The sequence below is a fragment of the Helianthus annuus genome, chromosome 3 (assembly GCF_002127325.2).
Source record: "Helianthus annuus cultivar XRQ/B chromosome 3, HanXRQr2.0-SUNRISE, whole genome shotgun sequence".
NCBI classification, from domain to species: Eukaryota; Viridiplantae; Streptophyta; class Magnoliopsida; order Asterales; family Asteraceae; genus Helianthus; species Helianthus annuus.
Genome location: NC_035435.2, coordinates 3,964,367 through 4,036,455, shown reverse-complemented (window position 1 = coordinate 4,036,455; position 72,089 = coordinate 3,964,367). Strand labels below are relative to the sequence as shown.

Sequence of the window (72,089 nt, the reverse complement as noted above, 5' to 3'; positions counted from 1 at the left end):
GAACCAAGTGATTCATCTTGTCTATCTGTTTTTACTTTATTTTTATTTTCAGCATTTAGTTAGTTTTTATTTTTCTTAGTTTAAAACATTTTTCTAACCTTTTTGATTTGATTAGACGTTGAGGATAAACTGGTATTAAAAGCTCTTGTGTCCTTGGACGACCTCGGTATCTTACCAACACTATACTACGTCCACGATGGGTGCACTTGCCCATATGTGTGCTTAGTGTTAGTAAATATCGTGTTTTATAAATTTAAAACTTGGCTAAAAGTGTAAAAAGGGCTTAAATATATATCTAAAAACATATATACACTAACACGCATCAAGTTTTTGGCGCCGCTGCCGGGGACACAAGGATTTTAAGAAAGTTAGGAATCAACGGCCTAATCATATTTTTATTTTTCTTTATTTTTTTAGGATTTTTTTTAGATTTTTAGCTTCTGCAGAGCTCAACACGGGGCCGTGCTTGCTGAACACGCCCCGTGCTCAATCATTGGAACTAGCAATCCTGTTTTAAATCAGACAGTAGGCTGAACACGGGGCCGTGTCCACTCAACACGCCCCCGTGCCCAAGATTCAGTTGCTGAAAACAGAACCGTTAGATCCCGACGGTTGGTAATTTCTGATACAAACATGAGTGATAGTGATTCTTTTTACTTTCGGCACTCTTATGGTTTGTGGTGTCGAATATGTGGAGGCGAACATGAGGAATTAAAATGTTTCTTCCTCACTTATAGGCCCCACTATATAGACCCACCGATTCCTTGTAACCTTAAGAGTGGCGAAAGTAAAAATAAGCATTATTTCTCCCTCGAATGCGCCCAGCCAGATATTCTAGGAGAAATGCTCCTTGACGAGCTATTTCAACTAGAAGAACTACTTCTCAATTGGCCAAAAGACTTAGGAAGGATTTTTTAGATCCATCCCAAGATGATGACCATGAGGAAATGTTGGAACCGCATTCCGACAACCTCGTTGCTCCCGAAAATACCTTTTTACCTAGACAAGACGCGGACGATAGTCGTCCCTGTGCCGATTGTGCCGTGAAGGACTCCCCATCGACTTCGTTCGGTGCATACATAGACCTGAGCGATTCGGCATACACCTTCTTTAACGAGAGCCCGGGAAAGGGTTGGACTTGTCCACCTAGAATGAAAATAGGAATTACCCTCACCGACAACCTCTTGCGTTCTCGCCTTAGTATAGGACAATTAAGGTATCTTAGGCACTATGGGGTTGTTCCAACAAGTCAAGAGCCACCCGATATAGATTAACTCCTTAGTAAGAAACAAAACTCCATAAAACAGCCTACCAACACGGGGCCGTGCCCGGTCAACACGCCCCCGTGTTCACTCAGAAGATTCTCTGCTGATTCTGTCAGAATACGGACAAAATGTGTCAGGATTTTCTCTGCACACGGGGCCGTGTCCAGCGGACACGGGGCCGTGTCCAGTGTACTGTCGTTTTCTTTAAATGCAGCCTGAATTCTGCTCATTTTTTACCACTTCACCAAGCAGAGATTCCTGGGATCTTCACATATACCATCCTAGGTAAGTGCTAAAAGAAGGTTCCTAAGGACCACCTTGTCTTTTCCACTTTTGTTCATTTCTCCTTCTTCCAAAAATTTTTCAACCCTTACCTCCATGGAAGCTTGGAAACCCATGATTCCAACCTTCTATGAAAGGTTTGTAGGAATTTTAGCCACGGATTCTTGTCTAAAGTTTGTTCTATAACTTTGTTTTAAATTATCTAAGCTTAAAACGCAGTAAAAGTATATTAAAATAATTTAAAAACCCGGAGTCGTTAGGCAAAAACCCTGCAGATAGCTGAACACGGGGCCGTGCTCACTGAGCACGGGGCCGTGTTCGAGGTACTGTTTTGCAAAAGTTTAGTTATCTTCGGATTATTTCGCAGAAAATGGCCAGCAGAAACAGCGGAACATCTTCAAGAAATAACCGAAATGGAAGGAGGTCGTCTACGGCAGAGGATTCCCTAGTAAACTACGTTTACGCTTTGAGGGAAGCCATAGACGAGATGACGGGAGTAGAAGAAGCTTTGGTGGATCGTATAAATCATCTGACGGTAGGTTTGGAGGGTTGCCTACGGGAAGTAAATCTCCTGCACCAGAGATTAAACCTTCTCGCTTCCCCGCCTTTGGTCCCGGTGATAACCCAAAGGGCGTGGAATGTAGTACCCGAGGTTATCATTCCAGCAGAATGGCACGCCATGCACCAAGTACCTCAACCGAGGGTGGTGCAAGGAATCCCAGTGAGTGTTCCTCCTCGAGACACCGAAGAGAATGAGGCTACCTTTTACCTCCCTAGGGAGATAGAAGAATGGCTTTGAATGACAACCAAGGAGCCATCGGCTAAAGAGAGTTAATACATCGGGAAACTATTCCCGAAATTTTCTTAAATAAGTAGAACTCTTATGATAACCTTATGTATCCCCTAGTATTTAGCTAACTTAGTGTAATGTCTCCCTATGATTTGCAATGCTATGATGGTTTTTATGATTGATGGTTGTTTTGAGAATAAAACACACTCATGGTGGTAATGGATGAAAAAGGGAACGAGAAAAATGGAACCATGCATGAAGAACAGAGCAACCCGACAAAAATCTCCATTACAGAAGGCTCAACACGGGCCGTGCCCAACCAACACGGCCCCGTGCTGAGCCCCTGCAGAAAAATCACCCAGTTCAGGTAACTGGACACGGGCCGTGTTCAGCGGACACGCCCCCGTGTCCAGGCTTCTGTTTCAATTCTGAAATTTTTGTTACTGGCACTTGACCACGGGGCCGTGCCCGGTGAACACGGGGCCGTGTCCAGAGTGCCAGTAACATAAATATTTGCTTTTTAACACACTTTTATACATTTTAATCACCCAAAAATATTGTTTTTGGACACATTGAGGACAATGTGTAATTTAAGTGTGGGGGGGATGCTAAAACCTTGAAATTTTGCAAAATCCTAAACACAAGCCTTACACAAAACTCTATTGGAACCGCTAAACACCCCAAATTTTTTCAAAAACTTTTTCATTTTTTTTTTATTTACTTGTCTTAGTTTAAGTTGGGAAGAACAAGTCTAAAAAGGTTATATTTTTACAAATTTACAACCGATAGCGTCGTGATAAAAAAGGAACCAACATAAGAAAATTATGAAAAGGCATAACAAGTCTAGTTTAAAATTCGATTATATATGCTTGGTCACATTAAAAACCCATTCCCACAAAAGTGAGTTTTGAGCCTTTATTGAGCATAAAAATACACATATTTAGATTAAATGCTCATTTTTCGTTTCTTGTGTGAATAGCCGCTCGGTCCTTACAAATCTAGAACTTGCCACGACGATACATTCCCGGTCCTTACCAACTTAAACCCAAGTAAGTAAATGATGGAGGCATTAGGACTAACTATTTTTCTTTCAAAACCATTATTTTTCATTTTTTTTACCTACCCAAAATCCCCCTAGAAAACCCCTTTGAGCCTAAACCTTTCATTTCATTACCCCCGAAACATTTTTTTTACCCACCAAAAACCTTTTTCATTTTTTTCACCCTTTATTTTAGTAACAAGCTCGGTTTTTCGTCAACTTACCCTTTCATGTGATCAAAAAAAAAAAAAAAAAGATGATGAAGTCAAAAAAACAAACAAAAGCTATAAAAAGCTTGTTTGGAGAAATACTTCAAAAATAATAAGTCACTAAAAACAAGGTATTTTACGAAAACCGACGCTTGCTACGATTTTCGCCTTTTTACTAACCACTAACCAACCACCCACCTTTAAACCCAAGCCTTCACCCAAAAAGTCCTCTTGATATTTACAAAGGTAAAAAGTTAAAAAGGAGGAGGATTGATTGCTTGGCAAGCCTATGGAAATACGTAAGTTCCGTGCCGCTCTCGAGTGATTCACTAAAATATACACCTTCGGCCGAGTGTTGAGTGATCTCCCGTGAGGTATGTGAACTTGTATATAAATGGAATTTTAATAAGGCATGTTATGCCCAAATAAGTAGTTTATCTTATGAAAAGTTCAAAATAAATCATAACGAATAGGATTGTAAATAAATAAAAATAAAGCCTATAAAAACCTTGGATTCCCGACACTCTAGGACAAGCTAAAAAACTTCTCTTCTACCTATTCCATTTGGGAGTGTAAGCCACATTTAAAGAGTTTTGCTTGAGGACAAGCAAAAGTTCAAGTGTGGGGGTATTTGATGTGTGTAAAATGCAACATATAAAACACATCAATTAAGGCATAAAACTAACCCTTTTTAAGTACTAATGTGGGAAAAAGAGTGTTTTTGTCTTCCTTTTGTATTTTCAGGATGAAATGAGCTCAAAATCACAAAAGAAGCAAAAAGACCACTAATTCTACCATAAATACAAGAAAAGGAACAAAAGTGGACTGCCCGGACCCTCAACGGCACCTCCCAAGGCAAAAAGAAGGAAACAGAGTCTGAACACGCCCCGTGTCCAGCGAACACGGGGGCGTGCCCAGGAAGCAGCAGAAAAGACAAACCAGTAGAAGCTTCCATTGCCCACCACGGGGCCGTGTCCAGCGAGCACGGGGGCGTGGTGAAAGTACATCTGTTTTTACTAATACAAGTGCAAAAGTGCGAAAATAATCAAAGGTTATACTAATACACGTGTCGGAACCAAGTGATTCATCTTGTCTATCTGTTTTTACTTTATTTTTATTTTCAGCATTTAGTTAGTTTTTATTTTTCTTAGTTTAAAACATTTTTCTAACCTTTTTGATTTGATTAGACGTTGAGGATAAACCGGTATTAAAAGCTCTTGTGTCCTTGGACGACCTCGGTATCTTACCAACACTATACTACGTCCACGATGGGTGCACTTGCCCATATGTGTGCTTAGTGTTAGTAAATATCGTGTTTTATAAATTTAAAACTTGGCTAAAAGTGTAAAAAGGGCTTAAATATATATCTAAAAACATATATACACTAACACGCATCAATGGCAACTACCGATCACCAAACTTCAATATAAGAAAAATAGTTACAACTTCGGATGATAATGAGCTGAGTACAAGGATCACTATCGTAATGTGTGTCTAGGCGTGTGAAAATTGCGTTGTTTCTTCTTCCGAATGGGGAAGAGTGTTATATATACAAGTGTAGGTGACCTATTTTAGGTAAAAAGACTAACAATCAGCTCATTACCCCTTTAGAAATAAAAGTAAATCTAGCCTAAATTGTCGCCCTTAAATCATGCCAAGTTTCCATATCCTTTGCAACGTTCATCTCCGATTAAGCACATGCTATAATTGTAAATACGCGTCCTTTGATCGTGATGCTAAGAGCGGATCCTGCTAGACATTCCTGCAAAATGACATTAAGTTCAACGAAAGCAACTGTTAGCATGAGGATCCTATGATGGTCCGTGATCCTGATCCTGGAACTCTGCTGAGGATCACTATCTGCCAAAGAAACAAGGATCACTGGTTAGGATCACACGTAAGGATCATGTATTGTAAAAATCCAGCCCTAACAAAAGGTATTCACCTTTCTTCCGAATTGGGTTTAAACACCCCGCCTGGAGCGCAAGTTATCCAGGGATAGTTCAAGGTGGCGGGACCAGTTCATGTAAAAGTGGCTGACAATTTCGTTACTGTTGGCTATACCCTGGATCCTTAAGGTATATGAGGATTGATCACCCTCTCTCGCGAAAGGGTATTTTCATACTCTCTAAGGTTTAAAGGTTTTCACCTTTCTAAGTCTTGGAGTTTATACACTCCCGCCTGTAGCGCACGAAAACAAGAGTGTTTTCACACTCTTCTAAGGTATAAAGGTTTTCACCTTTCTAAGTTTCGGGGTTTCCACACCCTCGCCTGTAGCGCAAGAAACGTGGGTAAAATCCCCGGTAAAACTCAAAGACTTAAAGGTTTTCACCTTTTCAAGTCTTGAGGTTCTTATACTCCGGCTTAAATGCCTGGAAACTGGGTTTAGTCCCAATAAAATACAAATTTTTTGGATAATCCCAAAGTTTATTTTCAAAAAACATAATCATTTACAAGTCTACATAAATTTTTGAAAAAAGATTGCTAAGTTTAAACAACTGGTTGAAGAATTGCTAAAGGATCATATCCCGGTACAACATACTGGTCCTGCACAGACATGGGACATCCGTGATGGAACATGACGTATGCTGATACTATATCCGACTGGGGACATTTATGCTGGAGCAAGAAGGAAACCTATGCCAACATTATATCCCACTGGGACATTGCGAATGATTCAAAGGTTTAAGAATGAAGATTATTGCCTAGGTGTTTCTGGTATGGATTCTTACCTTTCCTAAGTTTGAAGGCCTTATCTGAGTAAGTTAAGTTTTTATGAAAATTTGTATTTAACTAAGTTTTTGTCAAACATTCTGAACAAAGGTGACAAAGCAATTAAGTATCATACCAGTATCCTGATCAGGATATTCAGAACAAATTTTTCAAAATAACATATAACACGGAGATGAGGTCGAAAAGGTTAGTTTATTATTATTAGTCCAAAAAAATTGTACTCTTGGTTTCATCTCAAAAAGAGACCCATTCACCAAGAACACAATTAAGTTTTTAAAGCATATTTACATAAACAGTTGAAGGCTTCATCCTGAAAACACAGGATCCCTCCACCTTCAACTGTCAAACTATTCTACTTGCAGGAAATGAAAATTGTTCTAAGTGCAGGACGACCAGATAATTTAGACCCTGCAAAATACAGGTATTACTAAAGACAAACTAACCAGGATACAGGTTCAGTATATGTGTACGAGATACAGGATCTGGATATTTACCTTATTAGGGAAGGAGATCATGGGCTCGATGAATTCCATGAAGCCAAGGTGATGGCAACATATGGCTCCTTTTTCACCAAGACAGCAGCAGCAGAGGGCTTAGAGCTTTGGCAGCAGCAGCAGATGGCTTAGAGCTGATGGCAACATATGGCTCCTTTTTCACCAAGACAGGCTTAGAAAAGCTGTCAAGCTCATCTGGATCAAAAGTAGCAGGGTCCTTGATGGAATCTGCGTAAAAGGGAGTAATTCTAATTTCATTAGATGATAGTATTCTGAAGTAACCAAACCTATGCAGGAATATTTAAAACAGATATCCTTACCAGACATGTTGGAATGACTAAAAAAAATATATCCGTTGGAATCATGATATCCAACAGTTATATTTTTGGGGACAATTGCTATGGGTGAAATTCTGAGCCCATATCCTGATTTTGTATCTTGATTTTTTATTAGTTGTATATGATCAGGATACCAGATCAGGATACCGGATCAGGATACCGTATCAGGATACCAGGCCAGGATATTGGTAATATCCTGAGGTAGTATCATGACTATTACTAACGATTGGCTTGTAAAACGTTGGTTGCAAGGTACCAACGTTAAAAGACTTGATCTACCTGAAGATTCGCTCAAGGTGGTTGAAAAATGGACGTTGATGGTGGAAGAATGGGTCTTGTAACGGTCAGAAAGGCATATTCCGCGAGAATATCGGATGTTGGTCAATGTTATTGACATTGTAAATGTTATATGAGCTGAAGACCCGGTTTTGTAGTTAATAAGCACGTGGAAAACAAGTAGAAAGAGTCCCCCAACGTTCAGAATGGAATATTCCCAGCATCCCGGAATAATAGGAGAGTTAGTTTGTTTTTTGTAACTATATAAAGGGGCGATCGGATCATAGGTAGACACAACTTTTCACACACTTTCACTCACACTCTTTGCTCTCTAGCTACTAGCAACCACTACACACAAACACTTGTACTCAAATCTCATTGTAACACTTAGTTGATCCGTATCATATCCTGCACTGTATCCTGAAGTTTGAAGCAATAAGAAGAACAAGGCAGCTGCGATTGTCAGCTCCTGAGGTTTTATGCCGGCGATCTAGATTGATCAAGGGCTTTCCTCGTACATCTCGTGTCAACCCCTTTACTTTTTGCTCATTGTTTGATCGTAAATACAGCTCAATATCCTGAGCCGTATTCTGAATACTGTTTTTCTAAACAACTTAACCAACATATTTTCAACACATTTTTTAGCACACTACCTCACTTAACTAATTTGATCACTTAATTGCTTCGGTAATTTTTGACCAAAACACATATATTTTATCTATACTTTTTATATTATTAAACTTTTATTTATTTTATTACCATAACAATTAAACTAGGAAACCTTATTTTACTTTGTTTATGTACCATTTCCTTTTCCTTTCACATTATTTACATCGACGAATACGATCGACCTCCGTTCCACAATAAGGGATTCAAGTTCCAGTGCTACTCTATGGGCCATCCACCTTTATCCTTCGCAGTGTTGGCCAAATTTATTTGTGTTCGTGAACCGTTCGTGAACACTCTCATTTCCTTAATGAACGAACACGAACATATAATCTCGTTCGGTAAGTGTTAATGAACCGTTCATGAACACATTTATTTCCTTAATGAATGAACACGAACAAAACTTTGTTCGTGTTCGTTCGATTTATTTACAGCCCTAGTTTATAGTTTATGTAAACTAAAGAATCCATGATATCAATAGTAATATCATTTCAGTCAAACATGAACATTTCTCCAAAAAAACCAACCTGTAAACCTTTCACATTTTATAAACTTAAATACATTATATAAATATGAATCATTCTTATAATATGACATCATACACCCGACCTTAGTATGGGAGCTCAATTAATAAACCAAATCATAGTTCATATTTAAAAAAGCTTTTAATAAACCAAGCATAGTTGACGCCCTAAATATACAAAACTTACTTCAATTCTTTTGATATTTGACACTAAGTTGTTTTACCTCAATCAAGCTATTCGTATCTCGGTATCCATTATATAATTCATCATTTTGGATCCCACTTGCATCCCGGATTCAAGAAAATATGACAATAAGTCTTTATAGAGTTTATTCAGATCAGCAAAGTGACTTATTTAAACATCCATCCAAGGCTGAAAAAAAAACATATATATTAAAAAGGTAAAACGTAACATGCATACAAGAAATTCAAGAAAATGAAAAAAGAAATTATTTCATAACATTGCATAAAGTTATGGTGTTTAAGTCTTCAATAGTGTTAAACTTAATTTAATATTGGTGAACAAGAGAAAGTTAAATAAAAATAAAGAAGCTTGGTGCTATCTCCAAAAGTAATATATGTAGGGGTGTGATAAATATACCCAAGATAAAAATTAATATACTCACAAAGTCAAATTTAGTAATGATTTAGTAATGATTAATTACTTTATTATATTATTTTATTATAAAGTATTATAAAGTTATAAAAGTAATAATTATGTTTTATTATAAAGTCAAAAGTAATAATTATGTTGTTTATTTTATTTTATTTTATAATACTTTTATTATTTTTTATATTTTGTTATACTATTATTAGTATTAATATCAATAATAATAAATGAATAATCAAGAAGACACTTTATTATAAACACGAAAGTGAAAAAATTCATCGTAAATAAATAAATAACGAGTCTCTAATAAAAAAAGTAAACGTGCAAACATTAAAATTCAACAAAGGATGTTTCTTCAACGAATTCGGGTGATCATGTTGTGTCGTCAACTTGTTTTGAAGATAATTTGAGTTTAGATCTGAAGGTGAAATTCAAATTCAAATTCGTAATTCAATATGCTAGTTAATATTAATTTCGTGTAAATGCTAATTTGTGTTTTATTTATAAAATCACTTATGTTATTTATTATTGTTGATTAATAATTAAATTGAATCATGTATTGCAGACCGAGTCTCGTTTCAAAACGGAAACATCCATGTCCAGCAATGACGGTTTCAGGTTAATTTATGAATTGTGAATTATGAATTATGAATTTATAAATTTTTCTTTTAATTAGTTTTATTAATTATTAATCTCAATTAATTTAAATTACAACAAAATTTAACATACCTATTCAGCTTTGTAACTGAAAAGGTGAAAAAGTAATGAAACGATTTATAATCTTCCTTTACTGCTTCATATTCATTATATATAAATTAAAAGAGTTGTTTAAAAAAATTAAAAGATATATGAAAACTTGTAAAGTGCAGTGAGCATTTATTAGTTTATTTATTTATTTTTTTTTTGAAAGGTAACTATCATTAACACAAACACCGACCCAAGTCGGGCTGGCAAAAAACAACACCAACTATTACATATTTACAAAAGACAACCACTCCCTCCACCCCAAACCTTTATGTTTCGATCTATAAGAAAACCACAAAAAACCCAAGGATTTATTAGTTTATTGAAACTTGAAAAGTTGACTTGTGAGAAAAAAGTAAAAAAAGTTGATTTTAGGGTGTATTTAACACAACCCTATATGTAATAAGATTTTTTTTTTTACAATTTTCATCATAAAAGAATCTCTAGTCAGTTTAGTCACTGAAAATTTATTTTTATGTCGACATTGCCCTTGGGTGAGTTGACTCTAAACCGAGTCAAACTCCTAAAGAAGCAACACGGTAAATGATTTGAGTATAATCTCGTTAAGAGATTACGATATCCCATACTGTTGTGTTTCTCCTGGATCGGGGAACACAAGACTTTACGATATCCCATACTGTTGTGTTGCTGCTTAGGAACCCACATTTAAGGTGTCTCTATTTTTTTTATTATTTTATACTTAAACGGTACATCATTTTACGAGAGTATTTGAATATGGTTTATCTAGTTTTGATCTTTTCTTTCAATATATTAGAAAGTGTGGTGACAAAGAATTTATGCTATTTATCTTTGTGAACTTTTTGTGTTTCATAAATTGGATTTGAATTCGTGATTTACGATTTACCAATGTTTAATTTCAGTTTTATAAACTGGATTTGAATTCGTGATTTACAATTTACCTTCGTTTAATTTTCAGTTTTGACAGAAGAGCAATTAATCACTATACTTTGAAGGGTTTTCATTTCACTAAACTTACTTCAACTCGATTTACCTTCGTTTAATTTTCAGTTTTGACAAAAGAGCAATTAATCAGTATACTTTGAAGGGTTTTCATTTCACTAAACTTACTTCAACTCTAAGAGCATGTGTTATGGTGGCGCCCCATCAAGCCACATCAGCAAACAAAAGTTTTGTATACCATTACATGCAAGCGCAGTTGGAAGCGTGGGGCATAGCCCTGATTGCGAGTCATGCCGTTGCCCATTGTTAACAAAAAGAAAAAGAAACATGCCAATGATCCGTAGACTAATTGATTTCGGGGAGGTGGGAAGGTTTACCCACTTATGTGGGGTTCCTACCCGGGAGGTCTCAAGGTCGAATCTTGCAGGGGACGAACTGTGACACCGGTTCAAACTCGCAATAATATACCAACCACGGAATTCCTATTCATGACCTAGGTAATCAAAGACCAAAAGCCTAACCGGGTGATCTAGTCGTAAAAAAAAAACCACAAAAAGAAACATGCAGGAATCTTTATGTGCAAGAGCTTTTGATTGGAGGGTTTATACTTAAGGGTTTGACTTTGTTACAAAAAGAAACAATACGGGGCGGGCGGTCGGGATTTACTCGATTCACAAACACAATGGGTACCCAAAGCACAAACCATGTTACAACAACAATTCTTTCCATTTACCCAACCCAACCCAACCCTCGACCCGAACGCGAACCACTATCAAAAAAACGCTCACACAAGAAAAAACAAGTTGGTGAGCCATCGGGATCTCAACAACGAAGGGCTAAGCGTTGGACAGTCGAGGAGCCAACTTAGTTATGGTTTATTTATTTGTATTTGTGATTTTTTGTTTTAAAATTATGTTTTTTTTTTTAATTTTAAATTATAAGTGTATTTAATAATATTAAATTATATTTGTAGATATATAAACTAACATAAATAAATTATAATAATAATTAAATAATGATTACTTAATTCTCAACCAGGCCCCAACTAAGCCCCTACCATTACATCTCTTTTGGGCATTTCTTTTTTTTTTTTTTTTTGAACGGAAAATTTGGATCACTAACGGACCATTGAAGTATCATCGTGTCACTAGCGGAACCACCCGATTATATCCATCTCCACTATGCATAATGCCTATACACCAATTCAGGAGGAAACCCAATAAATATGAGAAAAACAACCTTATGAAAATCGAAATCAGGACCTATTGGTACAAAGTCTTCTCTCACCCCCAAAATACCATTAGGCTATAAAGCCATGGGTTCTTTTGGGCATTTCTAAGTGAGAAAAAAGTATGTCTATATGTTGCCTATGTGATAGCACTTTTTACTCACCCAAACCCCATAACGCATAACCTAACCTAACATGTGTGATTGTATGCATTGAAATTTACGAAGATGGCCCTATATCATATATACTCAGCGGTGGATTCATTAAACAAAGCGGGTGGGCTTGTGCCCATCGCAATGGCCCAAGTAAGGGATGATTTCATATCATAATAAGTTCTTACCCATCTCAAAGTAAATAAATAAAATAAACTCTTGGTGTTTCACTCGATAAATAGAAAGAACCTTATTCACCGATATTTACCCATCTCAAAGTAAATAAATAAAATAAACTCTTGGTGTTTCACTCGATAAATAGAAAGAAACTTATTCACCGATATGATTTAATATAGTTAAAGTCAACTACACGCATGGCTTTTTTCTTTTTTTATGTTTATCAGAATTTTAGATTTGGTTCGTAGCTTTCTAAAAGTACACGAATGGTCCTTATGGTTTGTATTTTTTAACGTATTTAGTCTTCAACCAACAAATCTAAAGGTTTTAGCATGTCCAAGTTAGGGGCTAAATAGGTTATAAAGTGCAAAGCACAAGGATCATCCATGTATTTTTTTTGGAAAAAGCTAGGGACTTAATGTGTTACAAAGTGCAAACTATATGGACTATTTGTGTACTTTTAAAAAACTAAAGATCAAATCCAAAGTTTTGGTAAACTACAGGGACCATCCGTATACTTTACTCATATAATTATTTTATTTTGTGTTTATTTATATCGTAAAAGACTATTATAAGTAACTAAGTTAGGGGCTGTTTGGCAAATTCTAAATGGTTAAATGTTGAATCAGTAAGAGGTCTGAACCATTAAGTGCAGGGGCGGACTTAACACTAGCCCAAGGTGGGCGGGCGCACCCCCGGGAAAAAAAATTTAGTGCTATTTTCCGTTGAAAATCCCGCCCGCACCCTTTGGATTTTTTCGTCCGCACCCCTTGAATTTTTTCATCCTCACCCCTTGGAATTTTTCGTCCACACACCTTAGGTAAAAAATGTTATCGATTTATATTTTAAATTTTTTTAGTAAACTCTAATTAAAAAAAACTACCTAAATTATATAAACTTATACTGCCCAACTTAACCCAAATACCCAATACCTTAACCCACTATTTCATTAAACATAATTAGCCCACTAATTACTAGCCCATTAACCAAATCAATCTAAGTTCAAACTATAATAATTAAAATAAGCCCAATAGTCCCTTAGAATTCCTCTCGCCTTCCCTCTCTTGGGTCGTCTCCTGCCAGCGATCATCGAACACAACAGCAACCACAACAGCACGTCATCAGCAGTCGCGAACCACCGCCGTCCGACACCAAAGGGTAACAAAAATCTTAAATAGGTTTGAAATTCCATGTGTTTTGACGTTGTTTATGGTTGTTTAGATGATTTTTAGGGTGATTATGTTGTTTAGATGATTTTTAGGGTGATTACACACGATTTCTAGGGTTGAAAATTAAAATTGAAACATTACGTTATGGAGCGATGAACTTATGGATCAATTTGTTTGTGATAGGAATCATGAGTAGGGACGTTATGGCGCGATTTCTTTTGTTTTACATGACCCGACCCGACACGACCCGAACCGACCCGATACAAACTGATTTTTTTACTTACATACATAGGGGCCTAAAATTTTTAAAAATATTCCGTACACCCATTGAAAAATTCCTGGGTCCGCCATTGATTAAGTGCTGAATCAGTAAGAGGTATGAATCATTAAGAGCCAGTATAATACTCAACCCTTCAGAGACAAATGTCTGACCAATTCAGATTAGAGGTCTTAACCATTCAAACTCTGTATAATACTTAATCATTCAGATGCAAATATCTGAACCATTCAGACATCTGCTCACGAAACAAACAGTCTGAACCATTAAGTGCTGAACCAGTAAGAGTTTTGAACCATTAAGAGCCTCATTAAGAGATAAACAAACAGCCTCTTACATTATATTTAATTGAACTTGTTTTTTTTTTTGAACGGCAAATTTGGATCACTGACGGACCACTGGAGTATCATCGTGCCACCAGCAGAACCACCCGATCATGTCCATCTCCACTAGGCAATAATGCCTATACACCAATTCAGGAGGAAACCCAATAAATCTGGGAAAAACCCTCTTTGTGAGAATCAAACCCATGGCCTAATGGTCATAAGTCTTATCCCACCACCAAGATACCACTAGGCTATAATGCCATGGGTATTTAATTGAACATGTAAATATAGTGTTTTGAAATTGGCAAATATGCTATTATTGAACGTGTAAATATAGTGCTTTGAAATTGACAACTATGCTATTATGAGGTTTAGAAGCGTATATATGAAACTAGGTTAGAACCCCGTATAATATACGGGTTGAATAAATGTAATTTTATATATCAAATAATTTTAAATCTTGTTTATTACACGGGTTAAATAAATGTAATTTTACATACCAAATAATAAAAAAATATATCTTTAAAAATCTTATTTATTACATGGGTTGAATAAATATAATTTTATATATTAAATAATAAAAAGTTATATCTTTAAGAACTCTGTGTATTGTACGGGTTGAGTAAATTTATTTTATATATTAATAATGAAAAAAGTTACATTTTTAAGAACCTCATGTATTGTATGGGTTAAGCACATGTAATTTTATATACCAATCAATAAAAAGTTATATCTTATTATATCTTTATAAACCCTGTGTATTATAAAACTTTTGGACTAAACTGACAAAATGACCCAAACCACAAGGACTAAAATGACATCTAACTCTTTACATTATATTAATTAATATTTAGTGCACGTCTTTTGTTAATGTCAAGATAAATAATTTTAAAATCTAATAAATATTTCAAAAAGATTATATTATTTTCTATACGAATTGTTTAAATTTAATTTTATAATTATCTTTTAATTAATATTAATTATCTATAATTAAGTAGAAGATAAAGATGAGAAAACTAAAAAAATAGATGGCTCCAATGAATGACATGTGTCCCAAAGTTGGTTTCTTATATTATATCGGAGAGTTAGAACCCGTAAAGCTTCAACTTCCCGCTTCCGACTTGACTCCAATAATTCTTGAACTTCAAAGCTTGCGAAACAATCTTCCTTAACTCGTCCAGAATGCTCTAGTCGATATATATGTTGCTTAGGGTTTTAATATCATCATGACATTGCATTAAATAATTGTTAAAAGCCCAACATCACGTTGTATATGAAATTCGCTGGGCTCTACCCCTATGACGGCCCATGTAATTTCGTACAAGTATGTCCAGCTGATTCCTTTCCGAGTTTCCGTCCAAGAATGATGTGTGTCGTATATGATGGATTATATATGATTAGGGTTTAATAAACTATCTTCACAATGTATAAATAATTATAAAAAGCCCAAAACCCCGTTCACGTAAACTTGCTGGATATAAAACCTTTCATGGCCATTAGATTAAATATTATTATTATTATTTGTATTAGATTAGATTAAATATTATTATTATTAGTATTATTAATAATTTTAATCAATTAAATGAGAGAATGACAAGTGTCCCAAAACAGGTTTCTTTTATTATATAGTACTAGCGGTAAGACCCGTGTGCAAACACAGGTCGTTTCTTAGAAAACCATGCATAGCCCATATTGATAGAGAGTAAAAAAATAATTAGCGCAGACTTATAAAATTGATATACACTAATTGTCAATAGGTTTATTCAACAGCAATTCCATTATGTTACTAACAAACTACTGTTGTCTATTAACTGTTAAAAACCTTTGTTGCTTTCCAAACAGACTTTCCTAAAAAATGTTATCCATTTGAACATTGTAATTGAGGCATTTTTATATTATATTTGATATTTAAGGAAGTAAGTTAATTTATCATTATCTTTTTCACCGACTCGTTTTTAGCCAAGGTATTGTGTCCTTCCCCCTACATAAAACAAATGTCTTTCCCACTAAGGGATGCCCTCGCGATGCAGCCTAAGACATTGGTAATCATGTTATAGAAATACAATAATGTGATACTTAAATTAAAGAAAATAAAACTATGTTTTTATAGTGTAACTTTAGAAAAAATATTAATGCATAAAAAAGTTATGAGCTTTTGAAGATGCGACGGGTAACACAAATACTGCCGTAACATGATTTTTTTTAAATTAAAAAAAATATAATAATACCATAATAAAATAAAATAGAATAAAATGCTCATTTTGTGATGAATTTTTTATAATAAAAATATTGACCTATTAAAAAGTTATGGTTGTTTAAAAATCATGTGAGGTTGTTGGTTTATAATTCAACAATATGTTTTATTTGATTGTATTATTTTATAATGTAATGAAGAAAACGGAACTAATTTTAAGGTTAATTAGTTTGGTTTATGTTTCAAACATAAGGGTTAATCTTGTTAAACTTTCCTGAGCTCCGATTTGATCCGTTCTTCCTGCAAAACAGAACACCGTTAGCTCGTTAAGAGGGGAATATGGGGGTTTCCCTCTTAACCAGACTCCGGCGTAAGAATAAGTATCTCCTTTGAGGAAATAAGTGTGTGTTAAAAGTGAGAGAGGAGAGTGTAGAATGTTTAACCTGTGCATGGAGGTCTCTCTTTATAGCCGGAGAGGTGTAAGAAGAGATGGGCTGATGGGCCTTGGGCCGAAAGGCGACAACAGGGAATATCCTCCTTGTCTCACTGGTATCGACCGTTAGTGCCTTCTAGAAGATTTCCGGTGCTCGCGCACCATGATTGGAGCCATGTGTCCCAGTTGTCGGCCTTGCTGTCCCTCTGCCATCAGCAGGTAAGTGGAGATCATGGGGCAGGTGTCGCTGCCCCCTGATTGGTGCCACGTATGCGTCCTTGTGTACTTATTGTCTCATGTCCGTCAGACGATCGTGGAGCACGATAGAGCACATCCTGTTGGACGCTAATTGGCTCGACCTTCTGCCACTTGTACCTTGTGTACCTTTTGAAGTGGCCTTGCGCTCTAACCACTGCGCGACCCTTGCTGAGCACGTAACTAGCCCGTACAAGGTTGTAGGGGCTGAAGACTCTTATTCAGAACGCTAAGTGTGAGAACTGATGTTATCTCTTGCTTGGACCTCGCGTGAGACCGGGTTCTGCTTGAACAACCCGCGCAAGTCTGAAGATTGATCAGCTTGCTGAGTAAGGAGTATGGTCCAGCGCGCGACCTAAATGCTCTGCGCGGCTTTTTGGGACCATACCCCTTCACGTAAACTCTTAAAATTATGTAAAATTATATTTTTATCCTCTTTATATCTGTTATAATCAATGTTTTAATTTTTAAATATCGGTATGTATCAGCCAATAATACCAGATATCAGACATGGGACTGGTACGAAAAAGGCGGTAAAACTACAATACAATATTTTTATATACCGCCGGTAAATCCGGTTCTACCTGTTCGAACCATTGAACCGATTTGCAAAATTTTTAAATTTGATTTTTATATTTTAATAAAATTAATCTGGTATTAAGGTGATAACCGACCTTCCATATTTCTAATAAGTAACATATCGTTTACAGCTACTGTGTACGCTGCTCACGACCTTCAATCTTCCATATTCCATCATGAACTTGATGCATTTAGCACTTAATAACATAAACGTGTTGTATGTTTAATTTAAAGAATTGTTGGAAAATTAAGTACACTAGTTAAATTTCCGCCCGCGCGTTGCGGCGGGGACCCAATGACTGCAAAACGCGTGTCAGTAACGGCAAGCAGATACCGAATATCAAAACATAAATAAAAATGTCGTGAAAAGGATAGTCAATCCGTCCTAAAAAAAGCGATTTTAAATAACCTAATATATAATAATAGGACCCACACGTCCTACACGTTGGAAATTCGGTTGTTTTCAGTTCAGTTATTATGGTGCTAACAACTTAAAATATGGATGAGCTTGGTACCGCTAACGGCACCGAAAGTGCCAATCCGGAAAATCATCGAAATTAGGTACCGGCACCGAAAATGCTCGGTACAATACGGTATGGTATTTGAAGGTAAAAATCAATAAATATAGGTATGGTGCTAGACCGGTGTCGAACCGAAAGTAACGATTCTGAAAACGCCAAAAGTTGGGTACCAAATTGGTACCGAAAATGATTTGGTATAGTAAATTTGGTAGCGATACGATACCGGTTTGATTACAAGATTTAATACGATTTGCTCATCAATAATCTAAATATCCAAGTTAATTTTAATGCTACAATTCTTTCATTACGTAAAAAGACAAAAAATAAAGCAAAATAAGTTGTGCATATGAAACCTCATTCAAACGAAATATAGTTTACTTACTGTGTGTATGAAAAGTAATCTAAACTATGCAATTACTTGCATTGCTACGTTGCTACAGGATTTTATTAGCTCGGTACCAACCGGTACCGAAAATACCTTTACCGAAATCCTCAAAAGTGGGTACCGGTACCGAATATACTTGGTACAGTACGGCTTGATACGGTCGGTACTGGTACGACACCGGTATTTGATGGTAAAACCCGAGGAATACCGGTGCCGAACGGATACCGAAAAGACACTCAATTTGGTAAATTTAATACCGGTACCCAATACTATTCATTCATTTCTATTTTCCCTTTTTAATATTTATTTGTTATATTATTATTACTGTTCATTCACTTGTCTTTTTAATATATAGGTAAATGCTACAATTCATTCATTACGTAAAAAGACAAAAAATAAAGCAAAATAAGTTGTGTATATGAAACCTCCTTCAAACGAAATACAGTTTACTTACTCTATGTATGAAAAGTAATCTAAACTGTGCAATTACTTGCATTGCTACGTTGCTACAGGATTTTATTAGCTCGGTACCAACCGGTACCGAAAATACCATTACCGAAATCCTCAAAAGTGGGTACCGGTATCGAATATACCTGGTACAGTACGGCTTGATACGGTCGGTACTGGTATGGCACTGGTATTTGAGGGTAAAACCCGATGAATAACGGTGCCGAACGGATACCGAAAATACACTCAGTTTGGTAAATTTAATACCGGTACCCAATACTATTCATTCATTTCTATTTTCTCTTTTTAATATTTATTATTTATTATATTATTATTACTACTGTTCATTCACTTGTCTTTTTAATATATAGGTAAATGCTACAATTCATTCATTACGTAAAAAGACAAAAAGTAAAGCAAAATAAGTTGTGTATATGAAACCTCATTCAAACGAAATACAGTTTACTTACTGTGTATATGAAAAGTAATCTAAACTGTGCAATTACTTGCATTGCTACGTTGCTACATGATTTTATTAGCTCGGTACCGGTACCGAAAATACCGTCACCGAAATCCTCAAAAGTGGGTACCGGTATCGAATATATCTGGTACAGTACGGCTTGATACGGTCGGTACTGGTACGGCACCGGTATTTGAGGACAAAACCCGATGAATACCGGTGCCGAACGGATACCGAAAATACACTCAGTTTGGTAAATTTAATATCGGTACCCAATACTATTCATTCATTTCTATTTTCTCTTTTTATTTATTATATTATTATTATTATTATTATTATTATTATTACTATTACTGTTCATTCACTTGTTTTTTAATATATAGGTAAATTATTATTACTGTATTTTCTTTTTTTTTGAATATTTATTATTTATTATATTATTATTATTAATACTGTTCATTCACTTGTTTTTTAATATATAGGTAAATTATTATTATTACTGTTCATTGACTTGTTTTTTTAATCTATAGGTAAATTGGTTTATCTATTGATTATCGATTAATTTTTGAATTAATTTTTATTATGAAATAATGTACTTTTGGGTTATTTTTTAAGTTAAAATTGTATTTTTGGATTATTTTTGATTGTGGTTAACTTATGTGTTATTTATTATTATGGAATCATGTAATTTTGGATTATTTTAGAAGTGTAATTGTATTCTATGGAATGATAAGGTTAACTAGTCAATTAAGTGAACCGGTTTAACAATTTCTAAGCTCAAACCAGTATGCTTTAAAAGTCGGTTTTTAAAACAATGATTATAATATAGTGATTATAATATAGCGCGCGCACACACACATATATATGTGTGTGTGTGTGGTGTGGTTGGGGGAATTCTTTAATGTGAGAAGAGAAACAACAAAGCACATAATGGTAAAATACTAAATAATTTATCTCTCACCCATTATATATTCTCTCTAGTAGTAAAAAATAATTTATCCTACACATATCTACATTTATCCTATATTCCTATTCCTTTACATATTGAATCTATCTTTCACCATAAACTATGTTTATTTTGAAAATGAGTTACAAGTTTAATTTAGTTAACTTGAAAAGTGGAATAAAAAATAATAGTCAATGATGTATATTTACCTCTATGCGCTTACAATAACATTATTAGATGAAGTATTCTTATTGATTTAAACTTATTATTTCTCTTCTTATACAATATTTTCTTTTCATTTGAACTCTCTCTAATAGGTATGTGTGTCTCAGATTTGTAGTTGGAACGCAAGAAGGTTGATAGTGTTCTAATTTCATTATTGAACGTCAGATTTGAATGTCGATGGTTGGTTGAAGATTGGTACAGATTTGAACAATGGAATTTCGATTGAACGTACAGGTTGGAATGATGGAACTTTAACTGAACGATGGAAATTGGAAAGCTGCTTTGTAGTTTGGTACACTATGTTATAATGGGGAGTTTAGCACTCAAAACTGAACATGAGCATAAAGCCACTTAATCGGTATGCACCGGTAATACCGAATTTTCTGACGGTTCGAATACTAAACTTGTACCCTAATTAGATCAGGCTCTATCGTACCGTTGATGTCTCCGATAGCCGGTTCAACAGGTAATACGAGTCGGTTTGAACCGGTTTCTTAACCATTGCTTGCAACTATCGTAACGTAATACAAAAGCGTTTATGTTTCTTTCACCATTACTTTTGATCTTTATTGTTCACTTTGAAAATTGTATCATGTGATTTCCATGTCATGTTCCTTTGTATATAGTAAAAGATTATTGATTGCGTGTTTCTAAATACAAGTGCACTTTTAAGACGTAAAGATATCATTAGTTGTTATATAAAGTATTTTTAATTGCGTGTTTCTAAATACGAGTGCACTTTTAAGACGTAAAGATATCATTAACTATTATATAAAGTTTTTTTTTGAAAAGTATACTTCATTAACAGAAACGCCGACCCAAATCGGGCCGACACAAACAACAGATATAAAGTTTTTTTTTAAAAACTGCATTAGTTGTATTTTTCAAAGTTATGTCTTTTTTATCTCGTAATTTAGGATATGTGAAGTAATAATATGCTAATATCTCTATATTTTTAATGGCGTATTGTAGCATCTATTTTCTTAACACAAATCAATATTGTATGTTTGGTTTACAATGAGTATACTTCCAAAAGGTTACCTACTCTTAAAATTACTCTCATTTAGAGCCGATTTAAGTGTGTGGTTCTCTTATCAACGACCAATGTATCTAAAACGTTCTAATGAAATTTGAGATCGAACATTTCTAATAATAACCTGGTAAATTTTTTTTGAACGGCAAACCACTTTATATCTATATATAAAAGCCAGCAAGCCGCTGAAAGTCACTACAATCGAAAAAACAAAACAAACTACAAAAGACTCGATATATCGAAATCAATCCAACTATTTCACGCCAACCTGGTAATTATATACAACGGAATGATAAAATTTAACCCAAAAAATTGAGATGTCGTACACGTAATATAACAAACTTCAAAGTCAAACACGATGATTTAGATTTCAACGGCCTAAAAAAGTTGGTAGTATAGTAGCCCACTTTAGTTTGGTGATGGCGGAATGAAGAACACGAGTTGTGTCATGTTAATTAGCTTGAGATAAACTTTTTCTTTTTATTCCAAGCAAGTATCAAAGACCCACGTTTTGCGACGGGACTGTTAAGTCAAACAAAAACTAAACGTATAAATAATGAATCACGCGCACATGTTACGGCGTGTTAACTCGCAAAAAATAGACCGACAATATAATACATAGAAAAGAATAACTAAGTCGGCTTAGCCGCTTAGGACCCTCGAGTTTCGACAGAGCTGTTAAATTTAAAAAAAAATGACGTAAAAACGTTTTGAACCACATGCGCGAGTTGCAGCATGTTAACTCACAAAATTTAGGATGAATCGTAAAACGATAAATTTGTAAATAGTGTAAAGTATAGGGACCAAAGTTGAAAGTGGAAAAGTATCTGGGTTAAAAAATAGAAAATGTTTGTGACAATTGACAAATATGCAAAAGACGAAAACTATGAATTAAAAGTGAAAAAGACGAAAAGTATAAACGTTATGTAAAAGATGAAAATTATTGAGGTTAAAAGTATATTAAAAAGACAAATGGGATAAAAAGTAAATAAAAAAATTCAAACAAAATTAAATAGTATTTGGGTGAGAAGTTTTTTTTTTTTGTTTTTTGTTTTTTTGTTTTTTGTTTTCTTTTTAAGGTAGTATATAGGTAATGTGCCCATTCGAGTGTATTACCTTTACAATTTTGTTTTGGAGGGTCGGATTTAATCTTAGCATTCCAACACATAGATGCAATTAAGGTGTTAAATGGGTTGTGTTTGCGGGTTGGTGGGTGAACCGAACCCGAAAATTTTAGACGAACCCGACCCGTTTAACCTGAACTTTTTATTTTTTATTCATTTTTTTTCAATAAATGAATATATTAAAATTAACATCTACTACAAAAAAAAACACAAATTTATATAATAAAATTACATTAAACCCATAAAATTTTATGTGAATTTCCCGTTTTAAGTTATATTTATAGCATAAAATACACATCCAATTTAATTTATGAGATAAAACAGATTGTAAAAAAATATAATATAATAGAAATGGGTTAAAATACACACCCAATTTAATTTTTGACATAAAACATATTGTAAAAAAATATGATATAATAGAAATGGGTTAAACGGATCAACCCGTCAACCCGACTAAGTTGACCCGAACCTGATCCGTTTAGCTAAACGGGTTCACGGGTTCAACCTGAAACTGACCCGAACTAGTTTAAACTAAACCCAAACTCCTAAATTTCATATTAGGTTCGTATCATGTTTTCAAGTTGTGCCAAAAATTCACACCCCTAGATGCAATGACTCCTAAGAAATATTATGTTTCCCTAATTATTTAAAGTTCCCTCAATGAACCTCCTCATATTGATACATCAAATTCATGATACATAGAAGTATGGTACATGAGGAAGGATGTGTTGACGGATTTGGATGAAATATGATATGGATAAATGATCAGTGGGCTAAAGGGCAGTGGATAGAAGTGTTATCAGCGGATAAATGTACAATAGGGGTTACTAATAACAGTGGATTAGTAGCAACAGTGGATCAGTAGCAGAGGGTATTAGTAACAGAGGTTAGCAACAGGGGTTGTTAGTGGTGGGTGGTTATAACAGGGGTTGTTAGTTAGTTGAACGGTTGTTACAAAGATTGTTAGCTGTCAGTTGTAGGGTTGTTGGGGTGGGATTATAAATAGTAACAGTTGTAATAGTATAGGGTATCTTGTGAAATAATAATCAGTTTCCCTCCTAAATTCTCTCTCAACTGCCATTAACGACCTTTCGAAGCTCATTCTTCCCATTGAGTTTCCTGAACGTTAATAGGACTTGACCATTGATTAATCAATCTCAAGTTCATTCAATTTCAATCCTTATCATTGGTATCAGAGCTGTCTATCCTTGGACACTCTTGATTCAATTCAAACACAACCCTAATTCAGCCAATTGGGGAAAATTGCAGCGTTCAATTTCAAATTCTGAATTCAATCATTGTTTCGGTTGAATTCCTTCATTTGACGTCCGTTCAATTCAATTTCCATTGATTTTTGTTCAGATCAATTTCCTAAATCAAAATGATGAAGAGACATGGTCATAATGATGCTGATGATGCTGAAAGCAGTCAGCAGATGAATAACAGAATCGATGAAAACACGAAAGCATTGGAAGAAATGAGAAATATGGTGACAGGATTATCTTTACAGTTGACTCAAATGGTCAACAATCAAGGCAATGGAAGAAACCATCAAAGACAAGAGTTGCAGAATGATGGGGAAGGGTTCAGTTTTGCAGCAAGATTGACCAAGATTGAATTTCCTCGGTTTAAAGGTGATGATCTAACTTCATGGTTGTTTAAGGTGGAACAATTCTTTCAGTTGGATAGAGTGTCAGATGAAACAAAGGTCATATTGGCAGCCATTCATTTTGAGGAAAAAGCATTACAATGGTATCAATCTTTTACTGGTCAAAGAATTGAAGGTGAAGTTTTGACTTGGGTGGAATTGGTAGAAGCTTTGAAGGTCAGATTTGGGAAGTTGTTTGATGATCCTATGACTGATCTTAAGAACTTGAAACAAACCACTTCTGTTCAAGAGTATCATGACAAGTTTGATGCCATTATCAGCAGACTTCAACTGCCAATAGAGTATGCTCTGAGTTGTTTCATGGCGGGGTTAGAAGAGGAGATACAATTGCAGGTAAGAATGTTCAACCCTAAGAATATTCAAGAAGCCTTCTGTTTGGCTAAACTGCAAGAAGCCACTATCAAGGCTAAGAGGGGAAGGGTTGGGTTCAAGCCACCTATTCTACCTAACCCAAGTAACAATAAGCAACCAGTTTCCTTTAGTAAGTCAGTGGGTCTTGACTCAAAAAAGAATGTGATTAGGAAGACCTTGACCAAAAGTGAAATGGATGAAAGAAGGTCTAAGGGCTTGTGTTTCAACTGTGATGAGAAGTATTCACAAGAACATATATGCAAGGGTAACAGGAAACCTCAGCTGTATCACATAGAGGTTGAATGGATAGAAGAAGAGGTTGAAGGGGGAGAGGATGAAGTGGTAATGGAGTGTGCTCAAATCTCAGTTAATGCAGTGGAAGGAAATGACAGGTATAAGTCCATTAGGGTTACGGGTCATTATGGAAAACATGAATTACATTTGTTAATGGATACTGGAAGTTCACATAATTTTCTGGATATTGCATTAGCCAAACAATTGGGGTGTAAGATGGTTAAGGGCCCAACTATGTTAGTAAAAGTGGCAAATGGTCATGAAGAAATTTGTGATCAAATGGTGAAAGGATTTTCTTGGATCATGCAAGGAATTCAATTCACAGCGGATGTGTATGTAATGCCCTTGGGGGGTTGTGATTTGGTTTTGGGGGTTCAATGGTTTACAACCTTAGGAAGCATCAAGATGAATTATAATGATAGAACCATTGCTTTCAAGTTCAATGGTCAGAAAGTAGTTTTGAGGGGGCAATATGGGAGGAAATTTTCTCAAATTACTAAGGGTAGCTTGAAGAAAATGGAGTTACAGAGAGCTGAATTGTCTATGGTGCAGGTATGTGCCATTGAAGGGTATAGTACAAATACTTCAATGGTACTGCAGAAAACTCAGCAATCCAAAGAACAACAACAGCAGCTACAAAAGCTGTTAGAGGATTTCAAGGATGTCTTCCAAGACTTAAAGTCTTTACCACCATCTAGGGGCCAGTATGATCACAGAATTCCATTGAAACAAGGAACTGATGGGGTGAATTTAAGGCCTTATAGATATCCTGTGGTGCAAAAGGATGTGATAGAAAAAATGACTAATGATTTGTTAGAACAAGGGGTAATTCGGTCCAGTACCAGTTCTTTTGTTTCACCAGTGGTTCTAGTCAAGAAAAAAGATGGTACATGGAGGATGTGTATAGATTATAGGAAACTGAATCAGGCTACAATTCCCGACAGGTTTCCTATTCCATTGGTGGAAGATTTGATGGATGAATTATATGGTACAAAATTTTTCTCTAAATTGGATCTCAAGTCTAGGTACCATCAGATCAGAATGGATGATGCAGACATCCATAAAACAACATTTAAAACTCATAATGGTCATTTTGAGTTTATGGTCATGCCTTTTGGGCTGACTAATGCACCATCTACCTTTCAAGGTTTAATGAACCAGGTTTTTAAACAATATCTGAGGAAGTATGTACTGGTTTTCTTTGATGATATATTGGTGTATAGTCCTTGTTGGGATACTCATTTATCTCATTTAAAAGATGTTCTATTGGTGTTAAGACAACATCAGTTGGTAGCCAAAAGAAGCAAGTGTGAATTTGGAGCCACTAAGCTGGAGTATTTGGGTAATATAATATCTCAACAAAGAGTGGCAACTAATCTAGCAAAAGTATATGCAATACAACAATGGCCTGTACCCACCAACATCAAAGAATTGAGGGGATTTTTGGGACTCACTGGTTATTATAGAAGATTTGTGAAAGGGTATAGTAGCATCACCAAACCCTTAACTCAATTGCTTAAAAAAGACTCCTTTCGATGGTCTTCGGATGCTCAACATGCTTTTGAACATTTGAAGGAGAGTATGAGTCAACCTCTTGTATTGGCATTACCAGATTTTAAAGAAACATTTGTGGTGGAAACAGATGCATCAGGGTTCGGAATAGGTGCTGTTCTAATGCAAAAGGGTCATCCTATCGCTTATATCAGTAAGGCCTTGTCTCCAAGACATATGTCTTTGTCCACTTACGAGAGAGAATTGTTGGCCATCATATATGCTGTCCAAAAATGGCAACCATATTTGGCTCATGCTCATTTTGTGATCAAGACAGACCAACATAGTCTGAAATATTTGTTGGATAGTAAGATTTCCACACCTTTCCAGCAGAGATGGTTATCTAAATTGATGGGATTCAACTTTGAGATTATGTACAAGAAAGGTGTAGACAATAAAGTGGCTGATGCATTATCGAGGGTGACTCATGGGGAAGTGTTGCAGTTAGCAGCATCATCTGTTCATACAGACATATGGGCAGCCATTAAAGAAGGATGGTCTAATGATGGAGAGTTGTTAAAAATCATTCAAGACCTGCAACAGAATCCTATGTCTCATTGTCATTATAGCTGGTCCAATGGAGAATTAAGAAGAAAGGGTAAGTTGGTCATTAGTAATTCTACAACTTTAAGGGAACAAATATTGCAGTGGATGCATGCTTCAGTACAAGGAGGGCATTCTGGCATTCATGCTACTACTAGCAGAATTGCTAGATTGTTTTATTGGCCAAAGCTGCACAAAGAGGTGAAAGCTTATGTTAAGAATTGTATAGTTTGTCAGCAGTGTAAGTCAGAAACAGTGGCTTATCCTGGGATGTTACAACCTCTCCCAATTTCTCAAGGGGTATGGGAAGATATAGCGATGGATTTTGTTGAAGGGTTGCCTAAATCCAAGGGTAAAGATGTCATTTTGGTGGTGGTGGATAGGTTAAGCAAGGGTGCTCACTTTATTGCTTTACACCATCCTTTTACTGCAGTTGATGTGGCTCAGCTATATTTGGATCACATATATCGGTTACATGGCCCTCCTAAATCAATTATATCTGACCGAGATAAGGTGTTTATTAGCAATTTTTGGAAGGAACTGATGCTACTGCAAGGGGTAGAGTAGAAGATGTCTAGTTCATACCATCCCCAAACAGATGGTCAAACAGAGGTGCTAAACAGATGCTTGGAGGGTTATTTGAGGTGCATGTGTTTTGAAAAACCTCATGAGTGGGCTAATTGGTTACCCTTGGCAGAATATTGGTATAATACCACTTATCAGTCAGCTATCAGATGCACTCCATTTGAGGTCGTCTATGGTCAGCATCCACCTATACATTTACCATATTTACCGGGAGAAAATAACAATGAAGCAGTGGATAGAAGTTTGGTCATTAGGGAGGAGGTGATTAATATTTTGAAAGAAAATTTGAGGAAGTCTCAACAACGCATGAAACAGTTGGCTGATGCTCATCGAACGGAAAGGAGTTTCCAAATAGGAGACTGGGTATATTTGAAGTTACAACACTATCGACAGCAGTCAGTGACTCAGCGGCTCAATCAAAAGTTGACAGCCAAATATTTTGGACCATATTTGATTTTGTCTAAGGTAGGAGAAGTAGCGTACACGTTGCAGTTACCAGCTGGGTCTGCTATTCATCCTACAGTACACGTATCATTGCTAAAAAAGTATTATGGTCCTGAGCCCACTTCAACAGCGGTGGTTAATGAGGAAGTGCTGCAAACCACTGTTAAGGAACCTGAGAGTGTGGTGGACACTAGGGTTCTTAAAAAATTCAATAGAATGTTGGTGTAATGGCTGATTAATGGAAAAATGTGGGGGTGGAAGATGCAACTTGGGAAGATGCTAAGTTGATGATGCAGAAATTTCCAAATTTTGATCCTTGGGGTCAAGGATCAGGTTATCGGGAGGGTATTGATATGGATAAATGATCAGTGGGCTAAAGGGCAGTGGATAGAGGTGTTATCAGTGGATAAATGTACAACAGGGGTTACTAATAACAGTGGATTAGTAGCAACAGTGGATCAGTAGCAGAGGGTATTAGTAACAGAGGTTAGCAGCAGGGGTTGTTAGTGGTGGGTGGTTACAACAGGGGTCGTTAGTTAGTTGAACGGTTGTTACAAAGATTGTTAGCTGTCAGTTATAGGGTTGTTGGGGTGGGATTATAAATAGTAACAGTTGTAATAGTATAGGGTATCTTGTGAAATAATAATCAGTTTCCCTCCTAAATTCTCTCTCAACTGCCATTAACGACCTTCCGAAGCTCATTCTTCCCATTGAGTTTCCTGAACGTTAATAGAACTTGACCATTGATTAATCAATCTCAAGTTCATTCAATTTCAATCCTTATCAAAATAGTGGGACACATGTTAAACATTGCTTAACGTATTGATGATTGCAAAGAAAAAAAATGAAATTCATGATACATAGAAGTATGGAACATGAGGAAGGATGTGTTGACGAATAAGGATGAAGTAGTGAGACACGTGTTAAACATTAGTTAACGTACTGATGATTCCAAAAGAAAAAAAAATGAAGGCAAAAGGACTTGAACGAGAGCCGATGAAGTATATAAACTTCAAAGAAACCAATTCACCAAAGCAAATAACACATCGAAATAGCAATTCCATACCTACATAAACAATATTTTTGTCTAATGTATGGAAAAAAATAAACAACCAATAGTGCTCTGTCATGTAGCAAAAAACATTTTTACTAGCCTTGTAGTTTTAATAAATTTATTATATTAATTATCCTGATATTGATACATCGAATTCAGGATACATAGAAGATATATTAGATTTAAATAACCTCAACTCTTACCAGTTGGCAATAACATTCCTAACTTTTGATTTGTATCACATCATTTTCAACTTTCAATTTATTAGCCAGTTTGCTGACATCAGCTGCCACAATACTAAACAAGTGCCACATCAGCTGCTATGTCATAAAAAAACCAAGTCAAATGCCACATCAGTTTCCACGTCATCAAAAAACTGCCACATCATATGTCACGTCTTCAAAACTTACACGTCAGATGTCACGTCAACACACAAATGCCACTTCAACAAAAAAACTAACTCTGTTAGGGTTTAGTTAGTTTGGGAGTGCTATCGTCCAATAAGTTAAAAGTTGGGAATGGTGTGGTACAAATTAAAAGTTAGGAATACCATCAATCAATTGGTGAAAGTTGAAGTTACTTGAATTCGGCGTAGGTGATGATAAAAACACATGTCCATGCGTATTTTCGAAGCGAAAGATTAAAAAAGATGAGTATACTTTACGTTTACAACTGTTATTTGATTATGCCAGTAATATTATAAACATCATTTTATGTTTATCATAAAAATATATGTCGGACTAAATTATATATGTTTAAGTCGGCTATAGCATGTAAAAATGTGAAACTAAATTATATCTCTTCATTACACCTACTATTCAAGCACCATATTTTAAAACAAATTTTAGTTTTAGGTGGTGTTTGTTTTTTCAGATGCAAAATGTCTGCAGTCTGCGGACCACATCTGCAAACATCTGCATGAGAAGAGGTGGACCAAATATCTGCGGAGTGTAATAAAAAGAGTGTTTGTTTTTTCCCTTTCTCTTCTCCCAAACAACCCCCATACTATTGACTTCACAGGCTTCAAAACTAGGTCAAAATTGAGCATCAGAACCAGTTCACCCACGTGATGCTGTAATAATCAAGAATACCTACTTCCCAATCAAACAAAACTGTTCAATAATAACAATCAACATCGACCCATTTGTTCAATTAGCTTTTAATCATCAACAACACCCCCTAATTCCCACCAAAACAGAATTTTTTCAACACCCATTTGCAAAAGATCAATAAAGATTCAAATTGGGTAAAATATCTACCTGGTAGGTGAACAGAGGAGGAGATGGAGATCGATGTGGTGGCTCCGATGGTGCTTGAATCGGAGGTGGAGGTGGTGTCGGAGAAGATGGGTGTCGGAGGTGGAGGTAGTGGCGGAGTGGAGGTGGAGCAGGGCTGGAGCAGGTGGTGGGCGGCGGAGGAGGTGGTGTCGGAAGTGGAGGTGGTGGCGGAGCAGGGGTGGGCGGCGGAAGAGGTGGAGGTGGTGGCGGATCAGGGGTGGGCGGCGGAGGAGGTGGTGTCGGAGTGGAGGTGGAGGTGGTGTGCTAGGGTTTTGAGACAAGATGGGTGTTTTGAAGAGGGAGAAGAGTTTTGAAGAGGTTGGAAGACATAAGGACATGTCTGCTTGGGGAAGAGGTGGGAAGAGGTTTTTTAATGAAACCTCTTCTGAAAAACAAATAAGTTGCAGACTCAAACGTCTGCGCGTGGTCTGCGTGAGGAAGACATAAGAGGGTCTGAAGTACTTCTCACCAAAAACAAACACCCCCTTAGAAGACAACAAAAAGTTAATAACTTTATATTTTTTACGGTGATTACCAACATATAAACATATTATCAAAGACCAATGTAAAACATTATTAGTCAACTATTGATTTAAATAAGATTAGAACCATGTAGAGAAGATTAGCATTGCCATCGCAGTCTTGCACACACAAATCAAGAAATTGTTAAAAAAAACTATTGATGTAATTAGAGCATTTGTCGGAGATACGCAGTGACAACGGATAACTAAAGATTTGACTTTTTTTTTTTTTTTTTTTTTTTTTGGAATTCGACTAATATGACAATGATTTGTTGATTATACTTCCGTCATTGAAAGACACTTTTCTAGTAGTATTTATACGTGTCTTGAGATGTTCAAACCTAATACACTTTTTACTTTACATAACACACCTCTTACAGTTTTTTTATCTACATATGAGACTGTTGTCCTATAATTTCATGTATATACTTTCTAATAAAAAGTGGGTGAAATGTATACATTTTAAACCATTTACAGTTGGTATGCGAATATAACCAACCAATACACACAAAAGTGCGTTTACATAAGTTATAACTATCGAGTCAAAATTTTCTACCACTTATTATAAACCGCTATATAACTACATTTACAGTTGGTATGCGAATACAACCGCAAATCATCATATTTTAATTTTATTTATTTATTGGTTAAAGATTAAAGAAAGTCAAGAAAAAACAAATTTGGATTTTTATGCTATTATATTTAGAAAAATAAAGTCTTGCTTCTTATTTATTGGAGGAGCCCTATCCCACATCGAAAGAATAAGACCTTCCGGTTGTATTAATAAGATCTTGGGTTACTCCCTCTATCACCAATTGGTTTTAGAGTGGAACCCCATAGACTTCAATATGGTATCAGAGCCACGGCTCTATGTCAGCTCCGGTTAAGGCCACGTGTACACCTCTTGATAGACCGGGTTACACGTGCGGGAGGGTATTGGAGGAGCCCTATCCCACATCGAAAGAATAAGACCTTCCGGTTGTATTAATAAGATCTTGGGTTACTCCCTCTATCACCAATTGGTTTTAGAGTGGAACCCCATAGACTTCAATATTATTTGTCATCATCAATTACTTGTTTTTTCCTTTGTCCTTTGCAAATTTGGAAGTTCAATATATTTTCTCAGTCTCGCTCACTTGCCTTCGTTTTGTCCCTAATACTCTAAGGTGCTGTTTGGCAACATCTTAATGGTTAAGTAAGAGGTCTGAACCATTAAGAGTTTGTATAATGCTTAATTGTTCAAAGGCAAATGCCTGACCAATTCAAATTAGAGGTCCACTCTGTATAAATCTTAACCATTCAGAGGCAAATGTCTGAACCAGTGGCGGACCTAGGAATTTTTCCATGGGGGTGCGAAACATTTTTAAAAATTTTAGGCCCCTAGGTATATGAGTAAAAAAATCGGTTCGTATCGGGTCGGGTCGGATCGGGTCGGTCGTGTAAAATAAACGAACATCAAACTAAATTTATATAATAATCAAAAACATGTAAACTGTATTACAAACATAATTAAAACGTCGACGCCCTACGAGTTTTCATTTTTTGAAATCTATCCAAAACATCATTTAAAACTAAATTTTTAAACAATTCTTTCTCTATATAACATAAGTTCATCGCTCCATAACATAACGTTTCAATTTTAATTTTCAACTATTCAAGCCTAGAAATCATAACGTTAATTGTAATCACCCTAAAAATATATAAACAACATAATCACCCTAAAAATCATCTAAAAAACCATAAACAACGTCAAAACATACAAAATTTCAAACCTATTTAACAACTTTATTACCTTTTTTTCTCCTATAATATCAACCAAAATCATCAAAATACAAAGAAACTTACCCGTGTTCGGATTCCAGTTAGATTTGGTGTCAAACGACGGTGGTATGGTGGCTGATTACGGTGGTCGCCGGCTGCTGGACTGTTGTCGTTGGGTGATGTTGTTCGTTGGCAGTGCAGGGACGCAAGAGAGGGAGAGAGCGGGAGAGAATTTCTAAAGGTTTTGGGCTTTAATTATTTTATTATAGTTTGAAATATTTTTGGGTTTGATTAATGGGCTAAGACTTAGTGAGCTAGCTAGTTAGGAATTATAAGTGGGTAAATGTATGGGTATTTGGGTTTAGTTAGTTAGGTATTAAAAGTTATATAATTTAGGTAGTATTTTTTTTTTAAATAAGAGTTTACCAAAAAATTAAAATATAAATTGATAACACTTTTTAACTAAGGGGTGCGTTCAAGGGTGCGGTCGAAAAATCCAAGGGGTGCGGGCGAAAAATTCCAAGGGGTGCGGACGGATTTTCGACGGAATTTAACACTACTTTTTTTCCCCGGGGGTGCGCCCGCCCACCTTAAAGTGGGCTTGGGTCCGCCCCTGGTCTGAACCATTCAGACATCTGCTCGTGAAACAAACAGTCTGAACCATTAAGTGCTGAACCAATAAGAGGTCTGAACCATTAAAAAGCTCATTAAAAGGTAAACAAACAGCCCCTAAGCTAAATTACTTTTATGGGTTTTGTTAACTTCCAAACCAACATTGAAATACATTTAAGAGCCTTTGGATCAAAATCCATGCATCCTTTCGGTTGTTGTAAACAACCCAAACTTGAGCTTAGACTTGTTTAGCTTAACATAGTCTCATTCGTTTTAAACTCTATATTCAAAGCTCGAGTTTGTCTCACGGTAAATTTTTAAAGCTCGAAATTCACTCTAGCTTGACTCATTTATCAATTATTTAATTATTCTATACATATACTTACATCACCATTTTTGTATATATTCATAATTATGATTATATATAATATATATGCAATATATATTGGGCTATTATAGGAAAAAATCTCATATTAGCTAAGAAAACTATGAAACCTAAATGAATGACCTCATTTTGCCACGTGTTACACATTTTTGCAGACGTGTTACGTGTAACAACCAGAGGCTGCCACGTGTTACGTAACAACTTTTAATTTTTCCGAAAAAAGCTAAAAGTCTGCAAAAGTTGTTACACGTAACACGTGGCAGCCTCTGGTTGTTACACGTAACATAGTCTGCAAAAAGGTGTAACACGTGGCAAAAGAAGGTCCATTCATTTGGGTTTTTTAGTTTTCTTAACTAATATCAGTGTTCTTTCTATCTTTCCCCTATATATATTTTATCAAATGCATATTATTATATGAATATGAATGGTAGGCTAACCCGTTTAACCTTGCAAGACCAATCAAGTTTGGTATCTGATGTCCAACTCAGTCTCATTAACTAAACAAGCTTCAATAATTTAGGTTTGAGCTCTTTCAAACGTGGCTTGATTTTAGCTTTTAGCAAGTAATTTACACCCATGTTTCTTCACACTTGTAGTTTAACCAATTTACCCTAGCTTTAATTTAATGTGATATATCATATTTCCTTGTTCATTCTGTGATGTTTTTTACGAGTTTATCTCACTTCACTATTTCTACTTACAATCATCAAGGCAATGATGTTTTGAATATTCTTAAGAAATGACAACCAATTCTAGGGTAAATATATGAGATAAACAATGATAGTAACAAACAACCAACCAAACAAATCAAATATAATTCTACTCGTAATAGAGCTATTGATAGAGTCTACACAAGGTGTGTTAGAAACAAACCTTACCTTCATCCTAGGGAATGGAGTCATGGAAAGGTTGCTCTCGCTGAGATCTACCGCCGTACACTTGGGTTGGAGGAGGGTTGCTACTCCATTTTAATATGATGTAAAACCTTTGAACCAAGAACTTCAATTAATCATACAAAATAATGACACTAATAATCAGATTTACTAGTTCAAGGAATCAAGTAATCAGATTTACTAGTTTAAACAATCATATTTATTTATTTATTTATTTGTAGTATATATATCAATTTTTTTTTTGAAAGGCAAATTTCTTTAAGACACACCAAAGCGAACTATCTCCAAGGCGGAGATAGACGCAACCACAAGAGTCACATGACATCAAAATTAAAAGATTTCCAACCTTTTGCCCCTACTTCTATACCAAAGAAAACCCAATGACTTAACATCCGAAATAATATCGATGATCTTCACATTTGTCTTTGCAAACGCCTTCTCGTTTCTCGCCTTCCAAATCCTCCAACAAGTTAACACTAAGATGCCATATATGATCTCCTTTCTTTTGTCCGAACATCCCAACTGAGATACAATTAGCTGCACATCATGAACCGAAAACAGGAAAATAGGAGGTAAGTTGCACCATCGGGCGATCCCACTCCAAACATCGTCGGTGACTCTACAAACCGTGAACAAATGATCCACTGTCTCTTCGGCATCTTCGCATAATACACACTTGCAGTCTCCCACGTTTATGTTCCTTCTTCGGAGGGCCACCTTAGTTGGAATTCCATCTAATGACATTCGCCACAAAAATATATTATACTTGGCCGGGAGCCATTTACACCATCTACTTGACTAGGCTGAATCATCTGCAAGAGAGCTTCGGATCCAAGATTTTGTATCTTGAACAGTCAGTTGCTGCAACCTGCTTTGGTTCCACTCCCATCTATCCTGACTCGACTGTAACGTAGTACCTGCAACCATGCAAAAACACTCTACTAGCTCAGCAACTTCCTGGATAGAACCTGGGTATTTCTTCCAATCCCAAGACATGACCCCATGGCACTCCATCATAGCAAACTCGCTCCGCAACCGTGCACCACTTATCCCTTTCTAGCCGAAACAAAGCTGGGAATAAAGACTTTAAAGGCAAACGATTTATCCACGGATCAATATTTGTCTCATGTATATATCGGTTATACATACTTACATGAGACAAATATATTTATTTGCTTTGTTACATTTAAGTTAATTATTTAATAAACTATTTTGGAAAGTCAACTTAATAAACATAGTTATAATATATTATTTGTTTACCATAAACAAATAACTACATCTTTAAAAAGTCAACTTAATAAACAATAGTTATAATATATTATTTGTTGGGAAAAGATCAAATAGGAAGTTTATTTTGACTAGGAAGGATAGAAAGCAATACGATTAGGACATGTGGCAAAATTTAAAATAAAGAGGAAGGGTATTTTAGTCAATCTTATTTCTTCTTCTTCCTTTTCAAAACCCAGTAACTTCAAAACCCACCATTTTCAAAACTCACAATCTTCAACCATTTCTTCACTTTCTATCTCAATAATCACTACATTATAGTGCGATTTTCGTCACCAATCAATGATTCAAACACCCGATCAACGTGTTCTTCAGCTTTTTTGAAGAAAACCCAGTTTAATTTCATACAAAATCTCGTTTTCCGGTGATTTTGAAGATAATCACTCGATCCGTTCGATTCGATCGCTGATAAGTGTTTCAGTCATTCAAAATTCGTCAATTGTTGAAGAAATCACTTCGATCCATGTAAGAACTTCTTTAATTTCATTTTTACGATCTGGGTTTTTAATTTAGTCATTGCGTTTTACGATCTTGGCGGGGGTCCGGGGGCAGCGCCCCTGGTAGCGGGGTCCCAGGGGCGCAGCCCCTGGCGGGGTCCAAGGGGCAGAACCCCTGGCTGGGGTTGAGTTGCATCAGAAAAATTAATTTTCTGTAAATTGCCTCTGCAAACTGCATTGGTTCAGACAGTTCACAGCATAGACAATTCACAGCACAGACAAAACTATTGTCATGGTTCAATGCGTTTTAGAGAGAACACTTTATTTGGTGTTTTTAGGCAATTGCGTTTTAGAACTAAAACATTTTTATGTGTTTTCTGGCCATTGCGTTTTAGAAAAACACATTCTTGAAGTGTTTTTGGTGCATTGCGTTTTAGGTAAACAATTTTTTAGGAGTTTTCAGTCCATTGCGTTTTACAAAGAACAATTTCTTTTGTTTTTTAGTCAATTGCGTTTTAGAATGAGTCATTTTTAAGTGTTTTCTGGCCATTGCATTTTACAAATAAGGCATTTCTTTGTGTTTTTTGTGCATTGCGTTTTAAGTAAAACACTTTTTTATGTGTTCAGTCCATTGCGTTTTAGAAAACAAACATTTTAAGTGTTTTCTAGCCATTGCGTTTTAGAAATAAGACATTTGTTTGTGTTTTTGGTGCATTGCGTTTTAGGTAAAACACATTTTTACGTGTTTTTAGTCCATTGCGTTTTAGAAAGTACAATTTCTTTTGAGTTTTTAGGCTATTGCGTTTTAGAAATAAGACATTTCTTTGTGTTTTCTGGCCATTGCGTTTAAAAAAAAGACATTTCTTTGTGTTTTTGGTGCATTGCGTTTTAGAAAAATGTCATTTTTTAGGTTTTTTTATTGCGTTTTACGTAACTGGGAGTTTTTCTATTGCGTTTTACGCAACTGGTTTAATTTTTTTTTTTTTGAAAATATAGCAATAGTATACTCGTTTTAAAGATAAAAAACGCTCGTTTTTTTGGTGCAATTTTTATAAAAAAAAATAATGTCGTATGAAAGATTTATTAACGTTTAAAAAATGTGGGGGAATTGGAGGAGAGAGAAACTATTGGCTTGGATTGACTAGAATGCCCTAAACAAACTCACGCGCCTCTTTTCTTCCCTTCAATTTCTATCATTTAATCTTAGTCCTTGATTAACTAAATGAATGGTCAAGATCACTTCCTAGCCTTCCTAGCCAAATAAACTTTCTATTGTATCTCCACCCATTATTTGTTTACGATAAACAAATGTCTATTATTTGTCATGATAATACTCAATATTATTAGTTAATAGCCAAAGCTAGTCTTAATTTATCTAATAAATTAATTGTAATCACCATATAACTAGGTTAGAACCCCGTGTAATACACAGGTTGAATAAATATAAATTTATACTTAATTATAAAATAATATATCTTTAAAAACATTATTTATTACACGGATTAAATAAATGTAATTTTATATATTAAACAATAAAAAATTATATCTTTAAGAATCTCGTGTATTATTGTATGGGTTGAAGAAATGTAATTTTATACATCAAATAGTAAAAAATTACTAAATAATAAAAAGTTATATCTTTAAAAAAACAATGTGTATTGTACGTATTGAATAAATGTAATTTTATATATCAAATAATAGAAAAAGTTGTATCTTTAGAAACTTGTGTATTACACGAGTTGAATAAATATAGTTTTGTATAGTAAATAATAAAAAAAATTATATCTTTAAAAAACCTCGTATATTATAAGGATTGAATAAACGTAATTTTGTGTAGTAAATAATAAAAAAAAAATTATATTTTTAAAAAACCATGTATATTATATGGGTTGACTCCTAATTAATTTTAGATTTTGATTTTCTGCATTTTTCTCTCATATTAAATAATTATATTTTTTCAGTTTGTTAATAATAAAATTATATCTTGAGTCATATTCTTTCTTTTTCTTAAGAGTAAATTACAAGTTTTGTCCTTTATGTTTACATCAAATTGCAGGCGCTGTCCTTTAGCGCAAAAGTTTACGAGTTTTGTACTTAACGTTTCAAAATCTTGCACGTTATGTCCTTTAGGCCAAACCCAGTTAGATTTTTTAGTTAAATATGGTCATGTGCAACGCAAATGAGGGTGTTCTTGTCATTTTATATCCCAAGGACTATTGAGTAAATAAATTATAACAAGGGACTTTTGTGTAAAATATAAAAAATAAAAACCTTTAATCTCTCTCTACACTCATTTATATCTATGTTCTCTCCCTCTCTCCTCTCTCTCCTCTCTCTCTACCTATCTGTTATCAAAGAACATCACTGAACAGAGATGATTATCAACACATACAGCAACCTCCAACTTGCAAAAAAGAAATTCATTTATTATCAACATATACAGCAACCTCCAAAACATGATAAAATGCTTAAAAAGCTTCCCCATCTTCTTTCTGTATATAAACGATAACAATCAACATACAATATCTAATGGTTCAACAATCTGCCTATATTAACATTTAACAGTTGTTTCTAGGATTCTAACTACACAAAATTTGCAGCAACACATACAAATAAGAATATTGTCACAATTTATTACACAAAATCCACTAATCTAACAAACACGACACGAAAACTGTCATCCGAATGTTCATAATTTAACCTCCAAATTGAGCAACCACATTCAACCTATGAAATCAAAGTCATAAAACGAACCTGGTCGTTTTTGTCTCCACCTTCAACCGTTCCAATCCATCTCAGATCCAAACCCACCACATCGATTCATAAACCGGTTTTGGCCCATTAACACCCTATATGTTATTACCTGTGGTATACCAATAAGCCTAATTTCCAAATTCTTCAAGCCCAGAAGGAGACGTACAGTGGAAAGGTCGCCAACTTGAACCAGCGCAGAGGAGCCGCCGGACCACTGGTTGCCGACGTCGATGAGGTCAGGGAGACGGAGGGCTTGCTGGGTTTTGGAGATGTCGTTGTGGATCGCTGAAGATGGCAGAGAGAGATATAGAGAGAGGGTTTCAACTTTATAAATGATTGAGAAAAGGGTGTAGATGGTGGTTCATAGGAGGAGGAGGTGGTGGTCTGGACAATGGCAGAGAGAGAGAGAGATACAGAGAGAGAGAGGCTGAAGAGAGAGAGAGAGGGGGTTTCCACTTTATACATGTTTTATTTTTTAATTAACATATTTTTTAATTAAATGGACAAAATTACAAAACTATCCTTATTTGCCTACTAAAATTACAAAAATGTCTTGATTTAACCAAAAAATTTAACTGGGTTTGGCCTAAAGGACATAACGTGCAAGATTTTGAAACGTTAAGGACAAAACTCGTAAACTTTTGCGCCAAAGGACAGCGCCTGCAATTTGGTGTAAACATAAAGGACAAAACTTGTAATTTACTCTTTATACTTTTACATCCAAATGTATGCAACATATTCAAACCATCTATGACTCTTTTTATATTCATTAATATGTTTTAAATGTAGTTATTTTAAATAAAATATTATACATTTTTAAATATGTTTAAGAAAAGAGTAAATTACAAGTTTTGTCCTTTATGTTTACACCAAATTGCAGGCGCTGTCCTTTAGCGCAAAAGTTTACGAGTTTTGTCCTTAACGTTTCAAAATCTTGCACGTTATGTCCTTTAGGCCAAACCCAGTTAAATTTTTTGGTTAAACCAATACATTTTTGTAATTTTAGTAGGCAAATAAGGATAGTTTTGTAATTTTGTCCATTTAATTAAAAAATATGTTAATTAAAAAATAAAACATGTATAAAGTGGAAACCCCCCTCTCTCTCTCTTCAGCCTCTCTCTCTCTCTATATATCTCTCTCTCTCTGCCATTGTCCAGACCACCACCTCCTCCTCCTACGCACCACCATCTACACCCTTTTCTCAATCATTTATAAAGTTGAAACCCTCTCTCTATATCTCTCTCTGCCATCTTCGGCGATCCACAACGACATCTCCAAAACCCAGCAAGCCCTCCGTCTCCTTGACCTCATCGACGTCGGCAACTAGTGGTCCGGCGGCTCCTCTGCGCTGGTTCAAGTTGGCGACCTTTCCACTGTACGTCTCCTTCTGGGCTTGAAGAATTTGGAAATTAGGCTTATTGGTATACCACAGGTAATAACGTATAGGGTGTTAATGGGCCAAAACCGGTTTATGAATCGATGTGGTGGGTTTGGATCTGAGATGAATTGGAACGGTTGAAGGTGGAGACAAAAACGACCAGGTTCGTTTTATGACTTTGATTTCATAGGTTGAATGTGGTTGCTCAATTTAGAGGTTAAATTATGAACATTCGGATGACAGTTTTCGTGTCGTGTTTGTTAGATTAGTGGATTTTGTGTAATAAATTGTGACAATATTCTTATTTGTATGTGTTGCTGCAAATTTTGTGTAGTTAGAATCCTAGAAACAACTGTTAAATGTTAATATAGGCAGATTGTTGAACCATTAGATATTGTATGTTGATTGTTATCGTTTTTATATAGAAAGAAGATGGGGAAGCTTTTTAATCATTTTATCATGTTTTGGAGGTTGCTATATATGTTGATAATAAATGAATTTCTTTTTTTGCAAGTTGGAGGTTGCTGTATGTGTTGATAATCATCTCTGTTCAGTGAAGTTCTTTGATAACAGATAGGTAGAGAGAGAGGAGAGAGGGAGAGAACAGAGATATAAATGAGTGTAGAGAGAGATTAAAGGTTTTTATTTTTTATATTTTGCACAAAAGTCCCTTGTTATAATTTATTACTCAATAGTCATTGGGATATAAAATGACAAGAACACCCTCATTTGCCTTGCACATGACCATATTTAACTAAAAAATCTAACTGGGTTTGGCCTAAAGGACATAACGTGCAAGATTTTGAAACGTTAAGGACAAAACTCGTAAACTTTTGCGCTAAAGGACAGCGCCTGCAATTTGATGTAAACATAAAGGACAAAACTTGTAATTTACTCAAGTATAAACATATAATTAATTTTGATGTTTCAAATAAACTCTCTGAGATATAACAAAACTATCATATAACCTATCCCTATATCTAAGGAAATATATTATAAAAATTCTAAATAAATATTTAATAGTATATTTTCTAAATAAAATATTTAATAGTATATATGTCTTAAATAATAATCTAATCTAATATGACTCTTTATATCATTAGTAATGTTTATTTTTCATAATTATATTTATTGACCATTAAAATTAAAAGGATATCTCTTTATCTCTCTCATATATACAAGATTTTCGTAAACAATTACTTAATTTTAATGAGCTAATGTTTAAAACAGGATAAATGAATATGATAAAAAGAGAGTAAAAGATAAAAAGATATAATTCATCTAATTAAAATAATATATAGGGGACATTACTTATCTCTAAAATTTATTTATCCATTTGTTTAAGTGGGAAAAAACAATTAAGATTATTTCATAAAGTGTCATGTGTTTTCCATTACTTTATTATATTGTATAGATATAGATATATTATTTTACACTCATTTAGTTATTATCGGCAAAACATAATTTATCTAACAAAATCTCTACGTAACATGACGCATGCAGCCGAAAAATTTAGTGAACAGGAAATATTGTCCCCTGGACTATATTGAAAAGATTTTTGGAGTAAGTAGTTTAATGATTAAATGTTAATAAAAAATATATTAACTAGATTAATACATTGATCTATACATGTGATGATATGGTTATGGCTCTTAATTATTCATGTTAAAAACCTAACAACTCATTTAGAAATGTAAGCTGATTAGATTATAGGTATACATGATAAGACTTTAAGCATTATTGGTTATTGTTACTTTTTTAATGACTAAATAATACATAACTCCGATAACTCTTGGTCACTATTAAATTATGTCAAATTATTATCCTTGCTTGAAATTAAACTTAAGACCTCTCACTAAGAGATAAAATCCTCTATCAAGTAAGACAGCCGTAAAATGGCTATTGTTACTTCTTAGTAACACATAAAATGATTGGTTATAGCCAATGACCAAACCAAATTGAAGTTCAAATAAAAGCAAAGGTGAATTTTGTTGGTTTTGTGGTTTATGAATAACTTGGATATCTCTAAAAATCGTGTAGAATATTTTCATATTGAATATTTTGTTGGTACTCACCAAAACTTAGTTGGATAATTCTTAGAGAGAAATCAAGAGCAAGTGTGTGATATGATGTGAAATTCATGTACCATGTAAATGACTAAATACGAACTTTTAATCCAGGGGAAACACCCATGTGGTTAAAACTGGGTAAGGACAATTAAATTCGGTTTCGCAAAACCCTTATCCAAGTTCAATACTTATCTTCATATGTAACCGAAGATCAATTTATTCCACTTTTAGCAATTTTGAAAAATTCCTAGTAAGGGGTGCTGCCCCTTGAACTCCACCAGGGGATGCCACCCCTTTGACCCCGCTACCTATGGATGTCGTAGTTACTATCGTATCCCCCTATGACTCTGCTACTTATGGATGTTGTAGCTATTATCATTTTTTTTGTAGAAATTAGCAACTGAGCTCAAAACTGTCACGGCCCCCGACCCGGTTTGACCCGTTTCAGGAGCCGCGGGACAGAAATCCCGTGATATTTATTTATGTGATTTTAGCAGCGGAATTTTTATCATCAGGATCGTTTTAAAGCTAAAAACTTTTCCCGATTATTTTATTTCACAATTCGGGATAAAACCCCGATAATTTACAATAATAAGGTTTTACTGAGAAATCTTTATTTTTACAAAACATATTTCTTTATTTTATAATGAGCCACTACTTTAAGCCTGCACTGCTTTCCAGCATTTTTCCTGAATTACAATAGATCACCTGAAACATGTTTGAAAAAGGTTTTGTCAGCGGGGAAATACTGAGTGAATCATTCAGTTTACTAAAATGACTCATTTATTATAATTTACAGTATTAAGAGTTTTTACATATGTTTCTGATATCTACCAACTACCCACAGTATTTGTCACTCGACCGGATCTGTGACTATGGTCATATCACCATTGGCTGCCCCAATGAATGACGTATATCACTTAATTTTAGGTTCGCCCACCTAAAGTGATAAAAACAGTAGTAATGTGCACAATACCCCACATACTGACTGTAATTTGGTGATTACATAAACTTAATCACTGTAATTATAATTCTGAAAATAATTTGGAGTATTGTAAAACAGTTGATAAAAAGAGAATGACTCACATTGCAGATTTAACACTGGCGGAATATGATTTAGCCTTGTTAACCTAATTTAATAATAATGCACACAAAACCGGGTTAGTGATCAATACAGCAGTTACGATAACTCACGAGATCAAATTCTCACAACGAACGACAAAGTGCAATACTTAAACATCCATTGATTTAACGACGAACGACAAAGTATAACCCTATGTGGGCGGCACTTAAACATCCATTGGATATATTGATCAGTCGGAAAATGAATCGTAATAGCGATCGAGTGATTACCCTGTTTTGTGGCAGCACTTCGTGATCAGTGTGTGTTTAATTGTAATAATACTATGATATCTCGACGTCCACAGAGAGTTCTTACGTCGTTTTCAACACAGAAAGCTACTGCCAAGGTCTGCTATTTATAGTGATTTTTGAGACATGCTTACGGACCTTATGGCATTTCCTTTTACGGTCCGTAAAGGGTGCAGTCTAATTACATAGGCTAGCTGGGTTCGGGACTAGCTTGCATGACTCCACATAAAAACGAATTTCAATATGTACAACGCAAATTATGGATAATTATCCACTAGGTTTTGCCCCCCTTGAGTTTTAGGGGCCCTGATCCTGATTCCGATTGTTCTGAAAATTTTAGGGTTAGTGCAGAATTACTTGGGTGTCTCAATTAGGGTTTTCTTATTGACTAATTATCATCCTAATTATGGATTTTAATGAGAGTTATTACATCCTCCCCACCTTAAGAAAAATCTCGTCCTCGAGATTTATTGAAATAGATGAGGGTATTTCCGCTTCATTTCTGACTCCAGTTCCCAAGTATATTCTGGTCCCCTCTTTGAATTCCATTTGACTTTTACCAGTACTAGTCGCTTGTGTTTAAGAAACTTGACCTTCCGGTCTTCTATTTGTAAAGGTTTCTCAATGAATTTCAGCTTTTCATTTACCTTCACATCTTGAAGAGGTACTACTAGGGATTCGTCTGATAGACATTTCTTGAGATTGGATACATGAAATACATCATGTACTCCAGCTAGTTCTTCTGGTAGTTGTAAGCGATAAGCTACTGGTCATATTCGTTGGATCACTGGGAATGGTCCAACATATCTTGGACTCAGTTTTCCTTTCTTACCGAATCGTACTACTCCTTTCCAAGGAGATACTTTCAAAAGTACTTTATCTCCTATTCGGAATTCTAGTGGCTTGCGGCGATTATCTGCATAGCTTTTCTGACGATCTCTGGCTGTTTTCAATCTTTCCTTGATTTGAGTTATCTTGTCAGTGGTTTCTTGTACGATTTCGGGACCTGATAATTGACTTTCTCCTATTTCTGCCCAACATACGGGAGTTCTGCACTTGCGTCCATACAGTGCTTCGAATGGAGCGGCTTCGATGCTTGAGTGATAACTATTATTATAGGAGAATTCGATTAATGGTAAATGGTTATCCCAGTTACCACCAAAGTCAATCACATATGCTCGGAGCATGTCTTCTAGAGTTTGAATCGTCCTTTCACTTTGTCCGTCTGTTTGTGGATGATATGCAGTACTTAGTTTGAGTCGGGTTCCCATTGCTTCTTGGAAGCTTGTCCAGAAACGGGAAGTGAAACGACTATCTCTATCCGATACAATGGAGAGTGGAACTCCATGTAAGGATACTATTTCATCCACATACAGCTTGGCTAACCTTTCCATGCTAAAAGTTTCTTTCATAGGTAGAAAATGAGCAGATTTGGTTAATCGGTCCACAATTACCCAAATCGCATCATTACCTTTTCTGGTTTTGGGTAACTTAGTAACAAAGTCCATTGTTATGAGTTCCCATTTCCATACATGCATTTCTAACTGTTGTAGTAGTCCTGAAGGTTTCTGGTGTTCGGCTTTAACTTGTGAACAAGTTAGACACTTAGATACGTATTCGGCTATATCCTTTTTCATTCCTATCCACCAGAAATGCTTTCTTAAATCTTGGTACATTTTATTGTTTCCTGGATGTACAGTATACCTAGATTTATGAGCTTCCTCCAAAATCTTTGATCTTAAATTTCCCTGTTTAGGTACCCAAATTCTTCTTTTGTGGAATTTCCAAATTCCATCATTTCCTTGTTCCAATTCTTTTAGGTAACCTTTCATTCCTTCGGCATCGTCCTTGATTGCCGTTACCTGAATTTCCTTCAATTGTTCCATTAAATCTACTTGTAGATTTATTCTAAGAGCACGGACTCGCCTTTGCTTCTCATGATCCTTACGACTTAAGGCATCTGCGACTACGTTTGCCTTTCCTTCGTGATATTGAATATCACAGTCGTAATCACTCAGGATTTCCATCCATCTTCTTTGCCTCATATTTAACTCTTTTTGCCCAAATATATACTTTAAACTTTTATGATCTGTATAAATAGTAAACTTACTTCCATACAGATAATGTCTCCATATCTTAAGGGCAAAAACTATAGCTCCTAATTCTAAATCATGAGTCGTATAGTTTTCCTCGTGCTTCTTCAATTGTCTGGAAGCATACGCAATTACCTTCTTGCGTTGCATTAACACACATCCGAATCCTAATTTTGAAGCATCACAATATACTTCAAAGTCTTCTGTTCCTTCTGGTAAGGCTAAGATTGGAGCATTGGTTAATTTCTGCTTTAAAATTCTGAAGGCTTCTTCTTGTTTAGGTCCCCATTCAAACTTAATGGCTTTACAGGTTAGCTTAGTTAATGGTACAACTATCTTGGAAAAATCCTTAATAAACCGTCTATAATATCCGGCTAAACCTATAAAACTTCTAATTTCCATTGCGGTTTGTGGAACCTTCCAATTGGTAATTGCTTCTATCTTAGCAGGATCTACGTGAATACCTTCATGATTCACCATGTGTCCTAAAAATTGCACTTCTTGTAGCCAAAATTCACACTTCGAAAATTTGGCATACAATTTTTCTTTTCTTAACAAAGTTAAGAGTGCATGCAAGTGCTGACAATGTTCGTCCTGACTTTTTGAATAAATAAGTATATCGTCTATGAAGACAATTACAAATTTATCCAAATATGGTTTACAGATTCTGTTCATCATGTCCATGAATGCTGCAGGTGCATTAGTTAACCCAAAGGGCATGACTGTAAACTCATAGTGTCCATACCTAGTTCTAAAAGCAGTTTTAGGTATGTCTTCTTCTTGAACCTTTAATTGATGATATCCGGAGCGCAAGTCTGTTTTAGAAAAGTACCTAGCGCCTTGCAATTGATCGAAAAGATCATCAATCCTAGGTAATGGGTATCGATTCTTAATTGTAACCTTATTTAGCTCTCTATAATCGATACACATTCTCATTGATCCATCTTTCTTTTTCACAAACAACACTGGTGCACCCCAAAGGGATGAACTAGGTTGTATAAATCCTTTGCTTAGTTATTCATCTAATTGCTTCTTCAATTCTAGCATTTCGGTAGGAGCCAATCGATAGGGTGCCTTGGCTATCGGTGTAGTTCCTGGAATTAGATGAATCCTAAATTCCACCTCCCTATCTGGTGGTAACCCAGGTAAATCTTCCGGGAATATATCTGGGTATTCTGAGACTACAGGAATTTCCTTAAGTTCCTTACCTTTAGTACTAATGATTACTGAAATCATATATACTATTCCTTGTTTTCGTTCATAATTAGCAACTTTCATTACTGATATGAACTTTAGTGGCTTTCGAGGTTTATCTCCTGTAATCATGATTACTTCTCCAGTAGGTGATTGAATTTCTATAGAGTTTTTATCACAAATGATTTGAGCATGGTTGGCTATTAACCAATCCATTCCTAACACAACATCAAATTCAGCTAATTTCATAGGTAATAGGTTCGCAACAAATTTATGACCTGCAAGTTCTATTCCTACTTTTTGCAAAACCTGATTGATTTTTACTGAATTCCCATCTGCGGTTTCGACTGTAAAAATCTGCCTAATGGTAGTTAAGGGTAACTTAAGAGCTTTGCAGAATGAAGTATTTATAAAACTTTGGTTTGCTCCAGAGTCAAACAATACTTTTGCATAAACGTCGTGAACTAAAAACGTACCGGCTATCACATTCGGGATGAGCTCTGCTTCTTGAGTGGTTAGCTGGAATGCTCTGGCATTCTTCTTAGTAGCTCCTTCGGTCGCTTTGGTTTTGTTGTCTACTGGTTTGACTAACTTAGGACATTCTGTCTTGAAATGTCCGGCTTCTCCACAATTGTAACAAATTATGGATTTCTTTCTGCAGTTTTCTTCACGATGTCCTATCGTTTTGCAAAAATTGCAAAGTTTATTACATTTTCCAAAATGTTTCTTTTTGCAAATTTTGCAGAATGGCAAAGTTGAAGATTGCCCTGCACCTCTTTTCTTGAAACTACTATTACCCACTCTATATACTTGGGTAATTTTCTGAGCTAGTTCCTTCTTCCTGTCTTCATCTCTTGTACGTATCAATTCATCAGTCAGAGTATTAGCTAATTCTACTGCATCGTCAATAGTGCGAGGTCTCGCAGCCTTAACGATATTGCGAATTTCGCTAATTAATCCCCAAATATAGCGAGAAATGAGTACCGGTTCTGGCGAAGCCAGGTTAGGTACCACTCTCGCATATTCGAAGAATGTCGAAGTATATCCTCGACAGTCGACGCTTATCATACGATGACTCAGGAATTTGTTTGCCATTTGTTCCTTTTCGTATTCGGGACAGAATTTTCTTTCGACAAGACTCTTAAATTCTTCCCAATTCATCGCATAGGCCACCCTTCTTCCTTTTGCTTGTAGCACTGTGTTCCACCATTCGAGTGCTCCTTCTTTAAACAGATTTGATGCGTACATGACCTGATCATCTTTGGCACACTTACTGATTGCAATTACTGCTTCGGTTTTCTCTAACCAACGCAGTGATGCAGTTGCCCCTTCATTGCCTGCAAATTCAGTGGGTTTACAAGCAAGGAATTCTTTGAAAGTGCAACCAGGTGTTGCAGCTTTCAGTTTCTTAGGGAGCGGCGTGTGCTGGGATTCATTATCATGATTATTGCCCCCATTTATACTATCACTGAAGTTATCTTCAGAAGTACGTTTACTAGGAATGATATGTTGCGGTTCGATTGGACTTTTTACAGCAGCAACGAATGCTGGAATAGCATTGGCTATCCCTTGAGCAACAATATTTTCAATATCTTGTCTAGTCATATATTGATCCCCTGGATGTTGCTCTGATTGATTATCCTCATTTACCGGTTCATTACTAGTATTTGCCATCTGATAATATATATAATTTTTATTAGTATTTGATAAATAACAATTATACATAAATAATCAGACAATTTACAATACACGTATAGTCAAAACTATCGATTTCTCGATTTCATTTTATATCGGTTATAGTATGCATCACTACACACAAATATTTTACAGGGTTTTATTCGTAGTTATGTTACAGACTGATTTTACTATTTACTTTTACTATTACACAACTATAGTTTTACCATCTTCCTATCTCTCGCCACTTGTCGTTCTAAAAATGCATTTCCCTTTCATCATATTTCTAGGCAATTTGTCCCCCTATCTCCCTGAATCTATTTCCTGCATCCATCAACTCTTCACCAAAATGACGAAGTTCCGCCATATTTTCGTTACTCATCGGTGGATTAGGTAGGGGTTCTGGATCGAATTGTGGAAAAAAGGAATAAGGGTCGTTGACAATATTTTGAAATTGCCAATCATTTGTCCACCATTCGTCCATTTCTACAGGTTGAGAGTGGACTATTGGTTCTGGGATTGCTGGTTCAAAGTTCATCGGGAGTGGATTTTCACTAGGATAGGTAAAAACATTCGTATTGACAGGCTGAATAGTTTCACAGTTTGCTAATAGAAAATCTATTTCATCCTGAAAAGTTATTCCCTGGTTTTGGTTTGAGCTCTCTCCAATTTCTATCTGAGTTGGTCTAGAACCTTGTCCTACTTCCATTTCTATATCTTTAGAATATTCCTCAAACTGTTTTTCCATTTGCCTAGAGTCTTTCTTGACTTCGGTTTCCATCTCTTGCTGTTTAGTACTTTCTTTGATTACAATTTCTTTTCCTTTTCCTAAAGGGTTGTTTATTTTAGGAAGTTTCGGAGCTGGCTTTTTCCTACGGATACGACTACCCCATACATAATTCTTTCTTTTCTTTCGTTTTGGCTTTGTCAAAGGTGGAGCATTGAATTCTACAGGTTGTTCCACATCAGCAAAGTATCCAGTGAAATCTTGGGGAACTTCTACATTCACCGGGTAAAGATCGAGGTTCTGAAAGGCTTCAGATATCTCATTCATGCTGTGTAGCATATATGCAAAATGCACAAAAATACTAAGTTAAAACTTTGGAACAAAGTTTAACAAATAAACATCAAAGTTTTATTGCACACTATTTGTACAAAATAACAGGAAAGAACACACTCGGATTTATTTATTTATTTACTGGGAAGTGCTATTACTAGACTTAGGGTTTTTAAAGATTTGCATGTTCTGCTACTGTAGCCAGCATATACAAATTTGCCCATTTCTCATCTAGCTTGTCTTCCCAAGGTGATTTATTGATTAATTCCTGGGTTTCCTTTTTAATCCTCTTTTCTCGGATTTGCTCTTTACTTTTCTTAATAATCATACTCCTTTCTCTAGGAGAAAGCGGTTTTTCATATTGTGCTTTTCGCACAAATATTCCTTCTTCAGGAATTGTAGGGAGTTTTGAAGATTTGTTTTAGGATGAACTTCCCTCTTCATAGACTGACCTATCTAATTTAAGATAGATATCTTGCAGCTTTTGCTTACCCATACTGTAACTAACAAATAATCAGTTTAATAAAACATATAATCACATAATAGTAATCAGGAAAAATTAAGTATCTCTAAATACTTAATTAGCTTAACTCAGTGGCTCTGATACCACCTCATTTCTATCACGGCCCCCGACCCGGTTTGACCCGTTTCAGGAGCCGCGGGACAGAAATCCCGTGATATTTATTTATGTGATTTTAGCAGCGGAATTTTTATCATCAGGATCGTTTTAAAGCTAAAAACTTTTCCCGATTATTTTATTTCACAATTCGGGATAAAACCCCGATAATTTACAATAATAAGGTTTTACTGAGAAATCTTTATTTTTACAAAACATATTTCTTTATTTTATAATGAGCCACTACTTTAAGCCTGCACTGCTTTCCAGCATTTTTCCTGAATTACAATAGATCACCTGAAACATGTTTGAAAAAGGTTTAGTCAGCGGGGAAATACTGAGTGAATCATTCAGTTTACTAAAATGACTCGTTTATTATAATTTACAGTATTAAGAGTTTTTACATATGTTTCTGATATCTACCAACTACCCACAGTATTTGTCACTCGACCGGATCTGTGACTATGGTCATATCACCATTGGCTGCCCCAATGAATGACGTATATCACTTAATTTTAGGTTCGCCCACCTAAAGTGATAAAAACAGTAGTAATGTGCACAATACCCCACATACTGGATGTAATTTGGTGATTACATAAACTTAATCACTGTAATTATAATTCTGAAAATAATTTGGAGTATTGTAAAACAGTTGATAAAAAGAGAATGACTCACATTGCAGATTTAACACTGGCGGAATATGATTTAGCCTTGTTAACCTAATTTAATAATAATGCACACAAAACCGGGTTAGTGATCAATACAGCAGTTACGATAACTCACGAGATCAAATTCTCACAACGAACGACAAAGTGCAATACTTAAACATCCATCAATTTAACGACGAACGACAAAGTATAACCCTATGTGGGCGGCACTTAAACATCCATTGGATATATTGATCAGTCGGAAAATGAATCGTAATAGCGATCGAGTGATTACCCTGTTTTGTGGCAGCACTTCGTGATCAATGTGTGTTTAATTGTAATAATACTATGATATCTCGACGTCCACAGAGAGTTCTTACGTCGTTTTCAACACAGAAAGCTACTGCCAAGGTCTGCTATTTATAGTGATTTTTGAGACATGCTTACGGACCGTATGGCATTTCCCTTTACGGTCCGTAAAGGGTGCAGTCTAATTACATAGGCTAGCTGGGTTCGGGACTAGCTTGCATGACTCAACATAAAAACGAATTTCAATCTGTACAACGCAAATTATGGATAATTATCCACTAGGTTTTGCCCCCCCTTGAGTTTTAGGGGCCCTGATCCTGATTCCGATTATTCTGAAAATTTTAGGGTTAGTGCAGAATTACTTGGGTGTCTCAATTAGGGTTTTCTTATTGACTAATTATCATCCTAATTATGGATTTTAATGAGAGTTATTACAAAAACTAACCAAAAACTCAGATTGCTAATCTCCTGAATTTACACCATTTAGTTTCTTGAAATTTCATATGATTTTTATATTTACTCAAAATTGCCAATATTGAGAAATTAAGCACATTATCATTGCCAATATACTTGTAAGTTATACAATAGCACAAATTGAAGTTCAAAAACAGTAATCACCAAAGATTAAGTATGTATGAAGCATAACACCTCAATGCAAAGCAAACATACAAATCTACATTATATAAATACTCATCATCAAAGCCTCATCAATATAGCAACCATAAGGCTTAAATAAGAAAGATGTAGGCTTTAGATAATAAATTAATGGACAATACCACAAAACCAAAGTACTACAACAATTAGCACAAGAAACCCAAAAGCACACTGTACAACATCAACATGCAATATATATTGTACAACATGGTGTGGTTTATCATCGGGAATCGTAGGCTCGGAATAATCAACATCACATCCTCATTGATATAACAACCGCAAGGCTACAAACTACACCTGTTAACACCATATAACTTGTAGACAAAGCAAAACTCGATACGATTCCAAGGCTAACAACTCAGATTTCTGCCATGGTTGCAACAAAGGTTGCCATGCCCAATGACAACACACCATCATAGCCCTTATAGACATGCACTGCTATATTTCTCGGATGAGCATGTGGTCATCTCCATCGAGTGTGCGCGTCTCTCGGATGAAGCCATAGCCATCTTCATCGAGACCCAAAATTATTGTCATTAAATCCAGTACAGCCAAACTTCAACATAAAAAAACCCGCATGAAACCAAATCATTACAGAAAATCAAGCATTGAGACCCAAAAAGCTCTTGGACAAGACTATTCTCATCATCATCGAAGCCACAATATCACCGTCATCAAAGCCAGAAATGTCAATGTCACACCCCCAACTAACCACCTAGGGCATGTCCCTATTGGAGGTGCAACGATCCAACAAAGAGCCACCAATCATATCAAACACAAGTTATAATGTAATAAAATACCCAATTGAAAGAAATGTATTGTTTGAGAAGTTAAACCAAAACCAAAGTATTGAGCGGAAGCATAAATGTATAAGTGTGTAAATGTATCGAAACCAAATCAATGTAATTGTTTATCATGACCATAACCACTCCAGCAGCATCAGACGGCAAGCTCCCAAGTCCTTCAATAATTACCTACAAGCATGTAAACAAGTGTGTCAGACTACGCTGGTGAGTTCAAGGTTTTGTTAACAAGTTATGTTACCATATGTATGTTAATGCGATTTAATGTTGCGTTACGATGTTGCTCATGTTAGATACCCTAGGGAGTGTGCCCATAAGTATCCGGGGAGTGGGTACCCCTTAACGACCGTTTGCTATGTTGCCTTCGTTAGATACCCTAGGGAGAGTGCCCATATGTATCCGAGGAGTGTGCCTCTAACAACCATAGCCATACCCAGATAATTAGTTCACGCCCGTCCTTACGGCCCGGTGTGAGGTTTCCCACCTAATAGCGCTATCAACTAATTACCCCCATTGCCCTCCAGGCAATAACCAAAACCGATTAAGTTGTTTACCCAATGTTTTCCCTTCCAAATGTTTACCAGTTGTCCCAAACCACCGGGACGCATGCTTGAGAAAATGCAATGAACTCACCTTTGGTTTGCTCGGCAAGATTAAAGTATGTGTTCACAGTTTAATCAATCCAATCCTAGTATAAATTTCAATGCCAGTCAGTTACTTACACCCTTAATTCACATATTCTTATTACGTAAGTATGAACAAGCACGACACATATTATCACACAAGCTAAGATGCAAATTTCGGTTCACATGTATTTTTCCACATTACTAGTTCATCCATCATAACACCACACATTAACAGTTCATTCTTAACTCAAAAAAATCATACACACATCATTAATATTAATATCTCATAGTAATTCACAACATTCCCTAAACTTTCTAGTTACAACAGGGTCTTGTACCGAAACCATATAAGGCCCCATCAAACTCGATGACCCATATTTAAGCCCAAGATCCCAATCAGATGATTTCAAGCCCAAGTTCCTAAATGTGAACCCATTAACCAATCCCTTATTTTATGACACTAGATTGCACAACTTTTCCAGAATGTATCACTAGTAAAATTTCCACAATCAACCAGATCACATGGCATACACATAACATCAATTCCTTATTAACGCATGCATGATCAGATCACTCACATATTATTGGACCATAGGACCTCCTTATGCTATTGGACCCTTTTTATTATAAGACCTCAATTAATATATTATTATCATCATCCATTAATGTTTGCATAAAGTAGGGATCCTTGTGACATGTGCACCGCCCTCATCATTAATTGATTACCTTGACATGCTTTGACATCCTACCAGATTCAATCATATAGCCAACAACACTAATCATTAATATATTGTGATTGGACCAACAATGTGCTCACATGATTTTACCCATTCACTACATACTCAAAGTGGGCGGCAATATTCACTACATACAACTAGCCGCCCATAGGTTCCAATCACAGCACATGATTCACAAAAAAAACCACCGACAACATTTAATGCAATTCTTGACTAAATTGGCTGCATTTTCTTAAAGCACATGCATAACATTTATGAACAATCATACAAGTATAAAAGTCAACAAATAAAAACCACTAACCAGAAGAATGATCAAAATACTATCTCGAAGAGGGGGGGGGCGGGTTCTGCCGTCGCAATTTGTTGAGAGGGTAGGGTTTCTTGTATGGATATTGTGAGATCTTTTTTTTTAAAAACAAAGAATCACGTAGCATCCTATTATAACACTAATTAATCATGAGTGGGCCGGAAGTCTTGATACGCATGCACTTGGGCCGTGATTACTTTGTTTGGCCGAGATCACATATGAACAACATTACCGGGTTTAAAGTGTGCAAAGGCGGCCCAAAAGGTGTGCAGCCCAAATGCCAATATAATAATTACGAGTTATCGTACAACTAGATATAACGGAGTTATACGAACAAACGTTTAACACAACGAAGGGGAATAACGAGGAGTTAAGATCACAAGGGAAACATCACTAACCTTGAGAATTCGGGTTGTCACATCATCCCCAACTTGAAAGAAATTTCGTCCCGAAATTTGACAAATGCCAAGTGTGAGAGGAACGAAGTGAGACATCAGGATTGTTGCGGGTTCTGCTCAGTTGTGACATCATCCCCAACTTGAAGGAAATTTCGTCCCGAAATTTAGCACGTATTCACAGAGGAAGCTAACTGGGTTGCGTGGTTTTCTGGTTTTCCTGGGGTGTCACATCCTTCCCCCGTTGATTTGGAATTTCGTCCCGAAATTCCGCAGAACGATAGGAGTGAGGTCGATAGAAAAGGTCTGATCAACAAGAACAAGATAGCAACCCTAAATTATGTGTGTGGCCTTTAGACTTTTACCGTTTGCCAGTTCTACTATGTGCTCGGTGTTCAGAAGTGTTGGGGTACGATTAAGCATTTGACTAACTTTTAAAGACACGAAACTAGTATCGGCACCCGAATAAAATAAAACAGTAACACAAAAGTCGTCAGGTAGGAACTCACCCTGACCGATCACGAAGACACGTCCCCTAGCACCATTGTCGTCGTTGTTACCCCCATTGTTGTTCCTATTTCCTTGGTTGTTGTTGTTCTGATTCTGATTCAGCTGGGGGCAGTCTCTTTTGAAATGGTCTTCCGCACCACACTGAAAGCATCCCCTGTTGCCTCGCTGTTGCTGCTGCTGCTGGTTCTGTTGTTGCTGATGTCTGGGCTGTGGGGCTCTACAATCTTTGGCTTCGTGGCCTGCTTCACCACACCTGTTACATGTTCGTCCACACTGCCCGAAGTGATGATAGCCGCACTTGTTACATCGCGGCTTCTTCCCTGCATACGAACCCTGACTTTGGCTACTTCCCTGGCCTTGATTGACAGAAAACGACTGGCTGATACTGCGGTTGCTACTATTGTCTGGCCTTTTCTGAGTCTGTCCCGCGCTAGATGCTTTGTCATAGTCATCCCACTTCCGCTTGTTATCATTAGCGGACGCAGTGGCAGTGGGTGCAGTAGTAGTGGCTGAAACACGCGGTGGTAACGAGTTACTCTCCACCTCTTGATCCACAATCTTGTGGGTCAAACGAACAATTTGTGTCAAGTCATTGAGATGGGCTGCGGTGACCAAACTCTTTACACGCGAAGGCAGCCCCTTGACGAATAGCTCAATCCTCCGAGACATAGGCCGGGACAAGTTCGGGCACATGTCGGCCAATTCATACGATCGCTTCACATACGCTTCGATTTCAGATCCAACCATCTTCAAGTCGTAGTACTCGTTTTCCAACTTCTGGATCTCATCCCGAGGACAATACTCTTCCCTGATCAGCTCTTTAAAATCATCCCAAGTTGTGGCATTTGCTGCCTCAATGCCCAGCAACTGCACTTGGGCATTCCACCACGTTAGGGCACCATCCGCCAAGGTACCCGCAGCATATTTCACCCTGTCCCCAGCGGGGCAGTTACAGATAGCAAACACGGACTCTGCTTTCTCGAACCATCTCCGAAGTCCCACAGCCCCTTCGGTCCCTGTGAAGGTCTGTGGCTTACAGTCCATAAACATTTTGAATGTACACGCAGGCTGGCTGGGTTGAGGTTGCACTTGCTGACCAGCTTGATAGGCTGCTAGAGCCTCAGCCACACGGGTGTTGATTAAATCTGTCAACTCAGCCTGAGTCATGCTGATGTTGCCACGTCCGTTTCCTCGTCCACTCATGGTTCTATAATAGGGGAAGGGAACAAATTTAGGAGTCGAGAACGAGAGAAGTGTTCAGGTTTATCACGTTAGGGACGATTAACTACCATGTTCATACACAAACAGGGAAGAACCCCTCTTACACTCGTTAAGCCTCATTGGGATTTGCATGCACCACGCGTTATTATTTTGTGTGCACCCATGATAATAAGGCGGTTTGCATGCTCCTCTCGATGCTTCTTAACTTATGTTTGAAGTTTCTCCCACTCCACACAATATGCACTACCAACAAGATTAGGATTTACTAGATGCAAGTGTTATGTTACACTATCAACGTGTCATGGTGCCTACCATGTCGTATCGTGCAGGCTATAAATATAGTTACATTTACTAGGCATATAATACATAAGCTAACGAGGAACGAACCTTGCAGTCTGAAGCTGAGTGTCATGGTCATCGTTTGGATCAATTCGGTTATAGTCTGGTTTTATGAAAACATTTTAAAACCGAGTTCTCTATAACCAGTGGCTCTGATACCAAACTGTCACACCCCCAACTAACCACCTAGGGCATGTCCCTATTGGAGGTGCAACGATCCAACAAAGAGCCACCAATCATATCAAACACAAGTTATAATGTAATAAAATACCCAATTGAAAGAAATGTATCGTTTGAGAAGTTAAACCAAAACCAAAGTATTGAGCGGAAGCATAAATGTATAAGTGTGTAAATGTATCGAAACCAAATCAATGTAATTGTTTATCATGACCATAACCACTCCAGCAGCATCAGACGGCAAGCTCCCAAGTCCTTCAATAATTACCTACAAGCATGTAAACAAGTGTGTCAGACTACGCTGGTGAGTTCAAGGTTTTGTTAACAAGTTATGTTACCATATGTATGTTAATGCGATTTAATGTTGCGTTACGATGTTGCTCATGTTAGATACCCTAGGGAGTGTGCCCATAAGTATCCGGGGAGTGGGTACCCCTTAACGACCGTTTGCTATGTTGCCTTCGTTAGATACCCTAGGGAGAGTGCCCATATGTATCCGAGGAGTGTGCCTCTAACAACCATAGCCATACCCAGATAATTAGTTCACGCCCGTCCTTACGGCCCGGTGTGAGGTTTCCCACCTAATAGCGCTATCAACTAATTACCCCCATTGCCCTCCAGGCAATAACCAAAACCGATTAAGTTGTTTACCCAATGTTTTCCCTTCCAAATGTTTACCAGTTGTCCCAAACCACTGGGACGCATGCTTGAGAAAATGCAATGAACTCACCTTTGGTTTGCTCGGCAAGATTAAAGTATGTGTTCACAGTTTAATCAATCCAATCCTAGTATAAATTTCAATGCCAGTCAGTTACTTACACCCTTAATTCACATATTCTTATTACGTAAGTATGAACAAGCACGACACATATTATCACACAAGCTAAGATGCAAATTTCGGTTCACATGTATTTTTCCACATTACTAGTTCATCCATCATAACACCACACATTAACAGTTCATTCTTAACTCAAAAAAATCATACACACATCATTAATATTAATATCTCATAGTAATTCACAACATTCCCTAAACTTTCTAGTTACAACAGGGTCTTGTACCGAAACCATATAAGGCCCCATCAAACTCGATGACCCATATTTAAGCCCAAGATCCCAATCAGATGATTTCAAGCCCAAGTTCCTAAATGTGAACCCATTAACCAATCCCTTATTTTATGACACTAGATTGCACAACTTTTCCAGAATGTATCACTAGTAAAATTTCCACAATCAACCAGATCACATGGCATACACATAACATCAATTCCTTATTAACGCATGCATGATCAGATCACTCACATATTATTGGACCATAGGACCTCCTTATGCTATTGGACCCTTTTTATTATAAGACCTCAATTAATATATTATTATCATCATCCATTAATGTTTGCATAAAGTAGGGATCCTTGTGACATGTGCACCGCCCTCATCATTAATTGATTACCTTGACATGCTTTGACATCCTACCAGATTCAATCATATAGCCAACAACACTAATCATTAATATATTGTGATTGGACCAACAATGTGCTCACATGATTTTACCCATTCACTACATACTCAAAGTGGGCGGCAATATTCACTACATACAACTAGCCGCCCATAGGTTCCAATCACAGCACATGATTCACAAAAAAAACCACCGACAACATTTAATGCAATTCTTGACTAAATTGGCTGCATTTTCTTAAAGCACATGCATAACATTTATGAACAATCATACAAGTATAAAAGTCAACAAATAAAAACCACTAACCAGAAGAATGATCAAAATACTATCTCGAAGAGGGGGGGCGGGTTCTGCCGTCGCAATTTGTTGAGAGGGTAGGGTTTCTTGTATGGATATTGTGAGATCTTTTTTTTTAAAAACAAAGAATCACGTAGCATCCTATTATAACACTAATTAATCATGAGTGGGCCGGAAGTCTTGATACGCATGCACTTGGGCCGTGATTACTTTGTTTGGCCGAGATCACATATGAACAACATTACCGGGTTTAAAGTGTGCAAAGGCGGCCCAAAAGGTGTGCAGCCCAAATGCCAATATAATAATTACGAGTTATCGTACAACTAGATATAACGGAGTTATACGAACAAACGTTTAACACAACGAAGGGGAATAACGAGGAGTTAAGATCACAAGGGAAACATCACTAACCTTGAGAATTCGGGTTGTCACATCATCCCCAACTTGAAAGAAATTTCGTCCCGAAATTTGACAAATGCCAAGTGTGAGAGGAACGAAGTGAGACATCAGGATTGTTGCGGGTTCTGCTCAGTTGTGACAGTCAAACCCCAACATCATTAAAAAACGCATGAAACCAAATCGTTATAGAAAATCAAACATTAAGACATGCAAATTAGCTCTCCGATGGGACTATTCTCATCGTCATCGAAGCCACAAAAGGCAAAAACCGAAAAAAGCATGTCACAGATGTTAAAGGGTTTTAGAAAACCCTAAATGGTAAACCTACAGATAGAAATTCAATGTCGTCTCAATCAACGAAGCAAAAAACCATTGTTCATAATAAAACCTCAAAAGTTAGCCCATCCCACCCCAGCTGATGGCGGAAACTCGGAGTGAGACGAAAACAAGATTGTTCATAGCATCATAACACTAATTGCGACCATATGTAATTAATCAAAATTTCATAAAATGCTAAATGGAATACATTGTTCACCAAAACAAATACCAACACATTGTAGCAACATTAAATGTAAAACTTAAATAATTGTTTATGATTTGGCGTGTATCTTAGTCCATCCTAAACTTTTTTCTTCATGTCAGCGTCTATCAACCTGCAACATGTATTAAAATATGATCAACAAATATGTTGGCGAGTATACAAGTTTGAATACATAGCATAATAATCAAAATGTTTTAATGGTGCTCATATCCAACATGATAAAATGTGTACAATGTTACTAACATATTGTACCAGTGTAAACTACATGTCAAACCAGAGTTTAACGCAATGGTCCAACATCGTCGAAACGAATAGGGTGTAATGGTGTTTTACTTAACAATACCACAAGAATACGGGCAGGCGTTAATCCTATAGCGCTATAATTGTTAAGTGTAACACCTCGTAATTTCATGTCCAATATTATATCGACACGTGCCATGGACTTTAAACGTGTAAAGAATTAATTTAGAAGGACTAAAGTTGACAAACAAAGAATCTACGTGTGTAAAAGGATTCAAAGTGTCAACAATGGATAAATATACCTTTCAATAACCCTACACGATGTTTATACCCTTAAACGAATGAATTATGAATCATACGAAGCCAATTGTGGAAGAAAGTGAGTGATTACAAACTACAGGGGTTAAATGTGTCAACATGTTTAATTTTTACCTCTGAGTGACCTTTTAGCTAACCGAAAGCTTTGTAACGATTAATTATACTCACTAGAATAAGTGATAAAAATTTCACAAGGTTTCGATAAAGTATGAGAAAGTTATGATAGATTCGTATATGAGGGGTTAAAAGCGTCAAAGTTGAAATTTAAGGCCTTACGGGTGATCATAAAGATAACCGAGGACTTAACGAAGTTTGTTTAAGTCTTGGAGCCCTTAAAAATCAAGTTAGAGGGTTAAAGTGCAAGAAATGAAGTTAAAACCACCTTTCAAAGGACCAGGGACCTAAAATGCAAATACTGAAACTTGTTTAACCTGACCCCGGGAACCATACCGGCCGCGTAAGACACCCTTAAGTCTTACGCGGGCCACCTAAGCATGCCAGCGACAGAAAAAGCATGGCAGCTACCAGTTCAGTCTATTAACCGATTTAGTTACCTTATTTTACATACCAGGGGCTGCCCCAATGGTATTTCATGCAATAGGGGTACCTGTAAGCATCTGGTAGCAACCATAGACTTGCTTGGCATGATCCTATGTGATTAAAACCAATATATATAGAAGCTCTTAGTTGCAAACATGAGACACTTCATTTGAAAACTTTCACAACTTCATTTCTGGAGATACCTGGAGCTCAAGGGCACTTTCTAGAAGTCATTAGTCGTGCATAGGACTATTGTAAGCTCCCTTAACCTTTCTTAATTCAGTTTTACTTAGTTAAATGGCCTAAAGTCAAACCGTCGTAATTAAGGTTTGACTTAGTGATTAATCACTAATGGTCCAGTCAATTCTCGAATTAAGTGTAGCTTTGAGTTGGTAATTATGTGGGTAATAAACCCTTAAGAGGGCACCCTCTGATTCCCACTCTAACTAGGTCAATTGTCGGGTCAAAGTTAATTATAAAAAGTCAACAGAAAGCTAACTTTCGCAAAAACACATAATTAACAATGTAGAAGCCATGCAACCTGTTTTATCACTCATATAACTTGGTAATTAATGTAAGAACATGTCTAAACATGTTCAACCCGACAATTTTCCGTTTAAGCTTGGTTCGGAACCGAAAGTCGCATAAGTGGACTTCTACTTTGACTTTCAGTTCTGACCCATTAGAGCATAGTTTAGAAATGCCTTAGAGCCTTATTAGGACCAGGTTACATGTTAGTATAACCCTCTGCGATTATACAACTTGGTTCATTAGTTATCCGATTCATTTGCATGTTTCCGTTATATGCTTAATTGTTGACCGTTATGCCCTTTTGACATTAAAATGATATTTTTGAAAATGTAAAAGAATAGAAACCTTTATTACTGGTTTATAAACTTGCCCTAAAAATTTGACATCAGTTTGAGGTCTAGATTAGGAGTTATGCTCAATAGCGTAATTAGAAAGTTTTTTATTAATTAAACGACGTAATTAGCATAAAGCCTATCTAAACCCAATTTTTGATACCAAACTTTTTATCTACTGATGTAAAATAATATTTTGGGATTTTTGAAGATTTTTATTTATTTTTAGGCTGGGCATAATATAGGGTTATAGCTTTGATCCGGTAATTGTCGGTTTTGCCCTTTTGGCCTATAAAATTAGTTTTACAAATCATTTTGACACCAAACCTTTTGCTACTGATTTTATATGATAAATAAAGTATTTTAAGCTTTCTGGAATAATAAAAATATCAGCTTTTCTTATAAAACCCGGAAATCTCTTAAAATCGCATTTTTACGTGTTTTAACGCATAGTATAAGTTAAAACTATTTTTAACATATTGATGTGCGTGTAGTGTAATATAATTTAGGTGTATATTTTAGACCCTTTTACACTTTTTAGCCAAGTTTTAAATTTATAAAACACGATATTTACTAACACTAAACACACATATGGGCAAGTGCACCCATCGTGGACATAGTATAGTGTTGGTAAGATACCGAGGTCATCCAAGGACACAAGAGTTTTTAGTACCGGTTTATCCTTAACGTCTAATCAAATCAAAAAGTTAGAAAAAAGGTTTTTAAACTAGAAAAATAAAACTAACTAAAATGCTGAAAAATAAAATAAAAATAAAACAGATAGACAAGATGAATCACTTGGATCCGACTCGTGTGTAGTGTAACCTTTGATTATTTTCGCACTTTTGCACTTGTTTAAGAGATTATCTTAGTTATTGTAGTAGGCCCCTCTTTTGAAGGCGACGTTACCCTCAACCCAGTAGTTTGAGTCAGCAAGGATACAATCCTAAAGGGTCGGATTATTGAAAGATAATTAATTAAGTTATTAATGCATAATGTGGTAGGCCCCTCTTTTGAAGGCGATGTTACCCTCGGCTAAGTAGTCTGAGTCAGCAGGGATACAGTCCTAAGTAGCCGGGTTAAAGTTTTAATAGTAGTTTAACTTATGAGGGGGTCAAAGAGTTTGGACCCCCGCCATCCAATACCGTTGGGTATTGAAGGAGGTCCTACTAAATTTGACCCAGGTCCTTTGCAGGATCTATACACTGAACAATGGCAAGACTTTTACCAAACCGTTCCCTTAACCCCCGACCAGGTAGCCAACATACCTCCATATAGACCGTGGAGATATGAATGGTGAAAATCTTTTATTTTATATAGACAGTAAAATAATGCCAAGACACCACGGACAAACGATCAGGAAGAATCACTTTCAACATAAGAAACTAGTTATTAAAGTCATTAAAACATAACCAATTAAAAAGTGCAAAAGATTAAAATAAAAAGTATTACACTAAACACTTGTCTTTACCAAGTGATGTAAGAGACTTAGGCAAACATGGCCTTTGATTGACAAGAACTCTTACGATCAATCTTGGATCCCGAGACGACTCACATAGTCTATGATGGACAATGGATGATGGTGGTGGATGATGGTGTTGTGATGGTGGTGGGTGGTGGGTGAAGTGTGAGAGAGGTGGTGTGCCAAGGGATGAGTTGCAAGAGCTGCAGGCACTCCTATTTATAGGCTGAACAGAAGCTCGGGCACGGCCCCGTGTCCATTGGGCACGGCCTCGTGTCCATCCTCCTCTCTTTCTTCATTAAATGCAGTTTGTCTGCATTAGTTGACCACACCCCCGTGTCCCCTGAGCACGACCCCGTGTGCAGAAGCATATCTGTACTATCAAGATTTGCATGGATTCCGCGAATCTTATAGTTGACCACGGCCCCATGTCCATTGGGCACTGCCCCGTGTCCATCCTCATCTCTTTCTTCATTAAATGCAGTTTGTCTGCATTAGTTGACCACACCCCCGTGTCTGCTGAGCACGACCCCGTGTGCAGAAGCATATCTGTACTATCAAGATTTGCCTGGATTCCGCGAATCTTATAGTTGACCACGGCCCCGTGTCCACTGAGCACGGCCCCGTGGTGGGCGATAGAAGCTTCTACAACTTTGTCTTTTCTGCTGACACTTGGGCACGCCCCCGTGCTCATTGAGCACGGGGCGTGTTCAACCCTCTGTTTCCTTGTTTTGCTTGGGAAGATGCTGTCGGGAGGCCGTGCATGCCACGTTTGTTCCTTTTCTTGTATTTGTGTTAGATTTAGCTGCCTTTTTGCTTCTTTTGTTTATTTGAGCTCATTTAATCATGAAAATACAAAAGGAAGACAAAAGCGCATTTTTTCCAACATTAGTACTAAAAAGGGTTAGTTTATGCCACAATTGATGTAATTTATATGTTGCATTTTGTGCACATCAAATACCCCCACACTTGAATCTTTGCTTGTCCTCAAGCAAAACTCTTTATAATGTGGATTTTTCACCGGGAATGCATTTTCGTGGCAAGTTCTAGAGTCGTAAGAACCAAGCGGCTATTCACACAAGAAACGAAAAATGAGCATTTAGTGTAAAGATATGTATTTGTATGCTCAATAAAGGCTCAAAACTCACTTTTGTGGGAATGGGTTTTTATGTGATCAAGTATATATAATCAAATTTTAACTAAGTTTGTCATGTCGTTTCGTAATTTTCTTATGTTGGTTCTTTTTATCACGACGCTATCGGTTGTAAATTTGTAAAAATATAACCTTGTTAGAACTTGAAATTCCCAAATTAAACCTAGACAAGTAAAAAGAAAATGAAAATTTTTGAAAAAAATTTGGGGTGATTAGCGGTTCCAATAGAGTTTTGTGTAAGGCTTGTTAATTAGGACTTGCAAGATTCAAGGTTTTAGCATCCCCTCACACTTAAATTACACATTGTCCTCAATGTGTCCCAAAAATAAGTTTTTAGGTTGATTGAATGTGTAAAAAGGTGTGAAAAGCAAAATTTCATGTTACTGGTACTCTGGATACGGCCCCGTGTTCAAGTGCCAGTAACAAAAGTTTGTAAAAAGAAACAGAAGCCTGGACACGGGGGTGTGTTCAGTGAACACGGCCCGTGTCCAATTACCTGAACTGGGCATTTTCTGCAGATTGTGCAGCACGGGGCCGTGTTGGGCGGACACGGCCCGTGCTGAACTTGCTGTAATGAAGAAATTTTTGTCGGGAAGCTCTGTTTTCGTGCATGGGGTGTTGTTTCTCATTTCCCTTGTCATCCTTCACCATCCCGAGTATGTTTTACCCATTAAAACATCATCCAAACACCAAATTAACTAAAACCATCATTCATTAAACCATAGAGAGAATTACATAATATTCCTAGAAAATTGAAAACAAAGAAGAAAAATAAAAGTTAAAAGTCCTAAACTAGATAGGTCAAGTGATACATAAAATTATCATAAGGAGTTCTACTTTTTCATTAAGAACCAAAATCCCGGAAATAGTTTTCCGTTATTGAGAAGTGTAGTAGGACTCTCGGCCGAGGGTTATTTCCTAGATGTTGTTAAAGCCATTCTTCTATCTCTCTTGGGAGGAAGAAGGCGGCTTCATTTTCCTCAACATCCTGTGGAGGAGGAGAAACACCAACCGGGACCCCTTGTAATATATCGCGAGGAGGTCCTGGGTGTATGGTGTACCACTCGGCTGGTATGATGACTTCAGGCACCACGTTCCATGCCCTTTGGGTTACTATTGGCACCAAAGAAGGAGAGGCGAGAATGTTCAACCTCTGGTGCAAGAGGTTGACCTCCCGGAGACACCCTTCCTGTCCCACCGTTAAGTGATTGATACGGTCGACCAATGTGTCACGGCCCCCGACCCGGTTTAACCCGTTTCAGGAGCCGTGGGACAGAAATCCCGTGATATTTTTTTAGCAGCGGAATTTTAACGTCAGGATCGTTTTAAAGCTAAAAACTATTCCCGATTATTTCATTTCACAATTCGGGACAAAACCCCGATAATTTACAATAATAAGATTTTTCTGATAATCTTTGTTTCAAAACATATTTCTTTATTTTATATTGAGCCACTATCGTAAGCTTGAAATGCTCCTCGGCACTTTTCCTGAATTACAGTAGATCACCTGAAACATGTTTGAAAAAGGTTTTGTCAGCGGGGAAATACTGAGTGAATCATTCATTTTACTGAAAATGACACATTTATTATTATTCACAGTGTTAAGATCTTTTACGCATGTTTCTGATATCAACCAACTACCCACAGTATTTGTCACTCGACCGGATCTGTGACAGTGGTCATATCACCATTGGCTGCCCCAATGAATGACGTAAATCAATTAAATTTAGTTTCGCCCACCTAAAATGATTTAAACTGTAGTAATGTGCACAATACCCCACATACTGGCTGTAATTTGGTGATTACATCAACTTAATCACTGTAATTATAATTCTGAAATTAATTTGGAGTATTGTAAAACATTTGATAAAAAGAGAGAATGACTCACATTGCAGATTTAATACGGATAGAATATGATTTTGCCTTGTTAACCTAATAGTACTAATAATGCACACAAAACTGGGTTAGTGATCAATACAGCAGTCACGATAACTCACGAGATCAAATTCTCACAATGAACGACAAAGTGCAATACTTAAACATTCATCGATTTAACGACGAACGACAAAGTATAACCCTAATGTGGGCGGCACTTAAACATTCTTTGGATATATTGATCTCGGAAAATGAATCGTAATAGCGATCGAGTAATTACCCTGTTTTGCGGCAGCGATTCGAGTGCAGTGTGTGTGTTTAATTGTAGTATTTTGGTGTTAATTCGACGTACAGACAGCTATTGAACGTCGTTTTCATTTCTAATTTCGAGTCCCAAGGTCGGCTATTTATAGCCAGAAAATAGCCTCGCTTACGGACCGTATGCTTCAATCCTTACGGTCCGTAAGGGAAGCACATATGCTTACGGTCCGTAAGGTATTTCCCTTTACGGTCCGTAAAGGGTGCAGTCTATTTACCTAGACTAGCTGAGCTCGGGACTAGCTTAGGTGACTCAACAAAAAATCGAATTTCACTTGTGACAGCAGTTTAATTAGATAATTATCAACTAGGGTTTACCCCCCCTGAGTTTTAGGGGCCCTGATCCTGATTCCGATTGTTCTGAAAATTTTAGGGTTAGTGCGGAATTACTTGGGTGTCTCAATTAGAGTTTTCTTATTGACTAATTATTATCCTAATTATTAATTTTAATGAGAGTTGTTACATCCTCCCCACCTTAGGAAAAATCTCGTCCTCGAGATTTATTGAAATAGATGAGGGTATTTCCGCTTCATTTCTGACTCCAGTTCCCAAGTATATTCTGGTCCTCTCTTTGAATTCCATTTGACTTTCACCAGTACTAGTCGCTTGTGTTAGAGAAACTTGATTTTCCTATCTTCTATTTGTAAAGGTTTCTCTATGAATTTCAGCTTTTCATTTACCTCTACATCTTGAAGAGGTACTACCAGGAATTCGTCTGATAGACATTTCTTAAGATTGGATACATGAAATACGTCATGTACTCCAGCTAGTTCTTCTGGTAATTGTAAGCGATAAGCAACTGGTCCGATTCGTTGAATTACTGGGAATGGTCCAATATATCTTGGACTCAGTTTTCCTTTCTTACCGAATCGTACGACTCCTTTCCAAGGAGATACTTTCAAAAGTACTTTGTCTCCTATCTGGAATTCGAGTGGCTTGCGGCGATTGTCTGCATAGCTCTTCTGGCGATCTCGAGCCGTCTTTAGTCTTTCCTTGATTTGTGTTATCTTATCAGTGGTTTCTTGCACGATTTCTGGACCTGATAATTGACTTTCTCCTATTTCTGCCCAACATACTGGAGTTCTGCACTTGCGTCCATACAGTGCTTCAAATGGAGCGGCTTCAATGCTTAAGTGATAACTATTATTATATGAGAATTCGATTAATGGTAAATGGTTATCCCAATTACCACCAAAGTCAATCACACATGCTCGGAGCATGTCTTCTAGAGTTTGGATCGTCCTTTCACTTTGTCCGTCTGTTTGTGGATGATATGCAGTACTTAAATTGAGTCGGGTTCCCATTGATTCTTGGAAACTTGTCCAGAAACGGGAAGTGAAACGACTATCTCTATCCGATACAATGGAGAGTAGAACTCCATGTAAGGATACTATTTCATCTACGTACAGCTTGGCTAACATTTCCATGCTAAAGGTTTCCTTCATTGGTAGAAAATGAGCGGATTTGGTTAATCGATCTACGATCACCCAAATGGCATCATTACCTTTTCTGGTTTTGGGTAACTTAGTAACAAAGTCCATTGTTATGAGTTCCCATTTCCATACAGGCATTTCTAATTGTTGTAGCAGACCTGAAGGTTTCTGATGTTCGGCTTTAACTCGTGAACAAGTTAGACACTTGGATACGTATTCGGCAGAGCCGGCCCTGAAGGAGGGCGGGGAGGACAACCGAACAGGGCCCGTGATTTCGTAGGGCACGTAATTTTAAAAAAAAATCCGATATTATATATGTAAAAAAAAATAATAGGGTATAACCAAAAAAATATAAACATAGGCCCACTTAAAAAAAAATCATATTGTTTAAACTATTTAGCCCATTAGGTTATTGAGCCCAATACCCAAATATTTTCTAAAAGCTAATAAAAAAAAGAATTCTGGGCGGCAACTCTTTCATCCGGTTCAAAGTTGTATGAAAAACTAGTTTAAATTTTTTATTTAGTTAAGACCTAAGGACACGTTTTTTCGAGCTCGAACAGGGTACATGAATTCTCAGGGCCGGCCCTGGTATTCGGCTATATCCTTTTTCATTCCTATCCACCAGAAATTTTTCCTTAAATCTTGGTACATCTTATTGTTTCCTGGATGTACAGTATACCTAGATTTATGAGCTTCGTCTAAAATCTTTGACCTTAAATTTCCCTGTTTAGGTACCCAAATTCTGCTTTTGTGGAATTTCCAAATTCCATCATTTCCTTGTTCTAATTCTTTTAGGTAACCTTTCATTCCTTCGGCATCGTCCTTGATTGCCGTTTCCTGAATTTCCTTTAATTGTTCCATTAAATCTACTTGTAGATTTATTCTAAGGGCACGGACTCGTCTTTGCCTCTCATGATACTTACGACTTAAGGCGTCTGCGACTACGTTTGCCTTTCCTTCGTGATATTGAATATCACAGTCGTAATCACTCAGGATTTCCATCCATCTTCTTTGTCTCATGTTTAACTCTTTTTGCCCAAATATATACTTTAAACTCTTATGATCTGTATAAACAGTAAACTTACTTCCATACAGATAATGTCTCCATATTTTAAGGGCAAAAACTATAGCTCCTAATTCTAAATCATGAGTCGTATAGTTTTCTTCGTGCTTTTTCAATTGTCTGGAAGCATAGCAATTACCTTCTTGCGTTGCATCAACACACATCCGTATCCTAATTTTGCATCAACACACATCCGTATCCTAATTTTGAAGCATCACAATATACCTCAAAATCTTCTGTTCCTTCTGGTAAGGCTAAGATTGGAGCTTTGGTCAATTTCTGCTTTAAGATTCTGAAGGCTTCTTCTTGTCTAGGTCCCCACTCAAACTTAGTGGCTTTACAGGTTAGCTTAGTTAATGGTATAGCTATCTTGGAAAAATCCTTAATAAATCGTCTATAATATCCAGCTAATCCTATAAAACTTCTAATTTCCATTGTAGTTTGCGGAACCTTCCAATTGGTAATTGCTTCTATCTTAGCAGGATCTACGTGAATACCTTCGTGATTCACCATGTGTCCTAAAAATTGCACTTCTTGTAGCCAAAATTCACATTTTGAGAATTTAGCGTACAACTTTTCTTTTCTTAACAAAGTTAAGAGTGCATGCAAGTGCTGACAATGTTCGACCTGACTTTTTGAATAAATAAGTATATCGTCTATGAAAACAATTACAAATTTATCCAAATATGGTTTACAGATCCTGTTCATCATGTCCATAAATGCTGCAGGTGCATTAGTTAATCCAAAGGGCATGACTGTAAACTCATAATGTCCATACCTACTTCTAAAAGCAGTTTTAGGTATGTCTTCTTCTTGAACCTTTAATTGATGATATCCGGAGCGCAAGTCTATTTTAGAAAAATATTTAGCGCCTTGTAATTGATCGAAAAGATCATCAATCCTAGGTAATGGGTATCGATTCTTAATTGTAACCTTATTCAATTCTCTATAATCGATACACATTCTCATCGACCCATCTTTCTTTTTTACAAACAACACTGGTGCACCCCAAGGGGATGAACTAGGTTGTATAAATCCTTTGCTTAGTAATTCATCTAATTGCTTTTTCAATTCTAGCATTTCGGTAGGAGCTAATCGATAGGGTGCCTTGGCTATCGGTGTAGTTCCTGGAATTAGATGAATCCTAAATTCTACCTCCCTATCTGGTGGTAACCCAGGTAAATCTTCCGGAAATACATCTGGGTATTCTGAGACTACAGGAATTTCCTTAAGTTCCTTACCCTTAGTACAAATGATTACTGAAAACATATATACTATTCCTTGTTTCCGTTCGTAATTAGCAACTTTCATTACTGATATGAACTTCAGTGGCTTCCGAGGTTTGTCTCCTGAAATCTTAATTACCTCTCCAGTAGGTGCTTGAATTTCTATAGAGTTTCTATCACAAATGATTTGAGCAAGGTTGGCTATTAACCAATCCATTCCTAACACAACATCGAACTCAGCTAATTTCATAGGCAATAGGTTTGCAACAAATTTATGACCTGAGAGTTCTATTTCTACTTTTTGCAAAACCTGATTGATTTTTACGGAATTCCCATCTGCAGTTTCGACTGTAAAAATCTGCCTAACGGTAGTTAAGGGTAACTTAAGAGCTTGACAGAATGAAGTATTTATAAAACTTTGGTTTGCACCAGAGTCAAATAATACTTTTGCATAAACGTTGTGAACTAAAAACGTACCGGCTATGACATCCGGAATGAGTTCTGCTTCTTGAGTAGTTAGCTGGAATGCTCTGGCATTCTTCTTAGTAGCTCCTTCGGCTGCTTTGGGTTTGTTATCTACTGGGTTGGCTAACTTAGGACATTCTGTTTTGAAATGTCCGGCTTCTCCACAATTGTAACAAATTATGGATTTCTTCCTACAATTTTCTTCACGATGTCATGTTGTCTTGCAAAAGTTGCAAATTCTATTACATTTTCCAAAATGATTCTTTTTGCAAATTTTGCAGAATGGCAAAGTTGAGGATTGCCCTGTTCCTCTTTTCTTGAAATTCCTACTATTACCCACCCTAAATCCTTGGGTAATTTTCTGAGCTAGTTCCTTTTTCCTATCTTCATCCCTTGTGCGTATCAGTTCATCAGTTAGGGTGTTAGCTAATTCTACTGCATCGTCAATAGTGCGAGGTCTCGTAGCCTTAACGATATTTCGAATTTCGCTAATTAATCCCCAAATATAGCGAGAAATGAGTACCGGTTCTGGCGAAGCCAGGTTAGGTACCACTCTAGCATATTCGAAGAATGTAGAAGTATAACCACGACAATCCACACCTAACATCCGATGGTTTAGGAACTTATTTGCCATTTGTTCCTTTTCATACTCAGGACAGAATTTTCTTTCTACCAGATTCTTGAATTCTTCCCAAGTCATAGCATAAGCCCTATTTCTTCCTTTAGCTTGTAACACAGTGTTCCACCATTCGAGTGCTCCTTCTTTAAACAGATTCGATGCGTACATGACCTGATCATCTTTGGCACACTTACTTATTGCAATTACTGCTTCGGTTTTCTCGAACCAACGCAGCGATTCAGTTGCCCCTTCGTTGCCTGCAAATTCAGTGGGTTTACAAGCAAGAAATTCCTTGAAAGTGCAATGTAACACCTCGAATTTTTGCGTCCAATAATGTGTTAACACGTGTCAATTGTTTACACGTGGCATTGATATTGAATAAAGGACCAATTTTGACAAACCT

General features: G+C 36.4%; 2 protein-coding genes across 7 annotated transcripts; both read right to left on the bottom strand.

Moving 5' to 3' along the window:
- Positions 1-21,933: 21,933 nt before the first annotated feature.
- LOC118490107 lies at positions 21,934-31,168 on the bottom strand. 6 transcript variants are annotated; one of them, XM_035987327.1, is made up of 2 exons: positions 30,572-31,124; positions 21,934-22,219 (listed from the first exon to the last, which is right to left on the bottom strand). In XM_035987327.1, the coding sequence occupies exons 1-2, from the start codon at positions 30,925-30,927 to the stop codon at positions 22,153-22,155; spliced, it is 423 nt and encodes a 140-aa protein (XP_035843220.1). In that variant the 5' UTR covers positions 30,928-31,124; the 3' UTR covers positions 21,934-22,152. The 6 variants fall into 6 exon arrangements, 2 of the variants coding, with proteins under 2 accessions (XP_035843220.1, XP_035843221.1); XR_004888157.1 differs by lacking the exon at positions 21,934-22,219 and adding an exon at positions 25,254-29,688 and having other exon boundaries at positions 30,572-31,131; XR_004888159.1 differs by lacking the exon at positions 21,934-22,219 and adding an exon at positions 25,254-29,632 and having other exon boundaries at positions 30,572-31,131.
- Positions 31,169-35,091: 3,923 nt separating this feature from the next.
- On the bottom strand, positions 35,092-35,505 carry LOC110928422. Its single transcript, XM_022171436.1, has one exon. The coding sequence runs from the start codon at positions 35,503-35,505 to the stop codon at positions 35,092-35,094; it is 414 nt and encodes a 137-aa protein (XP_022027128.1).
- Positions 35,506-72,089: the final 36,584 nt, after the last annotated feature.

Excerpts from the sequence above, each read along its gene's own strand:
- LOC118490107 (XM_035987327.1), bottom strand. The coding sequence starts at position 30,927 with ATGTCCTTATGTCTTCCAACCTCTTCAAAACTCTTCTCCCTCTTCAAA. Across the intron at positions 22,220-30,571 it reads CTCCTCTGTTCACCTACCAG|TCCCGTCGCAAAACGTGGGT; the intron begins GTAGATATTTTA and ends TTGACTTAACAG.
- LOC110928422 (XM_022171436.1), bottom strand. The coding sequence starts at position 35,505 with ATGTCATTAGATGGAATTCCAACTAAGGTGGCCCTCCGAAGAAGGAAC.